At 34.9% G+C, this 72089-nt stretch overlaps 3 protein-coding genes across 3 annotated transcripts; 1 reads left to right on the top strand and 2 right to left on the bottom strand.

Annotated features, from left to right (window-relative positions):
* Positions 1 to 15683: 15683 nt before the first annotated feature.
* Positions 15684 to 26400, bottom strand: LOC137926280 (dnaJ homolog subfamily B member 14). The gene is made up of 6 exons (XM_068769876.1): positions 25915 to 26400; positions 21449 to 21558; positions 20173 to 20347; positions 17943 to 18151; positions 17667 to 17754; positions 15684 to 16058 (listed from the first exon to the last, which is right to left on the bottom strand). The coding sequence occupies exons 1-6, from the start codon at positions 26246 to 26248 to the stop codon at positions 15910 to 15912; spliced, it is 1065 nt and encodes a 354-aa protein (XP_068625977.1). The 5' UTR covers positions 26249 to 26400; the 3' UTR covers positions 15684 to 15909.
* A 1687-nt stretch (positions 26401 to 28087) lies between these two features.
* LOC137926212 (galectin-5-like) lies at positions 28088 to 47579 on the top strand. The gene is made up of 8 exons (XM_068769786.1): positions 28088 to 28250; positions 32055 to 32143; positions 32738 to 32945; positions 34073 to 34219; positions 35638 to 35713; positions 45652 to 45665; positions 46760 to 46915; positions 47136 to 47579. Exons 1-8 carry the CDS (start codon positions 28224 to 28226, stop codon positions 47193 to 47195), a joined length of 777 nt encoding a protein of 258 aa, XP_068625887.1. The 5' UTR covers positions 28088 to 28223; the 3' UTR covers positions 47196 to 47579.
* Positions 47580 to 62016: 14437 nt separating this feature from the next.
* Positions 62017 to 70335, bottom strand: LOC137926327 (serine hydrolase-like protein). Its single transcript, XM_068769928.1, has 6 exons — positions 70221 to 70335; positions 67880 to 67947; positions 65927 to 66196; positions 65101 to 65297; positions 63567 to 63664; positions 62017 to 62547 (listed from the first exon to the last, which is right to left on the bottom strand). The coding sequence occupies exons 2-6, from the start codon at positions 67941 to 67943 to the stop codon at positions 62253 to 62255; spliced, it is 924 nt and encodes a 307-aa protein (XP_068626029.1). The 5' UTR covers positions 67944 to 67947; positions 70221 to 70335; the 3' UTR covers positions 62017 to 62252.
* Between the last annotated feature and the right edge of the window lie 1754 nt (positions 70336 to 72089).

The raw sequence follows: 72089 nt of genomic DNA, 5'->3' as shown, positions 1-72089 counted from the left end.
TAGGTATATCTAATATTTGCCTGAATCTTATTAGATTATAAATTAGAAAGATGTGTTTACATTGACCAGTTCAAGTCTTGCGGACTAATTTTCTATGTATCAAGTTTGATCAATATTAACCTGGTTTAAATTAGATTATAATACATTATAAAACTGTGTTCACATTAACCATTCGAAACAAGCTATTCAGCGCCGAGGTATCTCTCTCATATATTATAATCTGATCCCTGTTGTAAATAAGACCATAGAAAATTACATATGAAAAAATTTGTTTGGCCATTGAGATCATTGTAATTTAGAAACCCTTGTTCACACTGACCAGTTCTAGTCTGTCGGAAAGTGTGAATTTTCTATTTCAACACGATTAAGTTTCAACAGTATTGACGATGATCATGTTAGATTATAATAGAAAAGAAAGCAGTGTTCACATCGACAAGATTAAGTCTTTTAGGAAATACTGGTTTTCTTATTCGCAATGATCAAACTTGATCATTATTTACGGGAATATTTGAGATTATTATAAATTAGACAGATGTGTCCACAATGACCTCGTGTATATCTCGTATTTTGATTTAAAACTATAAATAAGTCACTATTATTTTTAATAACAAATTTTGCAAAATTTTCACACACCTTTTGAGCATTTCCCGGCATTGCTTTTCATTCATGTCTTGATATTTTCAGCAACCTTTCATGTTGAAAAATAGAACCTCCGGCTTCATGATCGCGACATATTGTTAAATATACTTACTGAAAATTTTACCACCTATAATAAATCAACCTTTAAAATACTATTTTATAAGAATTAGGTATGTATCTTCTAAAGAAATCGCATAGAATTTCTTTTTACATGAACATAATGAAACAAACGTCTTCCAATATAACTTTAATAACTTTGGGATCACATAATTCTGTCTTAAGATACGGAAATAACAATAACTAGACTTTTGTTCAGTTGTTTCAGCATCTTCACAAAACCTCCAATAATATGGAACCATGAAAACATCACGTGACGTCAAAATCAATATGTACAGTCAGCAAAAAAAAATATAAATTACTTTTTATACAAGACTTGTACAAAATGTATCCCTGACAATAAAAGAGTGATTTATATGTTTTCGATCTTGGTATATATATCAATCTTATATATCTTTAACTCATTTAGCTCAGTATGGCTCAGAGAGAGAATAAGGCAGCTAACACTAAAAATATATCCTTTATATCTTCGTCTCTTTTAACTCAGACTTAGAACTCGGTGAGGCGGAATGAAACGTGTGAAATATTCCTATTAAGCATGTCATGTCTTTGTCATAAAGCACAACAAAGCTAAACGCGCGCGCGTGATGTCGTTCCGAAAATCCATAGTATTCATTTTTAATACAAACATGCAATAGCTATCCGTCTCTGTTTTACTTGTAAATTGCTATATAAGCCCATCTCTTTCTAACTCTGATCGAGCCATTCGTCACGCAAATTGAGTCTTAAGTATAAAAACATAGAGATACAATTGCAACACACGCGCTAGAATCATTATATCTTTTACAAAGAAACATATCTTTCTCATCTCATCTTTAGTCACCACAATATGGTAAGAATTTTAAATTGTAAACTAAATTATATCAAAGAATGTGAAACAGAGCGAGGTATATCAATGAAAGTAAGAGAACAAAAGAGAATGTAGCAATAGAAATTGTGAAGAGAGAGAAGGAAAATAAATTAGTAACAATGAAAAAATGATTGCTAAGTGAAGTACCTCTCGTAAATACAATAGGAGAATAAGAGACACCCAATAACAGGTGCCATAAAAAAATTTCTACCACATTTACATCATCATCCGAAAGTCTGATCTGATCATCTGAAACAGCCTGAGACCTGGACTATATTGTTGGTCCACTAATGTGTACCAAAGCCGGGTATAGCAGTTCATTTGCCTTTACAAAACCCATCAAAACAACCTGCAACATGTTGCACGAGAGATGTGTTTTTTTTGCTGACCGTACATATTTTTGAACATCCAGGAGATTTTAATAGAACATATATAACATACAACCACAAGACGAGTTCTTAATGATTCAACTTCAAACTAAAATACTGTACTTAGGTAAGGAAAATAAATTTCTTCGCATATATGAAAATTCTAGAAATAATTTTTAACATTTTATTTACTTTTAACTATATATTTATATCGACCTTTTGAAAGAATAAATCGGCTAATTTCAGCTTCGTAGAGCATTATCTCTGTCCCACACTACTTAGTAAGAAAAGGACTAATATATAGCTACTTCCGCTATGTAGCAGTAGTCGTGCAACAAAGTGCACCGCCCGCCAGCCCGCTGATAATTTGTTGCATGACTTTTCACATTTTCACAGTTTCAACCAACTGCCTTCAACTCTTACACTGCATATAAACTTTCTCGTACTGCCTTACATTTTTTAATTTATATATGATTTTGAATATATCACCCGTAATGAATCTATGAAACGTTTGGTGGTACAAATGGTGAAAGGCAAGAGATCTGGTAGACATCAGCAAAACAGACTAAAACTGTCAGCAGTTACTCCGTGAAAGATGATGCTAGATGGAGACATGCGACAGACCACAACCATTCTTACAATAGTACATAAATAAAATTAAATTGAGATATTTAAAATATATCTAATTTGATTATGACAAATAAAAAACAATTAAATTTGAAAATGGAACATTCTAACCGTCATTGAGTAAAATTTTAAATTTAAAAATGGAACATCATCGTAACCAGCCAGACATCTGACATTAGTGCAACCAAAGAGATTTTTATATACACTATGCAATAAAATTTTCCCCTACCTAATTAAAACAGATAATTGAATATACACACTCAATAAATACAAAAGAAATATTTTATACACGCATTAAAACATTGTTAAAACAACTAGCATTGATAAGATTTAAAATTAACTCAATTATAATTTACATAAATTGACAATAATTATATTTTACGTAATATATAACAACGATTATTAATTCCAACTATTTATGGAATTTTAATTATTTTTACTGAAAAACAACGTCAATAAATTGCGGTTTTAAATTAAATAAAAAAAAATCAAAGGATTTTTAAAACAATTTCGCTCTAACTACCATTGCCCAAGGCCTACAATCCGCTTATACGTTTAGCAAATAAGATCATAGTAAATTAGAAAGCCGTGTTCACATTGACCATTACCAACTAATTACACAGAAATGCAGACAAGTCTTTCTAATTTACTATGATTCAAGAAATGTTTAAGAGAACACCTTTTGACCAAACAGATTATATAATATTAATTTAGAAATCCGTGTTACAATGACCATTTCAAAAGAATCTCTCAATATGGACTTTATTATTTACTATAATCAAGTAGGTATATCTAATATTTGCCTGAATCTTATTAGATTATAAATTAGAAAGATGTGTTTACATTGACCAGTTCAAGTCTTGCGGACTAATTTTCTATGTATCAAGTTTGATCAATATTAACCTGGTTTAAATTAGATTATAATACATTATAAAACTGTGTTCACATTAACCATTCGAAACAAGCTATTCAGCGCCGAGGTATCTCTCTCATATATTATAATCTGATCCCTGTTGTAAATAAGACCATAGAAAATTACATATGAAAAAATTTGTTTGGCCATTGAGATCATTGTAATTTAGAAACCCTTGTTCACACTGACCAGTTCTAGTCTGTCGGAAAGTGTGAATTTTCTATTTCAACACGATTAAGTTTCAACAGTATTGACGATGATCATGTTAGATTATAATAGAAAAGAAAGCAGTGTTCACATCGACAAGATTAAGTCTTTTAGGAAATACTGGTTTTCTTATTCGCAATGATCAAACTTGATCATTATTTACGGGAATATTTGAGATTATTATAAATTAGACAGATGTGTCCACAATGACCTCGTGTATATCTCGTATTTTGATTTAAAACTATAAATAAGTCACTATTATTTTTAATAACAAATTTTGCAAAATTTTCACACACCTTTTGAGCATTTCCCGGCATTGCTTTTCATTCATGTCTTGATATTTTCAGCAACCTTTCATGTTGAAAAATAGAACCTCCGGCTTCATGATCGCGACATATTGTTAAATATACTTACTGAAAATTTTACCACCTATAATAAATCAACCTTTAAAATACTATTTTATAAGAATTAGGTATGTATCTTCTAAAGAAATCGCATAGAATTTCTTTTTACATGAACATAATGAAACAAACGTCTTCCAATATAACTTTAATAACTTTGGGATCACATAATTCTGTCTTAAGATACGGAAATAACAATAACTAGACTTTTGTTCAGTTGTTTCAGCATCTTCACAAAACCTCCAATAATATGGAACCATGAAAACATCACGTGACGTCAAAATCAATATGTACAGTCAGCAAAAAAAAATATAAATTACTTTTTATACAAGACTTGTACAAAATGTATCCCTGACAATAAAAGAGTGATTTATATGTTTTCGATCTTGGTATATATATCAATCTTATATATCTTTAACTCATTTAGCTCAGTATGGCTCAGAGAGAGAATAAGGCAGCTAACACTAAAAATATATCCTTTATATCTTCGTCTCTTTTAACTCAGACTTAGAACTCGGTGAGGCGGAATGAAACGTGTGAAATATTCCTATTAAGCATGTCATGTCTTTGTCATAAAGCACAACAAAGCTAAACGCGCGCGCGTGATGTCGTTCCGAAAATCCATAGTATTCATTTTTAATACAAACATGCAATAGCTATCCGTCTCTGTTTTACTTGTAAATTGCTATATAAGCCCATCTCTTTCTAACTCTGATCGAGCCATTCGTCACGCAAATTGAGTCTTAAGTATAAAAACATAGAGATACAATTGCAACACACGCGCTAGAATCATTATATCTTTTACAAAGAAACATATCTTTCTCATCTCATCTTTAGTCACCACAATATGGTAAGAATTTTAAATTGTAAACTAAATTATATCAAAGAATGTGAAACAGAGCGAGGTATATCAATGAAAGTAAGAGAACAAAAGAGAATGTAGCAATAGAAATTGTGAAGAGAGAGAAGGAAAATAAATTAGTAACAATGAAAAAATGATTGCTAAGTGAAGTACCTCTCGTAAATACAATAGGAGAATAAGAGACACCCAATAACAGGTGCCATAAAAAAATTTCTACCACATTTACATCATCATCCGAAAGTCTGATCTGATCATCTGAAACAGCCTGAGACCTGGACTATATTGTTGGTCCACTAATGTGTACCAAAGCCGGGTATAGCAGTTCATTTGCCTTTACAAAACCCATCAAAACAACCTGCAACATGTTGCACGAGAGATGTGTTTTTTTTGCTGACCGTACATATTTTTGAACATCCAGGAGATTTTAATAGAACATATATAACATACAACCACAAGACGAGTTCTTAATGATTCAACTTCAAACTAAAATACTGTACTTAGGTAAGGAAAATAAATTTCTTCGCATATATGAAAATTCTAGAAATAATTTTTAACATTTTATTTACTTTTAACTATATATTTATATCGACCTTTTGAAAGAATAAATCGGCTAATTTCAGCTTCGTAGAGCATTATCTCTGTCCCACACTACTTAGTAAGAAAAGGACTAATATATAGCTACTTCCGCTATGTAGCAGTAGTCGTGCAACAAAGTGCACCGCCCGCCAGCCCGCTGATAATTTGTTGCATGACTTTTCACATTTTCACAGTTTCAACCAACTGCCTTCAACTCTTACACTGCATATAAACTTTCTCGTACTGCCTTACATTTTTTAATTTATATATGATTTTGAATATATCACCCGTAATGAATCTATGAAACGTTTGGTGGTACAAATGGTGAAAGGCAAGAGATCTGGTAGACATCAGCAAAACAGACTAAAACTGTCAGCAGTTACTCCGTGAAAGATGATGCTAGATGGAGACATGCGACAGACCACAACCATTCTTACAATAGTACATAAATAAAATTAAATTGAGATATTTAAAATATATCTAATTTGATTATGACAAATAAAAAACAATTAAATTTGAAAATGGAACATTCTAACCGTCATTGAGTAAAATTTTAAATTTAAAAATGGAACATCATCGTAACCAGCCAGACATCTGACATTAGTGCAACCAAAGAGATTTTTATATACACTATGCAATAAAATTTTCCCCTACCTAATTAAAACAGATAATTGAATATACACACTCAATAAATACAAAAGAAATATTTTATACACGCATTAAAACATTGTTAAAACAACTAGCATTGATAAGATTTAAAATTAACTCAATTATAATTTACATAAATTGACAATAATTATATTTTACGTAATATATAACAACGATTATTAATTCCAACTATTTATGGAATTTTAATTATTTTTACTGAAAAACAACGTCAATAAATTGCGGTTTTAAATTAAATAAAAAAAAATCAAAGGATTTTTAAAACAATTTCGCTCTAACTACCATTGCCCAAGGCCTACAATCCGCTTATACGTTTAGCAAATAAGATCATAGTAAATTAGAAAGCCGTGTTCACATTGACCATTACCAACTAATTACACAGAAATGCAGACAAGTCTTTCTAATTTACTATGATTCAAGAAATGTTTAAGAGAACACCTTTTGACCAAACAGATTATATAATATTAATTTAGAAATCCGTGTTACAATGACCATTTCAAAAGAATCTCTCAATATGGACTTTATTATTTACTATAATCAAGTAGGTATATCTAATATTTGCCTGAATCTTATTAGATTATAAATTAGAAAGATGTGTTTACATTGACCAGTTCAAGTCTTGCGGACTAATTTTCTATGTATCAAGTTTGATCAATATTAACCTGGTTTAAATTAGATTATAATACATTATAAAACTGTGTTCACATTAACCATTCGAAACAAGCTATTCAGCGCCGAGGTATCTCTCTCATATATTATAATCTGATCCCTGTTGTAAATAAGACCATAGAAAATTACATATGAAAAAATTTGTTTGGCCATTGAGATCATTGTAATTTAGAAACCCTTGTTCACACTGACCAGTTCTAGTCTGTCGGAAAGTGTGAATTTTCTATTTCAACACGATTAAGTTTCAACAGTATTGACGATGATCATGTTAGATTATAATAGAAAAGAAAGCAGTGTTCACATCGACAAGATTAAGTCTTTTAGGAAATACTGGTTTTCTTATTCGCAATGATCAAACTTGATCATTATTTACGGGAATATTTGAGATTATTATAAATTAGACAGATGTGTCCACAATGACCTCGTGTATATCTCGTATTTTGATTTAAAACTATAAATAAGTCACTATTATTTTTAATAACAAATTTTGCAAAATTTTCACACACCTTTTGAGCATTTCCCGGCATTGCTTTTCATTCATGTCTTGATATTTTCAGCAACCTTTCATGTTGAAAAATAGAACCTCCGGCTTCATGATCGCGACATATTGTTAAATATACTTACTGAAAATTTTACCACCTATAATAAATCAACCTTTAAAATACTATTTTATAAGAATTAGGTATGTATCTTCTAAAGAAATCGCATAGAATTTCTTTTTACATGAACATAATGAAACAAACGTCTTCCAATATAACTTTAATAACTTTGGGATCACATAATTCTGTCTTAAGATACGGAAATAACAATAACTAGACTTTTGTTCAGTTGTTTCAGCATCTTCACAAAACCTCCAATAATATGGAACCATGAAAACATCACGTGACGTCAAAATCAATATGTACAGTCAGCAAAAAAAAATATAAATTACTTTTTATACAAGACTTGTACAAAATGTATCCCTGACAATAAAAGAGTGATTTATATGTTTTCGATCTTGGTATATATATCAATCTTATATATCTTTAACTCATTTAGTTCAGTGTGGCTCAGAGAGAGAATAAGGCAGCTAACACTAAAAATATATCCTTTATATCTTCGTCTCTTTTAACTCAGACTTAGAACTCGGTGAGGCGGAATGAAACGTGTGAAATATTCCTATTAAGCATGTCATGTCTTTGTCATAAAGCACAACAAAGCTAAACGCGCGCGCGTGATGTCGTTCCGAAAATCCATAGTATTCATTTTTAATACAAACATGCAATAGCTATCCGTCTCTGTTTTACTTGTAAATTGCTATATAAGCCCATCTCTTTCTAACTCTGATCGAGCCATTCGTCACGCAAATTGAGTCTTAAGTATAAAAACATAGAGATACAATTGCAACACACGCGCTAGAATCATTATATCTTTTACAAAGAAACATATCTTTCTCATCTCATCTTTAGTCACCACAATATGGTAAGAATTTTAAATTGTAAACTAAATTATATCAAAGAATGTGAAACAGAGCGAGGTATATCAATGAAAGTAAGAGAACAAAAGAGAATGTAGCAATAGAAATTGTGAAGAGAGAGAAGGAAAATAAATTAGTAACAATGAAAAAATGATTGCTAAGTGAAGTACCTCTCGTAAATACAATAGGAGAATAAGAGACACCCAATAACAGGTGCCATAAAAAAATTTCTACCACATTTACATCATCATCCGAAAGTCTGATCTGATCATCTGAAACAGCCTGAGACCTGGACTATATTGTTGGTCCACTAATGTGTACCAAAGCCGGGTATAGCAGTTCATTTGCCTTTACAAAACCCATCAAAACAACCTGCAACATGTTGCACGAGAGATGTGTTTTTTTTGCTGACCGTACATATTTTTGAACATCCAGGAGATTTTAATAGAACATATATAACATACAACCACAAGACGAGTTCTTAATGATTCAACTTCAAACTAAAATACTGTACTTAGGTAAGGAAAATAAATTTCTTCGCATATATGAAAATTCTAGAAATAATTTTTAACATTTTATTTACTTTTAACTATATATTTATATCGACCTTTTGAAAGAATAAATCGGCTAATTTCAGCTTCGTAGAGCATTATCTCTGTCCCACACTACTTAGTAAGAAAAGGACTAATATATAGCTACTTCCGCTATGTAGCAGTAGTCGTGCAACAAAGTGCACCGCCCGCCAGCCCGCTGATAATTTGTTGCATGACTTTTCACATTTTCACAGTTTCAACCAACTGCCTTCAACTCTTACACTGCATATAAACTTTCTCGTACTGCCTTACATTTTTTAATTTATATATGATTTTGAATATATCACCCGTAATGAATCTATGAAACGTTTGGTGGTACAAATGGTGAAAGGCAAGAGATCTGGTAGACATCAGCAAAACAGACTAAAACTGTCAGCAGTTACTCCGTGAAAGATGATGCTAGATGGAGACATGCGACAGACCACAACCATTCTTACAATAGTACATAAATAAAATTAAATTGAGATATTTAAAATATATCTAATTTGATTATGACAAATAAAAAACAATTAAATTTGAAAATGGAACATTCTAACCGTCATTGAGTAAAATTTTAAATTTAAAAATGGAACATCATCGTAACCAGCCAGACATCTGACATTAGTGCAACCAAAGAGATTTTTATATACACTATGCAATAAAATTTTCCCCTACCTAATTAAAACAGATAATTGAATATACACACTCAATAAATACAAAAGAAATATTTTATACACGCATTAAAACATTGTTAAAACAACTAGCATTGATAAGATTTAAAATTAACTCAATTATAATTTACATAAATTGACAATAATTATATTTTACGTAATATATAACAACGATTATTAATTCCAACTATTTATGGAATTTTAATTATTTTTACTGAAAAACAACGTCAATAAATTGCGGTTTTAAATTAAATAAAAAAAAATCAAAGGATTTTTAAAACAATTTCGCTCTAACTACCATTGCCCAAGGCCTACAATCCGCTTATACGTTTAGCAAATAAGATCATAGTAAATTAGAAAGCCGTGTTCACATTGACCATTACCAACTAATTACACAGAAATGCAGACAAGTCTTTCTAATTTACTATGATTCAAGAAATGTTTAAGAGAACACCTTTTGACCAAACAGATTATATAATATTAATTTAGAAATCCGTGTTACAATGACCATTTCAAAAGAATCTCTCAATATGGACTTTATTATTTACTATAATCAAGTAGGTATATCTAATATTTGCCTGAATCTTATTAGATTATAAATTAGAAAGATGTGTTTACATTGACCAGTTCAAGTCTTGCGGACTAATTTTCTATGTATCAAGTTTGATCAATATTAACCTGGTTTAAATTAGATTATAATACATTATAAAACTGTGTTCACATTAACCATTCGAAACAAGCTATTCAGCGCCGAGGTATCTCTCTCATATATTATAATCTGATCCCTGTTGTAAATAAGACCATAGAAAATTACATATGAAAAAATTTGTTTGGCCATTGAGATCATTGTAATTTAGAAACCCTTGTTCACACTGACCAGTTCTAGTCTGTCGGAAAGTGTGAATTTTCTATTTCAACACGATTAAGTTTCAACAGTATTGACGATGATCATGTTAGATTATAATAGAAAAGAAAGCAGTGTTCACATCGACAAGATTAAGTCTTTTAGGAAATACTGGTTTTCTTATTCGCAATGATCAAACTTGATCATTATTTACGGGAATATTTGAGATTATTATAAATTAGACAGATGTGTCCACAATGACCTCGTGTATATCTCGTATTTTGATTTAAAACTATAAATAAGTCACTATTATTTTTAATAACAAATTTTGCAAAATTTTCACACACCTTTTGAGCATTTCCCGGCATTGCTTTTCATTCATGTCTTGATATTTTCAGCAACCTTTCATGTTGAAAAATAGAACCTCCGGCTTCATGATCGCGACATATTGTTAAATATACTTACTGAAAATTTTACCACCTATAATAAATCAACCTTTAAAATACTATTTTATAAGAATTAGGTATGTATCTTCTAAAGAAATCGCATAGAATTTCTTTTTACATGAACATAATGAAACAAACGTCTTCCAATATAACTTTAATAACTTTGGGATCACATAATTCTGTCTTAAGATACGGAAATAACAATAACTAGACTTTTGTTCAGTTGTTTCAGCATCTTCACAAAACCTCCAATAATATGGAACCATGAAAACATCACGTGACGTCAAAATCAATATGTACAGTCAGCAAAAAAAAATATAAATTACTTTTTATACAAGACTTGTACAAAATGTATCCCTGACAATAAAAGAGTGATTTATATGTTTTCGATCTTGGTATATATATCAATCTTATATATCTTTAACTCATTTAGCTCAGTATGGCTCAGAGAGAGAATAAGGCAGCTAACACTAAACATATATCCTTTATATCTTCGTCTCTTTCAGCTCAGACTTAGAACTCGGTGAGGCGGAATGAAACGTGCGAAATATTCCTATTAAGCATGTCATGTCTTTGTCATAAAGCACAACAAAGCTAAACGCGCGCGCGTGATGTCGTTCTGAAAATCCGAAGTTTACATTTTTAATACAAACATGCAATAGCTATCCATCTCTGTTTAACTTGTAAATTGATATATAAGCCCATCTCTTTCTAACTCTGAACGAGCCGTTCGTCACGCAAATTGAGTCTTAAGTATAAAGACATAGAGATACAATTGCAACACGCGCGCGGTGGAGAGTGATTATATCTTTTACAAAGATACATATCTTTCTTGTCTTTAGCTCGCGAGCCCATCTTTAGTTTCCACCATATGCTACGTATTTTAAATTGTAAACTAAATTATATCAAAGAATGTGAAATGGAGCGAGGTATATCAATGAAAGTAAGAGAACAAAAGAGAATGTAGCGATGGAAATTGTAAAGAGAGAGAAGGAAAATAAGTTAGTCACAATGAAAAAATGATTGCTAATTGAAGGCCTTGCCGTAAATACAATAGGGGAATAAGAGACACCCAATAACTGGTGCCATAAAAAAATGTCTACCACATTTACACCATCATCCGAAAGTCTGATCTGATCATCTGAAACAGCCTGCGACCTGGACTATATTGTTGATCCACTAGTGTGCCAAAGCCGGGTAAAGCGGTTCATTCGTCTCTACAAAACCTATCACCACAACCTGCAATATGTTGCACAAGAGATGTGTTTTTTTTTGCTGACGGTACACATTTTTGAACATCCAGGAGACTTTAATAGAACAGATATAACATACAACCACAAGAGCAACGAGCTCTTAATAATTCAACTTCAAATTAAAATACTGTACTTAGGTAGGGCAATAAAATTTCTTCGCATATATGAAAATTCTAGAAAATAATTTTTAACATTTTATTTACTTTTAACTATATATATATCGACCTTTTGAAAGAGTAAATCGGCTAATTTCAGCTTCTTGGAGCATTATATTTATCTCACACTACTTAGTAAAAAAAAGGACTAATATATAGCTACTTCCGCTATGCAGCAGTAGTCGTGCAACAAAGTGCACCGCCCGCCAGCCCGCTGATAAATGCGCGTGCGGCAAACAATGCGAATTACACAACTACTACCGCTAAATCACTCGACACGTGTTTTACCCCTCCACAGGGCATCCTCAGGAGTAATGTTACACCAATTAGTGCTAAACACCGAGTGAATGGCACAATGGAATGCGCATTTATCAGCGGGCTGGCGGGCGGTGCACTTTATTGCACGACTACTGCTACATAGCGGAAGTAGCTATATATTAGTCCTTTTTTTTACTTAGAATGGACTTTCGCAATGTAACGCCTGAATCTATTAGATACCACACTACTTATATGACGTTTTGTAAGTTGTATTTCGTGCGACAGAGATAACACACGAAGCCGAAATTATCCGATTGTCTCTTTCCGATGTGCAATATTTATATTTATATGCCGGGTACTGTAGCTGCCATTTTGTTGCATGAATTTTCACGTGCCGTTATAGAATCGTCGACCTGGACTTCCAATTATCATCACCAGATATAAACCTTTTAAAATATGATTGAGTATCATGTCATGTACATTATATTTCTTTCAGTGGAACCGAACTTTGTGGGCAATTTTCAATAATTCATTTATATCCTGTTCGACAAGAGTTCCTACCAACTGCCTTCAACTCTTACAATGCATTATGTTTATAAAGTACAAACTTTCTCGTACTACCCTACATTTTTTCATATATATATATATATATATATATATATATATATATATATATAATTTTGGATATATCACCCGTAATGGATCTATGAAACGTTTGATGGTACAAATGGTGAAAGGCAAGAGATCTGGTAGACATCATCATCATCAAAGCAGACATATTATCAGCAGTTACTCCGTGAAAGATGATGCTACATGGAGTATATGATTCAATTATTCTTTATATTATGCTACATTTCATTTCATGTACATGAATAAAATTAAATTGAGATATTTAAAACATATCTAATTTGATTTTGACAGATAAAAAACAGTTAAATTTTAAATTTGAAAATGGAACATTCTCTCTTCGTAACCAGCCAGACATCTGACATTAGTGCAACCAAAGAGATTTTATATACACTATGCAATATAATTTTCCCCTACCTAATTAAAACATATAATTGAATATACATACTCAATAAATACAATATATTTTATACACACATTAAAACATTATTTTTAAAACAACTAGCATCGATAAGATTTAAAATAAATTCAATAATAATTTATATTAATTGACAATAATTATATTTTACGTAATATATAACAACGATTTTCAATTCCAACTATTTATGGAATTTTTATTATTTTTACTGAAAAGAAACTTCAATAAATTGCGGTTTTAAATAAAAAAAAATCAAAGGATTTTTAAAACAATTTCGTTTTAACTACCATTGCCCAAGGCCTACAATCCGCTTATCCGTTTAGCATATAAGATCATAGTAAATTAGAAAGCCGCGTTCATATTGACCATTACCAACTAATTACACAGAAATGCAGACACGTCTTTCTAATTTACTACGATTCAAGAATCGTTTAAGAGAACACCTTTTGACCAAACAAATTATACATAATATTAATTTAGAAATCCGTGTTACAGTGACCATTTCAAAATAATCTCTCAGTATGGACTTTATTATTTACTATGATCAGGTAGGTATGTCTTATATTTGCCTGGATCTTGTTAGATTATAAATTAGAAAGATGTGTTTACATTGACCAGTTCAAGTCCGCAAGTATGGACTTATTTTCTATGTATCAAGTTTGATCGATATTAAACTGGTTTAAATTAGATTATAATACATTATAAAGTTGTGTTCACATTAACCATTCGAAACAAGCTATTCAGCGCTTATGAATCTCTCTCATATATGATAATCTGATTCCTGTTGTAAATAATACCATAGAAAGTTACACAAAGAAAAGACCTGTCTTCATAATTTAATATGAAAAATTTGTTTGGCCAATTAGATCATTGTAATTTAGAAAACCTAGTTCACACTGACCAGTTCTAGTCTGTCCAAGTGTCAATTTTCTAATTCGCTACGATTAAGCTTCAACAGTATTGACGAGGATCATGTTAGATTATAATAGAAAAGAAAGCAGTGTCCACATCGCCCATATTAGGTCTTTTAGGAAATACTGGTTTTCTTATTTACAATGATCAAACTTGATCATTATTTATCGGAACATTTCAGATTATTATAAATTAGAAAGCTGTATCCACACTGACTTCGCGTATCTCTCGTATTTTTATTTAAAACTATAACAAGAATGTTAAAATTTCGTTAATTTACCTATGTATGTCTAAGGTAAAGTTCGATAAGTGTTCTCTTACTAAAACAGGGAACCCCCTAATGATATTTAGATAAAATGTTGCCGTTGTAAAATTAAAATTTAACCGTTGGTGCCTTATTTAAAATTATTAATTGCGTAATGTGTAAATATATTTAATTATTAAAAAAAAACAATTCAGAATATGTAAAGCGGTGTTATATATATTCTAATCTGTGAACAATATATGCCATCTATAGACTTTACATGGTGAAGACATAAACCACTACCTCAGTGGTACTAAACATTTTTTTTATAGGCTCACATAAACACATTGCAGACCACAATATACAGGGTGATTGGTTATTTGTTGTTAAAAGTGAGAATATACATTCATCAGTATAAAACATAAGTTTAGGCGATATAAAACACCAATTAAATATATACAGGATGATCGATTATAGATATAGAAGCTGTGAATAGCTGATTTGTCAGCAATTTCGAAAACTTTTACATCGATTTTCAATCATACTGTATAATGTGATCGCTCTGATATATTATATTATATTTTTTACGAATTTTGAAAACTCTTTTATTTTATTTTTTATCATTATGATATATATTATTTCTTAAACCATACATTGACAGGAAATGAGCTTTCACCCCTTACAAAATATATACACATATTTTCAATCATCCTGTACTTGTCAAGTACAAGACGAAATTCAGAAATATGCAACATAACGATGCTATATATTAAAATTAATATTATCATATACGGAGCGATCATTTTATACAGGATGATACGAACTCTACGTCAAAATTTTTAAACTTTTTGATTCTATATCTATAATAGATCATGATGTATACTCAACAGTGTTTTCAAAAATGCCTTTTTTCTTTTTAAACGTAGAATATATTCGCCCTTTTAAATACTTTTATACATAACCAATCACCCTGTATATTATGTCCAGCGAATATAGTAGTATGTTAGGTGTGTAGACATATATATAGACTAGTTTATATTAGCTTTATGTTCTTAATGCTGGTTGCTTTCGACCAAAGGATATGCCCCCCACTCTACCATTTGGGGGGGCGTAGATGGCGTCAGCTATAACAATATATGTAACACTCGTACATACAGGCTAATGCTGCAAGTTGTGCAGTTTCTCACAGCTGGGAGTCCGAAGGCGCTGGGCCTCCGCGTACTGCTTCGTGTCTCCGAAGTTCCTCGCCTTCCACGCCATGCTGTCCCGATAGTTCCTCTCCCTCTGACACGCGTGGCGAAGTCCAACTGAAACCGAATTCCCATGATGAGCGACACTTGAAATATCACTACGCGGAACTCGAAGCTGTGCCTACCAATGTACCATCATATCACCTTCATACAAATACATATAAATCACATTACCATCATCCTTTCTGCCAGATGTCGACTGGTTTTTTGGACCTTCAAGATGTTCACAGCTGGACATAGACCTCCCCAGAGACTAAACCATCATATTACTATAACCAAGTTACTTTGATCATACCACCACCAAGGTACTTCCATCATCACTACCACCATTATTCGTCGCAGCCACCACCACTTTGATCAGTCTTGCACTATTCCCATTAGCTTCCAGTGTCCTTGATCATGTCATAGGTTCATCGTATTGTCTCTAAAGTACCACTATCATACTACCAAGATAACATCATTAAATTCCCACCCATGGTACCACCCATGATACTGCCTCCAAAAATATCACCATTGTGCTGCCACTATGCTAACATCATCATGCTTCCGTTACAATCCCACCATCATGATATTTATTATATCCCATTATACCACAAATATTGTATAATCATCGTCATACTACCACCTGGGTACCATTGGCATACTTCCATCATTCTACCATCACCATTCATCGCCGCGCCACCACGGTTACCGGTCTTGCGGTATCCCAATCGACTTCTCATGACTATGTCGTGGCTATGTCATCACTGCTATCATAGTACCACCAAGGTACCACCTTATCTACATATACTCAATGTAACATACCATAAGTTACCACCTCCAAGGTACCAGTATAGTGCTGTCACCATGACATCACTATCATACTTCCGTCATAATACTACTATCACACTATTTATTATACCTCATTACACCGCAAACAAACTACTACTAAGACATTGTCATACTACCACCTAGGTACCATTGGCATACTTCCATCGTTGTACCATCATTCATCACCAACGTTCGATTTGCGCTACCCCCATTGACTTCCCATGACCTTGAATATGCCGTCGTTCCATCTGGTGGGGGTCTAAGCCGCGTCAACCAGCTCATGGTCGCTGCACCACCATCATACTGCCTCCAAAGTACCACTATCACACTAACAAGATAACACTTCTATCCTGTCACCAAAGTACCACCAATGTGCTGCAAATGCTATCACCATTATATAAACAAGATAACACTTTCATACCTCCATCATTATATCACTATCATGGTATTTATAATACCAACAAACTAATTTTAAAGTGTCATACTACTAAAGGAAACACCATAATGCTACCACCAACGTACCATTAGTATTACATCATGAATCACCAACATGATGACCAGTCATGCGCTGTCCCCATCGACTTCTCATGACTATGTCGTTGCTACATCATCACTCCTATCTTATTACCACCAAGGCACCACCTCATCTACATATACTCAATGTAACCTACCATATTACCAAGTTACTACCATCATACCACCTCCAAAGCACCAGTATCATGCTGTCACCATGACATCACAATCATACTTCCGTCACAATACCACTATCACACTATTTATGATACCTGTTTATACCATAAAACTACCGCTTAGGCACCACCAAGAATTTTAAAAAGAACAAAGCAAATAACATACCTATATATTCTTCTTCAATTGCCATCTCAAGTCTTCGCAAAGAACCCTGGTAGTCCGTGTGGAAGTTCTCCTTCACATAGTATGGAACCTGAAATTAATTATTGTATGAAGCATTTTGATGTCTTCGCACCATCACAATATGTCTGCTTACATATCTTAGAAACCCCCCCTCTTTTTTTAAATTATAACATTTAATATATCAACTGTTAAATTTCTAGCCGGCTTATCAGAGCCAGTAGCTTACTTATGTTAAAATAAAATTAACTTTCTCCGCACCTTAAGGTTGACAGTCTCTCGTGGCACTGGGTACTTGGAGCTGGGCGTGAGGCTGAACACGGGTTCGCTGATGAAGAATCCGGACATCATGGAGAGGAGTACCAATACGAGCACAGGCAGTAGTTGGACTAGTCCTGTATGGGAGTCCCGGGGCTCTGGATCACGGGCACGTCTTCTGCTGTACACGGTTGGACCTCCACCTGGAAACGCTGGACAGAATATAAATAAACGAATAAAATTAACAATTTTGCCTTTTATCTTAAAAGCTGTCAAACATTTGATAACAATCAATAACAAAAAAGGTATGTTAAAAATAAATTTACATTATAACATCTATAGTGACTATTTATATATAGAGTGTATGTCTCTGTCTAACACATCTTCCGTCACTTTCACACATACAACACGTTTGATTGGTTGCATAAATAAAGTTCTAGGATTTTTTTAACCAAGTTTTAAGGTTTTTACAAATATGGGGGTTCGATAAATAAAATTTATTTTCTTCTCAGCGCTTAAGTTTTATTTTTAACTTCAAAAGACTGTCTCCTACACTCCTTTTTGAATATGTTCACTATGAGGGTTGGAGATAGGGAAACGCAGACTCAATAAAAACACCTTTTTATGTTCTGGCAACGATTCTGCCCACACTTTCCCTTCGGTTTTCACTATTACGAGTCTTTTTGCTTTTCATTTCTCTTCAGAATGTAGACTGATATAGAATGCCCCCAGTATCGGCTTTTATAGTAGTCAAAGATCATTCTAGTATATAATAACTTTGATATTTGAAAGTTTGAAAATGACATTGTCAATTTTCCTGCAAGCCAGCTGCAGTATAAAACCTTTACAGTTACAAAAACTATAATTTGGATACTCGTTCTAATGGATTCTAGTCACACCAACTTCTTGAACCTTTTCTAAACATTTTGTGAGTGACAGCTATATTGACATTTCCTGCCTTTGTGACAATATAGATATATTTCTAGTGATCACTTTATATAGAGTGATCGGAAATAGTAGTAAAACCAAAATTTTTTTATGACAAGCTATATATACATCTTTAAAACTATTACACATATAAACCATCCTGTATAAAAACATATCTTTTATTTGTTAATAAACAAAAGGAGGTTATATTGACAGTAATATAAAAGTTGCAAGGTAATTTTTTTATTTTTCTCAATCATTCTACATAGGTAATAAAAATTACTGGCTAGCAGTCAAATATTGGTGTTTTTTTTTAAAAACAAAAATAGAATTTTATTTCTTCATTTAATATTCTTTATTTGACATGCTACGATAAATTTAAAAAGTCTTCTAATAATAAACAAGAAAGTACAATGGGCGGTCTTATCGCACAAGGCAATCTCTTACAGACAACCATAGTATGGAAACAGTGGAAGTATAAATAATGGGAAGGTAATGTGTACAAAACATATATACATATATAGTTTTACGTAAAAAAGAATTTAAAAAAAAATTGCAAAATTTTTCATACAATCCACAGAATTAAAACACCAGTCTCTATTTGTAAAAGTTTGACAAAAATCAAACATAAAATAATGTACACCAATACCTCGCTTTGCGTCGTTTCGTTTTGCGTTTTTTTCGAAGTTGCGTCGCTGCTTAATTAGTACTAATTTTCACTGCGCGTCGTTAGATTTTCTAGGTTGCGTTGTTTTGGGTTCGAGCCTTTAATTTTTTTTAAATTTTCTTTTTTTCCAAAAGATGACAACACTTTTATTTCTAATTGCGCCATGCCATCAAAACTCGGGGATTCCCTTTCTAACTAAAAATCAACGCAATTTAAATACGGTTTTATTTTCACACTGTTTTGCTAACTTTAGAGTTCAGTTTCAATTACGTAGTGTGTTGTGCTTTTTTTAAAAGAGAATTATAAATTTATATTAATTTTTACTTGTTGTTTCTGATTACAAAAAAGGTATATATTATTCCAATTTATTTATTGGCAGAGTTATATTATTTTTGTTTTTTAAATATTCTGTTTGTTCAATTTTCTTTTAAAAAAGTAGTATTTTCGTGACCCTGGAACCTATCTTCGATCTTTACATGGTTTGCTATAGAAAATCTTAATTCACTTTGCGGCGTTTCAATTTGCGTCGTGTTTTTTTTGGAACGTAACCACGACGCAAAGTGAGGTATTGGTGTATATATATTAAACCAAGTTTGGTCATTTTTTGAGTAAGTATTTTTTCATAAGGAATATCCTTACCTGTAGCCCCGAAGAACATATTGAACAACTCTTCAGCCGTGAGATCTGACTCGAAGCCACGCGCGTAGTAAGTCTGGTGGTGAGTGTGGGGTGAGTGAGCCGGTTCCTCACCACGGAGGTCATACTGCTTTCTCTTCTCTGGATCCGTGAGTATTGCTGCAGCGTTGCCTATAGCCTAACAAACAACTGAGTATTTAGAATAATCTATTTATTTATTTCATTTAATATTCTTTATTGTACACGATAAGATACATAATATACAGATACAATAATATACAGAAAAGTACAATGGGCGGTCTTATCACACAAGGCAATCTCTTACAGACAAACATAGTAAGGAAAAGATAATAGTACTTATAAAGGATAGTTCATGTGTACAAAAAAATACATATTCACAAACAAATGAACATAAATATACATAAAAATACATACATACGTATATAACATATATACTTATAATAAAAAAAAGGTTTAATACATATTATAAATATAATACAATAATAAATAAAAACATCTAACTGACTTCGATCAGTGATCATATATGATATATTCATTTCTTTGTGGAAGGGATGGGGGGGGGGGGGGGTAAGAGAAATATGTAAAGCCCTCTTTGAAGAATAAACAAATTATTTCATCATCATGCCAGCTGGACCTCTACTGCAAGGTATAGACCTCCTCCAAAGATTACCAACAGGACTTACACTGCTCGCATCCAGGGACTTCCCCTGACTATATAGTCGGTCTACCAAATAGAAAGCCTACCCACATTGACACTTCAGAATCTTTCTCCCCAACATTGGTTGCATGAAGAATGGGTCCTGCCTGGATTATCGGTCTGATTAAGTCCAAACAAAGCCCTCTTCATGTGCAGCCTCGCTCTCTGACTTTCAAGTAAGAAAAGGACCAATATTTAGCCACTTCCGCACATGCAGTGGTAGTCGTGCGACAAAGTGCACCGCCCGCCAGCCCGCTTATAAATGCGTATGCGGCAAACAATGCGAATCACACAACTGCCACCGTTAAATCACTCAACACGTGTTTCACCCCTCCACGGGGCATCAAGAGTTATGTTACACCGATTAGTGCCAAACACAGTTTATTGGTCCTTTTCTTACTTAGGATGGACTTCCGCGCGGTAACGCCTGATTCCAATAAAAACTCTGACTTTCAGGCTTCTTCACCTCATGGTGGGTTCACCTGAACAATCAAAGGGTTTGGACACCTCCCTCCTGTGAACTGTGAGCTTTGTTACCAATCTGTAAAACAAAAAATCTACCTTAAATGCTTCTGCAGCACCAGGTGCATGATTCTTATCAGGATGCAGCTGCAGTGCGAGCTTCTTGTACGCTTTCTTAATATCAGAATCAGGTGCTTCCTTAGATACACCTGGAATATAAAGATTTCAATCATGTAACTTGCTGTAATTCTTTATATAAACTAAATTCAATGTATTTATAAAACTAAACATAACTAAATATAAAAGGTTCAACCCTGGGTGACCCTGAACAATTGTCATGATGTTTGGTCTATCGCTGTCCACATCAAATGACTTCTCGCAACCTTTACTATGTTGTTGGCCTTAACACACCTTGCTTACAGGTTTGTGATCTCTGGCTCCAATGGCTATCATTTCACCATCTGCTTCAGTTATGTAATTTTCTGGGCTATGTCGGTGTATGTACTTTTGTAGATCTTCACATTTCTGATTCGATCGCGCGAATATTTCTAGGAAACATTTTTTTAGTTCAATGATAGTAATTTTCTTGCAAAAAAAAACTTAAGTTTTTAATTAACAAATACAAAATAAGGGTTGATCGTAGAGGAATGAAAATTTAGGGTTGTATGTATTTTTGTATGCTGTATTATAAAAAAATAAGAAAAAATTTAAAAAAAATTTTGGGGTGGACCACCCTTAATTTTAAGGGTGATGAAAAATAGATGTTGTCCAATTCTCCACCCTGGCCGATATGCGCGCAAAGATTCACGAAAATCGGTCGAGCCGTTTCGGAGGAGTTCAAACATGCACACCGTGACCCAGGAATTTATATAAATATAATATATATATATAATAAAAATATATATTTTTATTATATATATAATAAAAATATATATTTTTATTTTTACATTCACTTCTGCGAAATGGTATCCTAAGAACGATGATATATCCACCATGCACTAGAACTGTTAAGGAGGAGTTAAAAGTATCAGGGAGCATCTAGAAAATCACACAAACTACTCGGATACCGCATTAGGAAACATAAGCTACACTTAACTGCAATGATATACAAAAACTTGGTCACTTAGTGAAGGATGGTATCTCCTGAGGAGTGCCTTATACAAGATAAAGGAAAAGATATGAATCTCCCTATGACTGCAGATAAACACTAAAACTTAAACTCTGATTGACTCGTTCACTAGAGTTCCAGGTCTTCTAGCATTTTTTTTGAAGAGGTTTAAAAATACGTTTACATATCATAGGGCCTGTTAGTGGTGCACCATATGTTGGACTCCATCTAAGTGTCAACACCGATCAAAAAACAATCCCCTTTCCTGGTATCCCTGGTCGCCATGACATGGCTACTAGGCATTACTTCACGGGGGGATTTAGCTGCTGCTTTCTTTGATAAAGTGGCTGTTGACTCCTCCCTTGACACCCCTGTCATGGGTATGTGATCAATATTAAGAATAAATTAATAAATGAACACATTCTAATCACCCTAGCAGTTGCAGAAGATTGAGACTTGCGATCACAGGTCGCAGTCTCTATTTCTTAGTTATGATCTTATATAATTCACACTTAGTGCATTAATTACATTAGATTGCCACTGTTCACCCGTTCTCAGAGGATGGGAAGGAGCATCATCTGCATACCATAATACCGCTTTGTGATCGCCAACCCACCTGCCAGGAGTGGTGATATTTAATGGAGTTAGACGTTAAATATTTAATGGAGTCAGGCGTTACCTCGCGGAAGTCCATCCTAAGTAAAAAAAGGACCAATATTTAGCCACTTCCACCGTGCAGTGGTAGTCCTGCAATAAAGTGATTATGGTATAACCCACCATATATATATTTGGGGGAGGTTTTGCTTTGCAGAGAGTGTCTATTGATTTATGTTTCTGCAGTCATTATGTTATTTAAAGTCTTATTATCATTGTGAAACATAGCTTACCCTAATTACATATTTAATTAGAAAATATATTAAAAATACATTAGGTGTTAGTATTTAATAATGGTCCAATTATGGTCTCCGAGACATACCTAAACAACATCATGTTGCTGGTTTACTAATAATAACTGATTATTATCAGAAATGGCATTGGACAGTGTCTGATATAGTCCAGGGCAGTGATTCCCAAAGTGGTCTATATCGACCCCTAGGGGTCTATGACAGCCTGCAAGGAGTTTACGTCAGCTAAAAAAAATTTGGGAATGGGGGTCCACGATAGTGGATCTCAACACATACACTGATAGTACCTATTTACTTACATCATACTATCTTATAATATCAAAACATTTACATTATTTATAAAAGTACTTATGAAATAAAAAAAATATATATGTTTATAAAATTGTGTAAGTTGTAGGATGTTGGTATTCGCTTTGTGGTCGCAATACATTTTGAACTTGTAAAAACCTGAGAGTCGCAGTCTCATGTTTATTTAATGTTACATATATTTTACATAACAGATACAAAATTTTATTTTAAGTAGTTTTAATTTAAATTCAATTAATAAATGTATAAATTAACATGTGTTTTTACTTTAAGTTTTTAACACTAAACTTCACTGCAGTTAGAAATTTACAGGAAATCAATATCTGATAAGTAGGGGGTCTACCCAACACGGAAAAACATGGCAAGGGGTCGACGACACAAAAAAGTTTGGGGAACTCTGGTCCAGGGGATTCGCAAATGGCCACTGCAGCTTCATCTGAAGTGGAGACCACAGACTGACATGTATAGCAATACGAGTACAGTGTTAAGAGACAAGATTGAAATTGATGATGAAGCTTGCATCACCTGATTTTAGGAGACTTAATGGAGCCACATCTAATTCACATCAGAATCACACCTCCACTTTCATTTAAGTGAGGGATGGTCAGGAGAGGCCTATGTCTTGCCGACTACACAAGTAGTACTTGCTTTGCAAACATAAATTTAATTTAAGCTCGCCAAACTGCAATTCAATTTTTGAACGCTGACCTGTTTGTCCAGAATATTAGCCAATAAATATGATCTGATACTTTTAATAATGATGATCATAGGACGAGGTTCAATTGCATTAATTATATAGGATCGCTACTGTCCACGAATCAGTTTCCAGAAGATAAGCAGCAGCTTCCTCTGTGTACCATAATACCACACTACAATTGCCAAACCACCTGCCAAGGTAGGCAATTATGGTATATCAACCATAGGTCTTTGGGAGAGGCTTACGCCTTGCAGTGCGCATATATGGCCTGAAATTACAAATGACCAGTCATTAATGCAATCTTTGGACTTTAAAATTTGTAACCATCTGTTAGGATGTTGGGTACCAACTTTGATATCATGTTTGATATTTTTTTTATTTATTATAAAACTATACTATAAAATTACCTGTATTATTACAAACTGTCAACCAAAAAAAAAAAAAAGATGTGAACAATAATACAGACAAATCAGGCATTCAACCTTGGCTTTTATGTGATAAAAAAACATTTTAGCAAAGGCATAAAGGCATAATGCATTTCAAGTGACAGCTTGTGTTACTAAAACCTTCTTTAAGATGATTTAGAAGATTTAAAAAAAAGTTACCTAGTTGCTTGGTTACAGAAATGTTTTTAAGAAGTGAAAATAAAAATTAAAGTTTCTTTCATCAAATATTTTTTTATATTATCATTGCTAAATAAGACTACTCCACCGCCTTTCGCTGCTTTAGCAAAACCATGGTCCACTCCCAAGGGCTGTTATGAACTTGAGTGAGGTCCCAACAAAGTCAAAATATTCTTTATTCAAATAGGCTGTTACAAGCACTTTTGAATCTTCTATAAACATCAAATTTTGGTATTGTATTTCCTACGGGAAGCTACCCCTGGCTCGGAAGGCAGTTCTACTAAAAGCCAGCGAAAAACAACAGTAAGAAAAGGACCAATATTTAGCCACTTCCGCACATGCAGTGGTAGTCGTGCAACAAGTTGCACCGCCGATAAATGCTGATAAATGTGTATGCGGCAAACAATACGAATTACACAACTGCCACCGTTAAACCACTCAACATATGTTTCACCCTCCACGGGGCATCTTACTTAAATCACATCAGGTGTAACATAACTCCTGAAGATACTTAAGATGGACTTCCGCAAGGTAACGCCTGATTCCATTAAAAACCTAACAGTTGCACTATACATATATAGTTTTATAAAGAGTGTGACAAAAATTAGCTTCCTAAGTGAGCACCAACATTTAAATCAACACAATAACATCAGTATAGTATTCTTGTCTAGTTCAATTCAGACAAATGCTGACAAATTAGCAATACATTCACTTCTAAGCATTTATAAATTTTAGTAGTATTTTCAATAAACCTGTATAAATTCATTAGACCAGAGAGAGAGGGAGCTTATTTATTAAAAGTACAAATTTAAGGTTTACTAAAAGTACAAAGCCTTGGGCTGTCTTCAATCCGCGGAAACTGACAACCCCACCAAAGCGAAACGCGGAAGTTTCATGATAATTAGGTAACTTTTTAGTTTACAAACCTAAAATTTCATAATAATCCTTGCACTTTGTGTTGATTCGTCGTACCGCGTCGAGCTGGTCTTGAGTGTACTCCCGCTGCGGCGCCTGGTGTGACGGTGGCTTCCTGCGCCTTATCTCTTCAGCGCTGGGCGTACTTGGGGGACTTCGTTTCGGAGCGCCCGATGGTGCGGTGGCCCTGACACGAGTCAGCAGCTCCTTGGCGCGAGTGGTGGGGTACAGCCGTTCCGCTTTTAGCAGAAATCGCTCAGCTTTCTCAACGTTACCAGCGGAGAACGCATTCTGAGCAATTTCTATACATCGATCAGCTTCGTCCTTGTTGCCTTCGATTGTCATTTTTCCTTTTGTACACTCGCCGTGTGTTTTCGATATAAAAATACAGTATAACGCAACTGCTTGCAATATAGTTGCGTAAATTTAATTAGTGTAAATTGGCTTTGCCCGCATTTAATCGCACCTTTGTACCTTTTTATTGAAATTGAGCGAAATGATATTGCGTCAAGCAAAATATCAAAGTTACCAGTCAGAATGATTAGAAAAATAATACTGCAGAATAAGATTTTTACTATGGCAATTCTTTGGTTCGATTCATAACAATTAAATAAATCGATTACTTAATAAAAGCTATAAAAACATCGTCGTTTCTGTTGCATACTAAGGTTTATTAATTTCCTTGTTATCTCTTTCGTAGTCTTCTCCAATGTTAAAAAGAATGAATTCACTATATTTTTCTTAGATATTTGTGATTCTTGTGTTTAAATTTAGGTACTCAACCTAGCACAGAGATAGATTAAATTTTCATTTAAAATACCCAAATATAAATAATTCAAAAACGAAATTGATTCAAAAAATTATTTCTTCAGACCGTAATATGGAATTTTGAAAAGTAATAAGAATTTTTACTTCCTCTTCATGTTTGTTTTTGCGTAATAAATATAATTTAAAAATAGAGATAGGAGTAGGACAGAATCTCTCTCTTGAATGAAACTACTGGTAAGTAAGCCGCATTACTATTCCTAACAGAACTCCCTTACGGAATGCTTCAAATGCATCAAAGGTAATAATATTATGATGGTTATCACAATGCTATTGCCGTAGACTTGAATTCCACCGTCACACCGTCGCGTGGGTAACAGTCGTCTAGCAGTTTCTCGAAGTTCGACGTTTTTCAACAAGAGATGGTTCTCTCTTCGTTTAAAGTGTGACGTCTGTCGGGATTCGCGGGCTAGTGTGTAAGTGATAAATTTTAAAGGTTAAAGTATGGCGGTTACATATGATTTTAAAAAGGTGGTAACACCACCTTTACCACGGTAGTAGAATTTTGGATATGTAAATAGTTACACAATTAGTAAAAATCTCGCCTAGAGCGAATATAATTTTATTTTCTAGGAATGTCGGTGTACGTTTAAAGCAGCTTAAATTTTTCTTTTAAAGTTTCAAGACTATTTTATGGCTTATTCTAAACACTTTCTTAGAGAGCTACAAAAAGTAATTACTGATACAAGTAGCTCGCGAGCCACGATTGGCTTACTTAGCAGAAATCTATATACATATAGAAACTAAAAACAATAGAAATGATTTTGACGTATATTATTCAAAGAAATCATAATTTATTTACATAATATTATAGTATATACATACGATAGAGCTATTTTTTTAAATAAACAATTTACAGGCTTTTATTGGCCGTATTACTATAAATAAAACAACACTATTAAGCAATTACGATTGGAGGGAATTACATAAATAATAATTTGATGTAGACATATAAAGAAACTAAACAGATCCAGTAGATTGAGGTGTAACCATATAAATACTTATGTTTGCGTTTCATGCATAAAGTTGCATTGAAGAGTGTTCTCCACCTCACCAAGAGAGTTCGTCACGGTGCAACTAATCGAGAAAACGTACGAACAATACTTAATTACAAATTATATCTTTATAGTTTTATTTTATATTTGTATCCCGAAAACCGAAATGTTTTTTTTGTACTATATCCACTTTCCGTTTCATTCGTATTAAAAAATAAGATATAGATATGTAGATTTTGATATTTTAATAGTGTTCACGTATATAATATAAAAATCGATTTTTTTTCTTTTAAAAATAAAGTTGTAAATCGATATCGCTAAGCTCTAACAACATTTGACGTATTCTTTCGTCATATGACGTATGACGCATTCACAAGTAATCTTTCGCTCCGTAACGGTTGTTAAAACTGATAATTTATTAATGCAAGCCCCGTATCCATAGCGTACAGGTGTAAACTTTGTGAATTTTATCAGAATTTAAACATCTTTAAGCCCCGAAAATGGCCGCTTCACCAATATACGATCCGGTGAGTATTTATCTACGTACATATCTTGTTTGTGGTTTAAGAAAATAGGATACGGTTTTAGTTGTTTCAAGGGCGGCGCGGACGCTGTACACGGGTATTATTTGCCGTGTAAACACAATGCGCGACGCTGTTTTATCGGAAACCATTTACGGATAGATATAAACGGTTTTTGTGAACGTTTAATGGTGCTTCAAGGCTTTACCGGCTCTACTGCGTCGACTGTCACGTTTATTCGTCGAAGTATATTTTCCTCTTGTGCAATATACCATTAAATTGTAGTAGTAACACTAATTAAACGATAATTAAGTACATAACTCTCTCTTGTAAATGTAACATTATCTATGTCACAGTTTTACGTATATTATACCGGTAATTCCTAAATAATTCGACGTAATGAGATTACGAAATATATTAAATATGCTAATTATTCTTTAAAGAATTACCTAACTGGGTTGTGTCATTGTTATTTGCAAGTTTTAATGTTGGATGCTTATTTGTCATTTACTTATAATTTGCAAAAATATACTTTATTTTTCACTGATGGTATTCATTTATGTCTCCTAATATAATTTAACTTAAAAAAAAGCTCATCTGGAGGTATTTAGAGCAATTCCTTCCTAAACTTGTGTATGTTATCATTTCCTTAAAAAATCGTTTGTGCTATGGTAAGACATTTGGAGGCATTGAATAAAAAAGTTAATAAGAATAGTAAAGTTAAAAAGTTATAAAGAAATTACTGATTTTGTTTGTTTAAAGTGGCAGAGTGACAAAGGGTGCTTAGCCTATGACCTCTTTTAAGATAACAAAACTTGAGGGCTTCCAGAAGAGCTTTGGCTTCGGCCGCATTTAACTGTTTTTTTTTATTGGCCCCAACTCTTAAAGTTGAACAAGAGTCCTTTAGGACGAACAGGGTTTTTATTTGTTATAATTTTTCAAAGAATTTTCATTGAATTTTATACACATCTTTAGTCCTTCTCAATATGTTTCCTCAAATTTCTTTCACATATCATTTATTTCTTTCCTCCACTTTCTTCGCCTTCAGATCAGAGATCTACAATGAGTTGTACAATTTATTTATTTTTAATTTCTGTTTATTTTCTTACTATGTATATCACAATTTACATTTCTAATATCACAGCTATTTTATCACCCATTATTTTACTGGAATGGGAGGCCGCATTCTTATATTGCTTCGGAGGACTCCATAAAGGGATAAAGCTCCTACAAGGGCACCTCGGGTTTGGCTGTGACTTGTCCTTAATACTAGTTTAGCATTTCTACATAAGGGCACCTAACCTAGACTAAGTCCACTGCTATTGCCTGGTGAATTATACTTCTACCACTTTAGAAAGCGTTGATGCTGGGAGAAGAGCTTAAAGAACTAGCAGTAATTTTGGTGGTATGTAGGTTTAGGACAATTAATGTCCCAAATTTTAATATTATGCAACCAATGATTAGGAACTGATAACAGCTGCAGTTTTAGGATTCTGGAGTGTATCAAACATAGAAGTGCAGTATAGGATGTCCAGCTACTATGTGGACCGACTTTCTGTATTTGAAAGATGCTTGATGTTGGTCAGTTTTAACTTGTCCTATGGGAAATCCATGGGGAAAGCTTATGTCTAGGATGTCTAATGTATGAAATCATGATAGTAATAAGTCAATGAGGTTTATTGTTTTTGGGGATGGCCATCCGCTCCCTAACCCTGAATAGCATGGGCGAGCTGAGGTTGGATCGGGATCCCTCCTTCGCTCGCCTGTGGTCCACTCTGTCATCCCAAGCTGTGTATACATCAACACTACACAGCTCTACTCGAGTAGAGCGGTTTACTATGTGTGATTGACTTCGTACAACTGAAGTTTGTTCAGCTTTTGTTTTTTTTAAGTTCATGGACCTTTCAGCACCCTGAATTCAGTTGATGAAGCTGTAAAAGCCCCCGGGCTGACAGAATCAACTTCAACCAAAACCAAGCAGCTGTGAACCATGATTTAAAATTAAAATATTATTGATGTCACAGTCTGCCTCTTGGTTATATAATGAAATCGGTATTAATATATCCTTGGTTCCAGTTTAAATATTTTAAGACTTGTCTTTAATAGGTGCTGCAAATATTAAAATGATTTTTTTTTAATCGATGTAGGACTGGATAATTGCCTTAAAATTATCTTTGTGTTAAAATAACTCCTTATAATAATTTTAGAGCAGGTTTTATTGCAATTTTTTTTTTCACAATTGTGATGATAAATAAATGATTATAGACCAGTTATTCCTTCAGTTCCTGGACTCATTAGTCGAAGCTTTAAAAGCCTCCAGGACTAACAACATTAGCTTCATTTAACACATTGTTGACCTGCAATTTCACTGAAAATTTGTTTAGTGTCTCTGGCCAGGTACCGTCTTTGCATAATTGAGAATGGTACAAATTGGTCTGTGTAATGATCAAATCAAAACCACATAAAAAAATAAAGCTGTCACCCTATTGATAGTTGGAGCATCACCAAGTTCAATAGTTGCACCATATTTAAATAATTCTGTAAGTTATGTAATATGTTTATTTCAATTTGTTGTCACCATCTGATGCTATATTTCATTTTTGATATTTTGATTCATAATCATGATAAAGCATCTGCATATAGGCTCTTACAAGCGGAAGGAACAGCTTGTATTACACTAAATAACAATCGTCCTGCATGGTCGCCAACAGAGATAACAATAGTCATGCAAAAAACTCACCCTGAGTTTACTCATTGATGGTCAGCAGCGTTCAGTTAACTGACCCTTCCCTTCATTCTGTGTACTCAATTCTATCGATGCAGTTAAAGCCTTCGGGGCTAGCAGCATTAACTACCTACAAAACAGTAGTACATAAATAATAATTAAAACGCAGCAGAAGGGATTTTCATTAAAAAAAAAAATTTATATCTAACGAAACCAATAAAAACAATATCTTTTCCATACCAAAACACAGTTTTAACATCTGTCAAATATTTGACATCATTTGAAACCTAAAAAAGTAATGTCAGGATTACTTGGTGTTTGGCACTGGTCGGTGTAACATCTTCTGAGGATGCCCCGTGGAGGGATGAAACACGTGTAGAGTACTTTCACAAAACAAGAATTAAGTCATGTTCGATGTAAGATATAAGAACGGAAGTCAAATCATGTGTTATGTGGAACTACCAATTAGTTGTTAAAAATTTGTTATGCTATGTTAAATAAATTAAGTGAAATAGCTATAGACAACCTGCCAAATCCAACAAGGATGGGCAGCTTTCGGGGAGCTCCAAAACATCTTATTCGAAAACCTCAGTTTTTTACCAGCATGTGTTGTTGGTGATGTCTTTTGGATATGATATTTAATGGTAACTAGCAATTTACCTCAGCTCAGGTACTTGCTTGCACAGCTAGAGGTTATATGTTAGATAATACCCACCGCAGGTGAATATTGTTCAGGCTAGATCCCGTGATTGTGCCAAAAATTTTGGTACCATATCTGGATAACATCATAGCCAACTTACGTACATCACACCTATTTCGAGAGTCAGGGAGTGCGAGCGCATGAGGCACTCACCCTAAAGTATACTGCTGTTGAGATGTGGAGACAAAACCTACCATAAACAGGTTCCTGCCGTTATGCAGATGTTCTGTATCTACCCTATATTCTAAGGGTTTGGAACTTTGGAGATAGTATAATTAAGACATTATGAATAGGTTGAAGTTAAATTTTCTGATATTGTCAAATGCGGAATAAATAAGGCGATGATATTTGATGCTAGTTAATATTGTGTTTGTTTGAATTGCAGAAAGTACCATGCGTCTATCACATCCCTGGAGGAATGTACCCTGGACGTATGATCAGGTTCCAGGGTAATGTGCCTCACGGTGCACAGAGGTAAGTTTTATATTCATATTATCGGTGTATATTAAAATTGTTTCTATGTCTATTGGTTTAACACAGAGTTCCCCAAACTTTTTTGTGTCGTAGACCCCTTGCCATGTTTTTTCGTGTTGGGTAGACCCCCTACTTACCTGATATTGATTTCCTGTAAATTTCTAACTGTAGTGAAGTTTAGTGTTAAAAACTTAAAAACACATTAATTGAATTTAAATTAAATCTACTCAAATAAAATTTTGTATCTGTTATGTAAAATATACGTAACATTAAATAAACATAAAATAAACTATAAATAGAATAACATTAAATATATACTTCATATTACTTTTATAAATAATGTAAATGTTTTGATATTATAAGATAGTATGATGTAAGTAAATAGGTACTATCAGTGTATGTGTTGACATCCACTATCGTGGACCCCCATTTTTATTTCATGGACCCCTAATTTTTTTTTCGCTGACGTAGACCCCTTGCTGGTTGTCATAGACCCCCAGGGGTCAATATAGACTACTTTGGGAATCACTGGTTTAACAGAATGACTTAATATTTATCATGTGTGAATATTGACTAGATGTTTTATGATTCCAGGTTTGCTATCAACCTGCAGTGTGGTCCCAACACGGATCCCCGTGATGACATCGCTTTGCACCTCAACTTCCGTTTCATGGAGATGTGCGTGGTGAGGAACCACTTGACTGCCATGAGCTGGGGAGTAGAGGACACCGCTGGCGGCATGCCGCTTGTTAGGGGCGAAGCCTTCGAGGCTTTGCTGCTGTGTGAGCCGATGTCCATCAAGGTGAAAATAAAACTTTGTGTTATTTTAATTTAAACATAAGTTTTTTCTAGTTGTGGATAGGCCCCCACTAGGGGGATCGATGACATAGTCAAGGTTGTGGATAGTCTGTCTTGTCTTTGTGCGGGCTGGATTCTGCAACCAAGCAGCAGCGTTCTCATTTTGTGTTGGAGTTAATCTTACTCGTACCACTCTACTCCTCAAGAAATACCAGTAGACCTTTGATGTTGTTGATCCCTGGGAGGCACCTCCGTGATCTGAGATGGATACTGAAGTAGTATGTGGGTAGCAGTCTCTGGCTCTTCTAGGCACGTCCTGCACAGAGCACTGTCTGTAACACCTACTCCAAACAGATGTTGTTTTTTTTACTGCTGGCAGTTTATGGTAGGCATTGCATATTGCTTGTTGGCACCCCTCATGACTTGTCCATTACTCACTGTGTTGAGTCCGAATATGCTGCGATAAGAGATCTGGTCTTACCCATTGGTATATACAAGGGGATCTCCGGGCTGTAAACGATCATGTTGAAGACTCTCACTGGTAAGCCATTGGATACTGACAAAGCAAAATCGGTCACCGTGGTGATGTTTGGAGAGAGCCTCATGCATGTGGGCCCAGGTGGTGTATTTAAATAAATTATTTTGAATCCTGACCCTTATCGGGAAACACCTCCTGTGTCATCCATCACTACTGTTGATCGGTTGATTTTTGGGAACTTTGTGGCATAGTTAAGCCATCAGTTCGTCTCTTCGGTCTTGACAAGGTCTCTCAGCAGGCCTTGGATGCTTGTGATATCTATAAGAGATCAATTAAGTAAAGAGGAGATATGTAGAACAATGGGAGCAATTGATATAGCACTGTGGATTTATAAGTTGAAAGCCACACCCTTCTGTAGTGGAGATCATGGAAGACATGTCCGCCCATGTTAACAGACCTCAAGGTCCTTGGAAGACATTGGGTACAGCTTCTGTCCTATTAGAAATCTATGTGAATAGCTAAAATGTATATGGTGGATTTAATAAATAACATTATAAAAAACTTTATTACTTTTTTAATAGATCATTAATGCAGATATGCTAATGAAGGAGGAATTGGATGTATAGAGATTAACCAGGTCATCCATGTTCCAGGTGGCACTAAACGGTGTCCACTTCTGCGAGTTCCCCCATCGCTTGCCGTATCAGCGTATATCTCATCTGGCGGTCGACGGTGACGTGATGTTGCAGTATATCGTTTTCGAAGGTGCTCAGGCTCCTCCCCCATCACAGGTGTTCATGGTATGTGATGATTGTAGAGACATATTTTAATTTTCAAATCTCTAATCTGTTTTAACCTTCCGCAACCTCAATATATAAAAAAAATTGGTGCATTGTTCTCGATCCAAACAAATACATTTGATGAACTTTTTTTATATATATGGATTGAGGAAATAAAAACCGAATCCAAGGTCTTGAAGGCTGTACAGCAAGAAGGATATTTATCCACTGTTTCGAGGACTCTTCTTGATTCAATTCATATTATTCCATTCCACCATATTCATTTGATTTGGCTATTACTTCTGGCTATTCAGAAAAATTAAAAGTGGATGTTGGAAACAATTGAAGAGAATAAAACTACTTTGACTGTTTCGAAGACTTGATAAAATGTTGGTAAAACTGTGTGCTATCTGATAAATTGATTTGTTAGAATAAATAAACAATTTACATTTTATAAACAAACTCGCTTTACTTTTAACACACATTATTGTCGTAAAATACGAAAAAAGTTTTTAATACTCGATACTAGATGACGTTCATGACGCTTGTTATATTATAGTGTCAATAGATGGCGCTAGCAGTCGAACCACAGTATTGTTGGTTTTGACGAGTGATCTCTCTCCTAAAGTTGGACTTTCCAAGCTGGATGATCAGTTCAGGGTATATATACACCAATACCTCACTTTTCGTCGTGGTTACGTTCCAAAAAAACAAGACGCAAATTGTAACGCAGCAAAGTGAATTAAGATTTTCTATAGCAAACCATGTAAAGATCGAAGATAGGTTCCAGGGTTACGAATAAAAAAGAAAATTAAACAAAGTAAACATTTAAAAGACAAAAATAATATAACTCTGCCAATAAATAAATTGGAATAATATTTACCTTTTTTGTAACCAGAAACAACACTTAAAAATTTATATAAATTTATAATTCTCTTTTAAAAAAAAGCACAACACACTACGTAATTGAAACTGAACTCTAAAATTAGCAAAACAAATTGAAAATAAAACTGTATTCAAATTGCGTTGATTTTTAGTTAGAAAGGGAATCCCCGAGTTTTGATGGCATGGCGCAATTAGAAGCAAAAGTGTTGCCATATTTTGGAAAAAAAATTAAAGACTCGAACCCAAAACAACGCAACCTCGAAAATCTAACGACGCGCAGTGAAAATTAGTGCTAATTAAGCAGCGACGCAACTTCGAAAAAAACGCATAACGAAACGTTACGAAGCGGGGTATTGGTATATAAATATAATATTCTACAACTTGTGCAGCTCTTCCAACAACTACTTACTGGTCATTAGACATTGTCATGTCTTGAGGCTTTATTCACACCATCTGATCATTGGCAAATATATTTCAGTCAAAATTTAAATTTACTTTTGAGTTTAACATCCCTGCTATAAATTAAGAGTTCACAATTTTACTGTTATTTACAGTCGGAGCCACCAGCATATGGAGCATATGGTGCTCCGCCACCAGTGTACGGGGCTCCTGGATACGGTGCACCTCAGGGTAAGTGGATTTCTGACTATACGGTAGTATTTATTGGTGCTTTGAAATAACATGGCATATAAAATGGCACAGGCTTTCATTTATTGGGGTTAGTGTTGACAGGTTTAATATAGAGTTTAACTCCGGTATTGCCGCAGTAACATTTTCCTACTAATGATTATATATACAATGTATATATAGATATAATTGTAAGTTCTTTGTTTAATTTCTAGTATTTAATAATTTTTGTATATATATACACTAATTTATAATCACTTTAAATTTAATTATTAACTTTACAATGTTCTCCAAAGAGTGTGATGAGGCTAAAGTTTCAGAAGAGCAATGCTAGAGGGTTACCCTCCATCATGTCGGGTATAATGGACATCCTCTGCACCAACTTCTGCCTGTGACCTTGACTATGCCATCAGTCCTCTAAGGAAGGGTCATTCGGCTCGTGGTGACTGGGTAACCTATGGGGCCCGACGCTAGACACGAGTGATGTTCCTCAGTCCGCTGCCACTTAAAACAAACAATTCTTCGAGCTACTTCGGTGATTGGTTCTTATGTGAATTGACCACATAAGGCCGGTTGTAAATAACAATGTCTCATGTCATCATCGGCAAAACACATTGGTGAATGTCAACTAGTTCTAACTTTTCATGAAATTTGAAGTATACACATCTAGCAGTGATTTGAAATTACCACCTGTGTATATATTTACACTAAAAAATTACTCCAAATACAACGACGACGGTAATAACAATGGCGGTATCCGAATTCAAAACGGTCGAATTCGACCATGCAAGAATAAATTTAAACAAATTATTGTGACTATATTTACAGCATGACAATGCTATCTTATGTGAACGCTATATTGTGATATATTTTCCTGAAGTATCAACAAGTTCAGTTCTATAGTTTATTTAAATTATTTTTGTCTCCAACAGTTGAATTTAGTAAATGACAAAAATAAATTTATCATTATAAACTTAATACGCAAGGTAATTTCTAGAAATTTATTCGGAATTAACTATAATATTATTCTGAAAATAGTTTTTACATTTATACTTGTATTACAGTAATTACATCTTTTAACCCTATCACTATTCTACATCAAAACAAGAAAAAGATATTTAAATCTTATTACGTTAACTGTCAATTCCTTTAAAATCCCGCCATTTTTCGACGACAATTTTTCACCTGTCAACTGCCATTGAAAACAGCGCCATCTATGGAGTACGTCCAAAACTACGACGAATGTATGATCGGCGTTTACTATGGAATCTGTTTATAAATTATTAAAAGAAATATATAAACTAGTGTTTTTTTTACATTTATATATTGTCAGATCCCATCTCGTGTTGTTTCGGCTATGAATTATGTATTTCAATTTTAATGAATAAAAAATAACTAATTTTAAAGATAATACTGGTGGGTATGGTGAGAGGGCTTTTGGAAACATTGATTTAAATGATCGAGGCCACAAAAACTAAACGATTGCTTTCACAATTTTTATTGATGTCGTAAGTACAAATCGAATTTTAAATTTTAATTTTTAACAAAGTATCAGGAAACCTTTTAAAAAAACATGAATTATGTAAAGTCGTCAATTTAGAACGTAACCAACAGAAATATAAATTCATTTTGGTATTTCTATATTTACAGATTATATCTTTTTATACACAGATATCTTAAAATACGTAAATAAAATATTTAAATACGGTAAATAGTTCAATATTGTCTTTTGTACTAATATGACATGAATACTTTTATAATTTTTTATTTTTTATTTTTATCGTTTTGGCGGTAAAATAAGAGCGAATTGTTCAATTTTGGTACATTGCTATGATTGTCAAAAATTTAAAATATATATCGACATTGACCTTTGTAATCTATATTAAATAAAATTTTTTTCGTTTTGGCGGTAAAATTGAAAACAATATCTTCATGTTAATTTTAATAGGCGTAAACTATACGTTTTTTGCAGATCGATTTTGACATTTGAAATATAATTTTTTTTTTATTTTTGGCGGTAAAAAATTGACATTTTCTTTACTTATCTGTATTATGTTTAATCAATTTTACATATAGCTACTAATCAATAATTGCATGCGATAATTAATATTTTTAATTATTAACCCGTGCTAATAATAATAATGCAAAAAAAAAATAATTACGTATAGATGAACGTTAAAAGAAAATTTATGTTTTCTCTCTCGTAGTGTTTTTGTTTAAAACATTTTTGTGCATTATTATCGCGAGTGAAGTGTGAACTTGCTCGGAGAGGTAAGTTTTAGTATATCTATATTTTACATTGTGTGTTTTGCTCGGTTTGTTTTGTGTTTTATAAATGGGCAGTTAAAATTATGTAATGAAAAATAACTTACAATGTTTTTGTGTCAGTTGTTTGCTGTGAAGTCTTACATATGCAGTTAAATTTGTAATCTACAGTAATACCCCGCTTTACGCGAGGGATACGTTCGAAAAAAAATCGCGTTAACTGAAATTCGCGTATAACGAGGTTTATGATTAAACATAGTCAAAAATTATTACAAAAAAATACAAATCATTTTAATGAATCACTTTAATTCTAGGAACACTTTATGCGATACATACTCTTATTTTTTACGGAAAAATACATCTATTGTCTTTTGGTTAACGTTTTGTTTACGTTCTTGTAAAATACGTTCATAACACCCAACACTGTTTTTAATTGTTTGACAGATGGTCAAGACACCATAGAGAAGTTGATGACTACATTATATTTATACGCACTCTTTCGCGTAATTCGAGGTATTTGAGCGCGAAATTTGCAATTCGCGTTATAGTGAAACCGCGTATAACGGGGTCGCGTAAAGCGGGGTATTACTGTATATATGTAGTCATTTGTGAGCGAAAAGCTTTTACACTTATCTCCAATTATCCCTTTATTAAGTTAATATTCTGAGATAACACATGTTACATATTTTTTTTTCTATTGGAATGCGCAAGGCCAATGACATCTGGCAGTATAATACCCGGCGATAAATATTGCACATCGACCGTTGGAAAGAGACAATCGGCTGATTTCAGTTTCGTAGAACGTTATCTTGGTCGCACGAAATACATACAGTCCGGTATATATTAGGAGCTGTACAACAAGTATCATTTGTTTTTTTTTTCGATAATTATTTTTATTATTTGTATAAAATAAATAAAAACTGACTTCTTTGAGAGCACAGATAGTGAAATGGAAGTAACTGAGAATAAGAATTATTATTATTTTTATTACAATGTCTCATTTTAACAATGTGTATAATGGTGTTTATTAAGTACAGTTGTAATTCTTCTAAATAATTAAGTAGGTGAACATAATGTGAATATGTTTTTTTGTATTTTATTTTACTCCAACCTAAAGCCGCCACTTATAGAAAGGTTGGTGTATTTTATACAAAGAATAAAAATAATTATCAAACGAAGCAAATGATTCTTGTTGTACAGCTCCTAATAGATACCGGACTGTTTGTATTTCGTGCGACAGAGATAACGCTCTACGAAGCCGAAATTAGCCGATTGTCTCTTTCTAAAGGACGATGTAAAATATTTATCGCCGGGTACTGTACAAACATTGCGGGCACAGATAGTAAATAAAAATTAATTTTAATATATGGCAATTCTAAATTCAAAAAACGCGTTTTATTACTATATTAATAGATTTAAATAATGTATGTGACATTAATTAAGATGAGGTGAGATATATGTTCACACGTTTAAATGATTTTTACACCTATAGCGCAAAAACCTTGTATAACTTCGTGAACTTTATTATAATACATTAATTGCAATATTATTTCACGTATTCCTTTATTTCTATCGCTTTAATTTTCTATCATATATATTTCTTTATCACTGTTACATATACATATATACTGCAATCATTTATAATTTTTGGTAGCGGTCGGTGATGGATTTCTACCAATTTGGTAGTTTTATTTTTTTAAACTGGCAACCGTTTTTCTTTTTTTGCTGCAGGCTTCTACTGATGGGTTTGCAGTTGCAGTGGGTACCGCAGAATAGGTAGAGTTTTATGTTTTTCTTTTTTGTGAATTATAATAAATTTATTTTACATATTTTATTTTGCGAATCCTTTCAGCGATAACACTTTGAATTATATGGTAAACAAGTCATCAAATGCAAGTTAGGCAGTTTGAAATTGGAATGGTGATCACATATATATAACCTGATATACCTATTGCATATAAAAACCATCATCGTGAAAATGGAACTGTTGCTGAATAAATATATCAATAACATTTCAGCAGTACTTTCACTGCTGGGCATGAGCCTTCTGTATGGATTTTGAGCAGGACTGGTGGGAAGCGGTCTACATCCAATGTCTTCTAACGACCTGAACACGGTAGTTTGCCCATACTCAACTTCAGACCTACTAAGTGGTCTGAACACTACCATATCAACTTGCCAATCTTGGCAATTTCGGTTGGTGCGTTCATCGTCTATGGAACTCCTGATTCCTCTCCTTCCAGAGTATTCCCGAGCATTGCTCCATCTACGGTCAACTGTCATCACTCGACCCATATTGACCATAGACTTTGGTCTAAATCAGAGTTCCCCAAACTTTTTTGTGTCGTAGACCCCTTGCCATGTTTTTCCCTGTTGGGTAGACCCCTTACTTACCTGATATTGATTTCCTGTAAATTTCTAACTGTAGTGAAGTTTAGTGTTAAAAAGTTTTAAATAAAATCACATGTTAATTGATACATTTATTAATTGAATTTAAATTAAAACTACTCAAAATGAAATTTTGTATCTGTTATGTAAAATATATGTAACATTAAATAAACATAAATAAAATAACATAAGCAATAAGTCAATATTTTTAGTGAGAAGGATGAACCTTTAAGCTTTAATAATAAATTATCAACATTTGGCGTCAATTCAATCTGTTTTGATATTATAAGATAGTATGATGTAAGTAAATAGGTACTATCAGTGTATGTGTTGAGATCCACTATCGAGGACCCCCATTTTCATTTCTTGGACCTCCAAATTTTTTTCGCTGAAGGGGTCTACCCTTTGCAGGTTGTCATAGACCCCTGGGGGTCGTTATAGACCACTTTGAGAATCACTGGTCTAAATCAACTTTTGGTGATGATATATTTAGCTTGTCATATATGGATGATGAAGTATAGCAAAAGAGTGCTCAGTAGAAAGATGTTTAAATTCTTGAATGGAAGAATATTCTCTTAAATCCTTTGTAGATCTTCAAAGTGTATTTATAGATAGCAAATTTCCACGAGATATCTCAGAAATCCCGTTCCTTAGTTTTCAATCTAAAATTCACGTCTAACTTGATTTGTTGTCTCATTTACATGGTTGATATATGTACACATCAAAAATTGTTTAAAATGAATTTGGAAAGAGCTACTGTTGATTTTCTGGCCTGTTCTGCAGATAAGCTTCCCAAAGAGGTGGTAGCTTATTATGTTAATATAATGGACTATTCAACAGTGCGTGTATGTATATACGTGCATTTGTTTTCAGATTTACTTTACAAAAGTGTTCTCCATACTTAGCCAACGTTTAATTTATTTATATAAGCATTCTTATTAAACGGTTTTATTTAGCTCGACCCGTATGGAATTTATTTATTTGGATCAAAATTAGAAATTGAAATTTAAGCACCTTCCCGTTGTCAGATTGATCTGAAATTTGGTACACACATTTAATTTAGATGACAATACAATATAATAAAATCAATAACATTATAAATCTAAGATGGCCGCCGATACAAAATGGCGGATTACATATTTTTCCTTAACCCCCTCAATATGGGTATCAAATGAAAGGGCTACACTAGTAAAACACGATGATTATGTAAAAATTTTAAATTCAAGATGGACGCCGTTCCAATATGGCGGACTAGGTACACATTTTCCCACAACCACCACAATATGGGTGTCAAAAAACCGTTTAACTTAAAAGTTTTTTAAATGTATTTATATTCTATATGTGAGTGTTTAAATGTATTCTATTGTATCAATGTTTTTCAGGTGAACTATGAAAACTACAAGGCAGTGTTGAGAAGAATTTATTATTTTTTTGAAATTGTTTCTAATATTCATATATAAGTGTTTTTTTTATTCGTGTGATTGTTGTCTATAAGATTACTATTTCTAGAATATTCTAATAGATTATTTACCAAAAAAAAAATTGGTAGCTTTTATGACGGTAGGAATTTTGATTTTGTCGTTGGCAACATTCGACTACTTCGTATCTCACTTATTTTCGATAGATAATTAATAAAAATATAGGAAGTATATTTTGTTGCTTTCTTATAAATTGTGTTTATTTGGTAATTTCTCTACAACACGGTAGTTTCATGTCACATTTACTGGTAAATATATTGATTTATACATTTAATAGATTTATATTTAAAGTTTCTTGTATATTTACAAATAAATACAGTAATTCTCGTATAACGCGGTGCACATACGACTTTTCATATTACGCGATTTTATCCCCACCCCCTAGAGCGTGGGTATTACCCGAGTTATCAGTCTGTACTACGATATTTAGTGTTTTGTACTGATTTTACATATATTGAGATTTTTCATTTAAAAGCACATCATTAACATTAGATTTAAACTCACTTTAAGCGAGGTAAGCTGACCTTGAATCATTTCTACAGGACGCGTTATACGAGGTCATAGTAAGAAATAACTTACCGTGTTATGGGGAGGTTACTGTATTGTAATAAATTGACATGGATTTATATAGAACCATATAAAAGAGTTACTTCGGCCATTTTTATGAGTTGAAGCGTTTTCATATAACAAGAAAATAATCTACCGTGTTGTAGGAGGAATTGTTGAATATTGTCCAGATTTTTAAACAAATATAAGAGTATTAAAAAGCATTGACCATTTCGTTCCATTAAGGAGACATTTAAAAAAAAATTGTGTCAAAATTTGGCGGGAATATATTTAAAATGGTGCTTTTATTATTCTGTGCCCTTATAAAAATGTTTAAGACTAAATTTGATTATTTAGTAGAAAAATCTAATTCAATTTTAACTTTATTAATAAACAATATAAGCTTAAAGTTACATTGAGGCAACTACAGTGTCTTATTAATTTTGAAATTTGCTATATTTTTTTTAGGGCAAAGGTATTCATTACATAGAGCCAGTTGATTTTGCGATTGTTTTTTTTTTGCAATTAAAATAAGATTTTGACTAATATAGTATGATTATCATTTTAATTTATATGATATATTTCGATACTTGCCTTTGATAATAGAAATAAAGAAAAACTTGTGTCCTATAGTAAATTTTTTCTCAAAAAAAAATTATTCTAAATTTTAGATTAATGATTGTTATTTAATTAATAAAATGAAAATCGTGTAATAGAACTCATTTATGTTTTTTTTTTCTGTGTTTTTTTTTTGTAAGTATAAGTCTTGGTTGGCGGTTTGAACACGTTCAGTGTTGCTATATTAGAAAAGATTATATATACGCACCTTTTTTGTTTATTATATTTAATACAGAATTGCATTTATGATTTGAATTTTATTTAATATTCCTTTTTATAATCCCGTAGTATACATGGTGATTTGAAATTGAATAAGTTTTTGTTGACAAATAAATATTACATTTAAAGTGATTACTTTGAAATAATTTTGTGATCAAAAAAATTTCATCACCTTCAAGTAATCACCGTCGAATAGAACGCACTTTTAACGCCTTTTCCAGTCATCGAAATATTCGGAATGGTCTTTTTCTGGCACAGCTTTTAAGACCTTCGGTTATAATATCCTCGATCTGCATGAGCCTCTTAAGTTAGCAGCCAGAAGTCACGGAGTTAAATAAGGAATACTGTGGTTGTGGAACGATATCAGACGAGTTTTTGGCCAAAAAAAGTCGTGAAGTACCTGCAGTATGACATCGACTAGAAACTTGATGCGATTGAGACACAAAACATACTTTAAAATATTTAATGGAATCAGGCGTTTCTATGCGGACTTCCGCACTGGACTTCCATCCTAAGTAAGAAAAGGACCAATATTTAGCCACTTCCGCATATGCAGTGGTAGTCGTGCAACAAAGTGCACCGCCCGCCAGCCCGCTGATAAATGCGTATGCGGCAAACAAAGCGAATCACAACTGCTACCGTCAAACCACTCAACACTTGTTTTACCCCTCCACGGGGCATACTTTAAAATGCTTTGGGTTTAGCCAAATATTTTAGCTTTTGACAAATAGACGGTTGGCAAATGTTATAGATAGTTACAGACCTAGGGAAAATAATGTACCTGCCTTCCTAATGCCCGGGAGTTTGAATTGATAATTTCACTTTTTGATCACATTACGATGTTACATTAATTTATTTTTTCTACTGGAATAGAATAGTCCATATCATTCGGAAATAATTAATTTTAATAAGTAAGAAAAGGACCAATATTTAGCCACTTCCGCACATGCAGTGGTAGTCGTGCAACAAAGTGCACCGCCCGCCAACCCGCTGATAAATGCGGCAAACAATGCGAATTACACACGTCCTACCGAAATCTGATTTCATCGGCGCTAATTAACATAGTTTTGTTTAATTTATTATCGGAATATAATTAAAGCCTTGTCAGTGTGAAACGTGAGGTTTTATTTCGGAGCTAAAGTTTAACCATGCCCAGATTAACTGTACAAGATGGATGAATCTGACGGTGGATTCAGGACGGATCCCAACCGCCGACAGGTTTATAAATTTTATTGTATTGTATTTGTAAAGTTTTTGCCGTTAGCTCTAAGGCTTTTAAGGCTTCGGAAATGAGTGATGGAGTGATGAAGGGTCTGTGAACTATACTAAACTAAAGCATTCGGGTTTCATAACTTGCATTAGACACTCAGATGGAGGAAGAGTCAGTAGAGACGAGGCTTTTTCAGTCGAGTCAGTGTTGCTGTTCGTGTTCCGAGTGTGCAGTGATGGTTTGGACGGCAGCATAGACCACTCGGCAGTAAGAAAGGATACTGATCCTACCTCGGATCGCCCACGCTGTTCGCCGTTTAGGTGACGGACGGTGGATAGTGTTGTTTGGTTTTTGATCATCGCACGCGTTTTTTCGTGCGGTGGGCGGTGATCAGTGGAGTGGTCGATGTAGAGGTTGAGTTAGCGCTTGCAGAGTTCAAGTGTCTGAAGCGTGTGGTGTGTAGCTAGTGGGTTGTGGTAACCCTGTGATAGGATCCGTAAGGACGTCTTTAGGACGCCTTACTAGGTTCCGGAAGGAGGTACAGGGGGAGTAGCGAGTGGAGTTCGCTATTAGGAGGTTGGGGTGGAGAAATATTATTTGGAAAGGCCGGGTATCCCGGTACTATGTATACTAAGTGAACGCTCTACCATCTGAACAACGCTCCATGTTTAAATTTAATTGTAAAACTAGGATTTGTATACGTCCTGTCGTTGTGGAGTCTTCTGTATTAATGTCGATTCTATCGCGTGGCGCTCCTTTTATACGTCTTCAAGCAACTGGCGCCATCTATGGTCGCCGGTCGAAACATCAAAGTTCTGTCATATAAGAAATTTAGTCGTAAAAATCTGTAAATTTATGGTAAGGGAATGTAAATGAGGGAAGAAAAGAGATTTATGGAAGGTTTGCAAAGGAAAGATAGAACATGTGAAAGATAAAAGGCAGGCATATTGTGGATAAAATATCACAAGGCCATTATAAATGTACTAGTCAAAAGAAAAATAAGTTTCAATGGAATTTCGTTTGTTTTATTGAAAAACCTAAAGTAAAGAGTTATATAATATATTTGCCACAAATTGGCTTTTGAGTTTATACAGTCAAAATCAAGTTGCCAAAAAACTTTGTAATTTTACAAGACGATCAACGTCGACATATAAAGATATATGTATATAGTTTATATAAAAGAATTTATAATTAAATATACTATTTCTTTGTTACAGGTTTCACATCCGGTGTAAGTATTTTAATCTTAAAACTTCTCTGATGGCAGTGCCAGCTAGTCGGAGTAAATCTGGCATGTCAGAATTACTTCTCTCTTATATTTAATGGAATCAGGCGTTACCTTACGGAAGTCCATCCTAAGTAAGAAAAGGACCAAAGTGCCAAACACAGAGTCCTAATCGAAGTAACATAACTCCTGAAGATGCCCCGTGGAGGGGTGAAACACGTGTTGAGTAATTTGGCGGTGGCGGTTGTGTGATTCGCATTGTTTGCCGCATACGCATTTATCAGCGGGCTGGCGGGCGGTGCATTTGTTGCACGACTACCACTGCATGTGCGGAAGTGGCTAAATATTGGTCCTTTTCTTACTTATCTCTTATAGATTTAAAGTAAATATATTGATATTAGAAAACACAATTCGTTGAAACTATTGAGGTACTGATTTTTTCTTTCTTTTCTACAAACATTAGCGTCGGTGCTTTTGATTTAGATTTTTTTTTAATTTCGTGATGACTATCTCTTAAAGTAACGTGAACGTATTTACTAAATAATATCTTAGATTGTTAAATCATTGAATCGCTTTGAGCTTTTAACCCTTAATAGCCTAGAGTTTTAATTTTGATACCAATCTTTTAAATCGAATGTTCACATTACTATTAGTTTTTTTTATAAGTTGGCTGTACGAATTTTACTGTTGTATAATATTCTTTCCAACGAAATTTAAAAAAAAAACTATTTTTCCCTTCATCTAGACCCTCAAGCAAACACAGTAATATAAAAAAAAATCACTCGTAAATCAGGCTATTAAGGGTTAACACCGTGCACCCACCCCCTCAAGGACCCTCAAGTCCCACGAGTGGGGATGAGTTGGAGTTTGGTTTTCACATTTTGGGATACCCAGGGTCTTGGACCTGCTTCACGTTCACATATACGACCATTAGGCATCGTCGGCAAATATTTGAGTACCATGGTTTCCTATCCATCTTCAGATGTTCGTCCTTGGACGCCTGTAGTTTTCACCAGCAAATGGATTTGAAATCCTTGAGCGTTTATGTCTCCGAATCGTAAATATGGTTGGTGGCAGTTCTATTTTCTTTTTTTATTCAGGGTTATGAGACGACATATGTAAATCAGCAACCGCAACGGCGTGGATTGGGCACGGGCGCAGCTGTGGGATTAGGTGTGGGTGCGCTTGCGGCCGGTGGTCTTGCAGGCTACGCGCTGGGAGGCGGTTTCAGTAGCGACAGCCCCACGAGGGAAGAGGTGAGATTTCAATCAGCGTAGCAACTAGGTTAAATAGTCCAGGTGAACCTTTAAGGATCTAAGGGAGATTCGACGGGGAAGAAGACGGTGATGTAATAAAATGAAGACTTCATTTCACTACAGTAAATGAGGTATTCATCCCTTTAAAGATTTTATACCTATAACAAATCACCCTGTAGATTATAATCTGTCTTCAGTTACATTAGATTCTGTTCCACAGGTCAACGTATCCTCGTTTTCTGAAAACGTGGACTTTGGTGGAGACGATTGGATCGAATAAATCGACTGGCCTCTCCCGTCTAGCGTAAGGAGAAATGTATCGACCTCAATACACTTCATTTTCATACCTAAAATAGCAGATACGTCACTACGCCACCGAAACTACGTACAAAGTAAAAATATTAAGTCCAAAATTATACTTTTTAAAGTTTTCAAGTATATTAAGCATATAAGCACAGCACTAACATCGATACAAAAAAATACACACATCACTATTGATTCCAAATTTAAGATGGCGGCCTCGCAACAGCTGTTATGTCAAAATAATATATATTAAAAGTTATAATTTAATTTTGTTTTAAAATATAAAATATAATTTCTGTTTATTTAATCGTGTTGATTTAATTTAATAAAATCTTTTTATATTTCCTTTTTTATAACGAAGTAAAAATTTAGACCGTAAATATTTGATTTATTGTTTTGATTATAATATTTAAAATGATACATATAGATATTTTTCTTTTGTTATTCCATGAACTACATACGTAGTATTTATATTATTATTTAGTGCACAATTATATTTTTAAAAGTTTTGAAATAAATATTTTAGCATGTGTGTAAAGCACTAAAATAAAACATGACCCATTCAAAATTCAAGATGGCGACCACTCGACAGCTGTATGTCGAAATAAAATATATTACAATTTATAATTTATTTTTGTTTAAATATGTTTTAAAATATGAATTATAATTTCTGTTTATTAAATATGATAACGAAAATCTTTTTATATTTCCTTATAATCATTATTGTTGAGTTTAGTTTAGAATATTAAAATTGCGTTTATGCATATTTATAAATCTTTAAGATTTTATATATTATATAACGTTTTATTGATTTGTAATAATTTAGATTGTTTAATATATATTATATTTCCATATAAATACAGTAATACCTCTTATAACACGGTAACTTTAAAACGCATTTTCGTATTACGCGATTTCATGTCCCTTATATACCACTTTATGACTTTGAAATTTATTTAATTTTTTTTTATTACGAGACATATATTGTTCTTAAGTGTCTATCATATTACTAGAATAGAATAATTCTCGTACAACGCGTATTCCTATAACGCGAATCCAATCTACCGTGTTATAAGAGTAATTACCGTATTGTACTAATTTAAATAGTGTTATATAAAATGTTAAGTTCCGCCATTTTGTATATATTCAAGTGGTAGGGTAAATATAATGTGTTTCCAACCGTACTTTAATCAAGTGAAAGGGAAGTGATTTAAATTCTAAAATTTTAAAATGTGAAATTTTAATATATTTATGACGCCATACGTAAATGTATATTGACAAATATAAATATATATAAAAATAAAACTAAACAGTCTATAAATGTCATAGACTGACAGTTATTATTAAAATTGTGGGTAGTTTTAATTTCGACGGGCGCAAGTCATTAGTCTTGAACCGAACGCGAGCGAAGGCGGTTGTGTTCGATGCGTTAATAAGCTTTTTTTTAGAATTTCTATTTCATTAATATATTTTTCTTTTAAAAGTGATTGCATATTTGTCAGTTGTAATTAAAAATTTATATTCAGAATTTTTTTACTAAAGATAAATCACAATTGAAGCGTGGTCTCCAACTGTGGGCGTAATTAACGAGTTTCTCGCATACAAGTAGGATTATTTATGGGGATGTATATATCCAGCAGTGGGCGTTTTATAGTTGAAATTATTAAAACTTACTTTGGTTGAATGAAATGGCCCAAAATATATGATTGTAGATAGAGACAGAGATATTAGGGGTGATTATATATTACTTGGTAAGTTTTTGCTTGCGCCCGTCTAACGTAAAAGTACCAAATTTCATGTATGTATGTATGTATATATATATATGTATATATATATTGTTCGCAGTAATGTAACTTCGGACTGTCAATAGATGGCGCTAGCAGTCGATTGACGCACGCTACGTTCGATGCAAGTAGTTGCATATAATTAAAAAATAAGAATCAACGGTGTCCCAACATTTATGATGTTATAAGAATTTATATATAATATATATGAGTGTTTAAGACAGTATAATAATGTATCGCCTTAAACAAGCCTTTTGTAATTGTATATCTACCCGCTGTAATTGTCGATGTGGGGTAGGTGATAATTGAAAATTGAACACTTCGATGCGTATTTCATCATCACTACAGTCGATTAACGCTAATGAAGGCATTGGCCTTCACCAAAGATCTTCACCAGTTTTGCGCTGCATCCACTATGTTGTCGCTTCACCTAGTGAGGTTCTAATTCATGCGTCCATATTCTCCTCCATATTTTCTTATCTAGTTGCTATAGATAAGAAAATATGGAGGTGGCTCTTTTTAATGTATATAGTGGCAGATTGCTAAGAGCGCTGTCTAATCCTGATATTTAGTAACAAAATCCCATCTTAGGACGTAACAAAGATATTTCTCCAGATGAGCAACTGCTCCATGGAATGACCATGCAAGAGCGCTTAACATTAGACCTCAGACACATTTGCTTTATTCCTTGTGCAGGTATTACGTTGTTCAGTACAGCGCCATCTATCGGGGTGATTTGTAACTAAATTATGCTAAGGTAACATTATATGGAAAAGTATGTCACTTGGTAAGGCACACTTGCTCAATAGGCTATTGACGCGGTTGTGGTCTAGATATCTATCCTAGATAAAATCAATTGAAGAGATTGGTCGATTTACAAAAGTAACCCACTGTTCAGTGGATTGGCAAGATAGTGGGTGGCAGCTGGGGGCGTAAAGCTGTGGAAATCATAGACCAGAAGCGCAAAGCGTTGGTCAACCTAGGAAATATGACCCTTGAGGTTGGAGGATACTTGATATAGGCTTTTATCAGTTATCGTGGAAGTCTATGAGGTGGGCCTATGTCCAGCCGTGGATGTAACGCTGAAGTGATGAACTTTGCCTTGGAACCTATTTATAGTACATTACGGCTGGCATATTGATGGTCGTAGATATAGATATATAGAATTTATTGTGTATCTGTGCACACGCCACGTATGTTAGTTTATTTCACAATATTTTTATCATTCATGCTTCTCGATTTTTGTAGTAGATTTTACTTTTTTAAACGGTTTTATTTAGTTGTAGACCCAAATAAATAAACAAATTCCGTAAGGGTCGCTTACGGAATTTGTTTATTTATTTGGGTCAAAATTAGAAATTGGAATTTAAGCTCCTTCACGTTGTCAGATTGATCTGAAATTTGGTACACACATTTAATTTAGATGACAATACAATATAATAAAATCAATAACATTGTAAATCTAATGGTCGCCGATACAAAATGGCGGATTACATATTTTTCCTTAACCCCCTCAATATGGGTATCAAATGAAAGGGCTACACTAGTAAAACACGATGATTATGTCAAAATTTAAAATTCAAGATGGACGCCGTTCCAATATGGCGGACTAGGTATATATTTTTCCACAACCACCAAAATATGGGTATCAAAAAACCGTTTAACTTAAAAGTTTTTTAAATGTATTTTATTTTATTATAAAATAAAAGACATTTAAAATTAAAATTATATTTTAATTTTAAAATTAAAATTTAAAATTAAAATTATATTTTAATTTAAAAATTAAAATTATTTTAAATTTATATGTCATCGATAACTTGCTTCTGCTTCAGTCAGGTCAGGATGTCGGATGAGCTGGTTCATGTCGAATGGACAGGGAGACTTTTGGTCAGTAATAAAATATACATAATTTGTTTTATATGTAGAGTAGAGATTGGACATTTTTGGTTATAGGATCACGGAACTATTTTATTTATTTTCAGTGGATAAGTAAAAAGTCACTTAAATTAAACGTCAAAAATGTCTTTATCATATATTGAGTGTAAATTTTTTTTTCTGTAATTGCCAAAATCTATAAATATTACATATTAAAAATAAATCTCTTGTGTCTGGTCATTGAATAAAATGTCAACTGTAAAGAAGAAAAGACATAAAAATGGGTTTTCGGATGTGTTGTGTGGAGAAAAAGGTCCTTGGTCTTTTCATAACAAATGAATATATAATGGACTTCTAAGGACTTCTTCTACTTCAAAAGAGAGAGGCTTTTGGCCATTATAATAAAATAAACCGAACCATAAAATTTACGCAGTTATTTTAAAGTGTCGCATAAAAATCTTGTCATCAATTTAAGATTTTATAAATGTACTCTGTGATCAAAATGTAATTTGAAATTGTCATTTAAAACTAGAAAATTAAGTTATATAAATATCAGCGATTAGGATCCGTTTCGGATCCACCGTCAGATTCATCCATCAAGATGGACCACGCCCATATTGACTGTACAAGTACAGTCAATATGGGCGTGGTTAAACTTTAATTACGAAATAAAACCTTAAATATCACAATAACAAGGCTATAATTATATTCCGATAATAAATTACACAAAACAATGTTAATTAACGCGGATTAAATCGGATTTCGGTAGGACGCGAGCGACCCGTCATCGCCGACCGTTACGCGCCATGTTGAATTTTGAACTGTCAAAATCTGTACAAGTACAGTCAATATGGGCGTGGTTAAACTTTAATTACGAAATAAAACCTTAAATATCACAATAACAAGGCTATAATTATATTCCGATAATAAATTACACAAAACAATGTTAATTAACGCGGATTAAATCGGATTTCGGTAGGACGCGAGCGACCCGTCATCGCCGACCGTTACGCGCCATGTTGAATTTTGAACTGTCAAAATCAACATGGCTGCACTGTGATTTTGACATTTCACTAGAGTAAGAACTTCCGGTCAGTTTCATTCTCGTACACTTCCGAATGGAACGTTTCATCTTTTTTGTACTAGATGGAGTCATTGACCCGCTGTCATATAAGATGTTTTTGTCTTGATTGGTCGATGTCATACTGTAGGTTCTTCACGACTCTTACCTGATTTGGCTCTGTGACTTCTGGCTACTCAAACTTAAAAGCCAAGCGGAGATTAAAACCATTCCGGAAAAAGACTATCGACTTTTTCAAAGACTGAAAAGAGCGTTAGCAAAAGTGAGTTCAATCTGACGGGAATTACTTTATAATGAAATTGATTTGGAAGAATAAATAGATAATTTATATTTTATGAACAAATTCACCTTTTTGATCACAGTGTTGTAAATAATAATTTAGGAAAAATAATTTGGACTGTATCAGTGGTATATATACAACAAAAATCGAGAAGATATTTTCTTTACACACTCAAACAAAGCCTGCGTGAGGCTTCAGCAATCAGCTTACCGCATTCGCAAGCAAAAAGTTCTTGTATGTTTTCTATTGTATCTGTTGTTGTGAAATTAAGAAGGGTTATAAATTTTATCTGTAATAAATTTATAAATCGTTATTATTGTTTTATTTCTTATATATGTATAATACTTGACTTTTACAGGAAATGTGCATGAGAAAAATATCAGAGAAAATATTTGATATTTAGAGCTCTTTCGATGTATAATGTCAATGTATTGTGGGTTCTGACCCGAAACACCATTTCACAAGGAGTCCTTTATTCACAAATCAGATGGTCACCCTACTTTAACCACAAAGTACAGTTTCGCCTAGTCCAAACTACGCTTCCGAATCGCTCAAGAAATCACTGTCCAAATAACTTGCCGAATAGTCACTTTGTATCACTGATCGTAGATCTTAATCTTATAACTCGAAAAACAACACTGAACTGTCGACATGAGGAGTACACCTATTTATACTACGGATAAGATTCTAGTAAGTTCGAGATAGTACTCGTTAAGAATTTCCGAGAACCGTACACAAAAATCTCGAAATAACTTCAAGGTCACGCGTGTTAACGGCACTTCTTGATCCTAGGGTTCCGTATTTGTTGTTTAGAGGGTTCTGTAACTCGTGCTTTGTAACAATATGTAATGGCATGTAAAGTTATAATGCTTGGCTGAAATAAGTCTCAACGGATCTTCTTATACCTGACTTTGGCACAGCTCTCTTTACAACTTGTTGAACGAACGAACGAACGAACGAATGAAAATTTCCGTGTAACGTCAATTTAAAAAATAAGTCAAATTTTAAATATTACAATGACTATAAAACAAAACTATTATTAAAAATATTTAAATAAAAAAATAAAATTACAAATTATGATGAATATGTAAGAAAAAGCACCAATATTTAGCCACTTCCGCGCATGCAGTGGTAGTCGTGCAATAAAGTGCACCGCCCGCCAGCCCGCTGATAAATGCGTATGCGCCAAACAACGCGAATCATACAACCGCCACCGCCAAATTACTCAGAACGTGTTTCACCCCTCCACGGGGCATCTTCTAGAGTAATGTTACACCGATTAGTGCCAAACACTATCCAAGTATCCCGCTGGTGGGCGTGGAGCTCACGTTGGGAAATACTCACATAAACATTAAATTCACACGAAAATTCTTCTATAAAAATTAAATAAATACATTGTTAAAGTAACTAAGTATTATAATTAAATATAACTTTTAGGTACGACAAGTAAAATTTGAACGATTTCTATAAAATGATATAAAATTTCTCATTTCGCATGTATAGGTCCAAAATAAATAATTAACAATGTTTTTAGATACCTCAGAATAACTACAATATGTAGATATTAGACTCCAGTCTCACCCGTGAACAAAGAAGGATATATATATAAAAGAAATCATTACAAATAAGTTTGATATGTAAATACAAAAACCTCATTTAAACGTAGGAGTTAATAATAAAGAAGAATTTAAAATTCGAAACCGCTAACATCTTGCTTTTGTTCCGCATTGGCAGTCCAGACTTCACAATGGCCGAATATTAACCAAACCAAACAGAACGCAGCTAACAAAATTTCCAAGTACAATTTTAACAAAGAAATAACTTCAAAAAAATGGCACTGGTTTTTAAAAAGTCGGTTACACCAAAGCATCTAACCCTTTTGCAATGCATTAGAAAGAGGAATTATGTATCGAATAAAAGCAAGCACATAGCATCAGTTGGTGAGTGTGATATTATTACTAATCAAGTTTGAACAAGCTGCGTGGGTGAAGCCTCCACTTTGTCGATACGTGGCGATCTTTAAACATAGGTCTTTGTCTTAAATTAGACATCTATCGGCTATGTCGATGAAAGACCAAAAAAATATATTTTATTATTACTTCACAACACTAGCAAATTATTCCCGATTTTTTTATAATTGCTATAAAAATTCACATCAATGGTACACGCGATGACAGATGTAAAAACTTTAAGGTGATTTAAAATTCGTTTGCTGTCAACATATAGTAGATTTTATTCAAAAAACAATGGTTTTTGAATAAATATCGTATTTATAACATTGTCCCTAAAGACTGTATTGTTAAAAGAATGTTGTATTACAATAGAGAAACAAATGTAACATATGAATGATCGCTATATACAGAATGTAGGCGTTTTACGCTTTTTATAATGAAATGAGCTGCACATTCATCTATGAGCTTTTACTAATACAACAGTTTGATACATGGTAGACGCAAAGGGTTGCGTTTGACGTTTAGCCGTCGTTTAGTGTTGTGCGGTGTAAGTGTAAAATCGATTAATTCCGTGAAATCGATTTTATATTTATTGATGTAGTAAATCGTTAGCTTCCGCGATGTTTCCGGGCGGCTGGTGTTGTTATTTCGGAGAACGGTGGCCGCCACTGAGGGACCTTCTGTCTATAATACTCTCGGAGCCAACGCTGAGTTTGGACTCGTTCTTCTGGGTAGCAATCACCAGCCGGCGACGTTACTGATCGAGTATTATACGCACGGATGTCCCTTCCAGTGGTGGCCCCCTCCGGCGACACGGTCCTGACGGTCCCGCGCTGCAAGTTGTCCTCGGGTCTCGGCCAGTTCGGTCCCCCGTGCACGCCAGTGCGAAAAGTCTCCGACAAGAAGGAAACCGAGAAGGAAGAGCTTCACGCCGGCCAACACCAGAGATGTCCCTACTGCGGGGGCAATCCGAGCCTGCTCTGCGCTACTACGGGTGCATGCCCTCCCCGCTGCCCCTGTGGACCGTGCGGACCCTGCGGACCCTGCGTGCCCTGCGCGCCGTGTGGACCCTGCGGACCGTGTGGCCCCTGCGGTCCCTGCGGACCGTGCGGACCCTGCGGACCGTGTGGGCCATGCCGTTTCCCGTGCCCCTGTGGACCCTGCGGACCTTGTGGGCCGTGTGGACCGTGTGGCCCCTGTGGTCCGTGCGGACCTTGCCCGCCGTGTGGCCCCTGTGGCCCGTGTGGGCCATGTGGACCGTGCGGACCCTGTGGGCCATGCCCGTCCCCGTGCCCGTGCCCATGCCCGTGCCCATGTCCGGCCCCCTGCCCGAAAGGCCCGGTGAAGAAATGCGAACGCGATGACTGCCCCGCGTGTGGAGCGCATCGAGCCGTCGCCGCCGCCGCCGCCGCCGGCGTGCAGGCGCCCAACGTACGCGCGATGGGCAACACGCTAGAACCTAAACCAACGCCTTCCATGAAACTCGGCAGGAGAGACGACAAGCGAATTAACACTGGCGCCACTAAAATATCCCCATGAACTCACTCGCCCACGGCTCTCGAGCCAACCTTTACCAGCACCACCTTACATGTCTGTTCGATTAATAAAAAATACATCGTAACCTCTAGTTTCATTGCTTTACAAGATTGCGGAAAAATTCAGTGCGTATAGTGTCGCATGCTTTGCAGCTGCCGGTCCGGAGAGTCACAATTTGCTGAATTTGCTGGACAAGTGGACTCGATTGTGGACGGAGGAGTGGAAACGGGTGGCAGCCGCGGTCGACGAGAGTCCGGTGGAGACGAGCTCGCTTGCAGCTCCGCCGGTCAGACATGGTACGCTTGCTGGACTCACCCGGCACATGTCCACTACGGCGCTGGACTGCGAGCGCCTGCGTCCTCCGTTCCTTGGTCGGCACCTCTCCAGCCCCGACCTGCTGCGACGGACGACTCCGCAGCTAGTGTACGTACGTGCAATGTCCGCTAGCTCTGCGCCCTGCCCTCCCTGCCCTACTTGCTGTGGCACCCTACCACCGCCCTGCAACCAACCACCGCGCTGCGTGCAATGCATGACCGGCTACTACTACTACCCATACGGCTACTGGTTCTGCGGTCCATACCATGTACAGGGTCAATGCTGCCCCGTCGGACCATCAGGCGTTTGTCCCAAATGCCCTGCGCCTGCTTGCATATGCCCGGTAACTGCATCCGTCGTCCCGCCGACCGAGAAAGTCATCACTAGAACCGCACCCCACAAAAATGTAGTCACTTCGCTACTAAAGGAGAAGCCAAAATCCTATAACTATCAGAGATTTGGAGCTCGCAAGGCGCCCGGCACCGGCGCCCGGAAGGAACCAACCTCGGGAGTGTCAAAGTTGTTTCCATTCAACATAGATGCCAGGAAATTCACGGAGCAAAAGTCTGCCGCGACAAAGAAGAGCAATCCGACGCTTCACTCTTCCTTCTTCTGCTTTCCGTACAAGACGAACAGCCCCCTCGACATCGCTGCTAGCGTCGCAGCCGGATACAGCGTGGAGACGTCCGGCTATGCCGTGAAACGCAGCCCTAACTCGAGGATCGGCTACACCAAGTACAACCACACCTGCACCAAAATGAACGTCGCTCGCCAGAAGCGATGCAAATATACGGGCTACATGAGCCCGCTGACGTTACAAAGAGACAAGGACAGTCTGCAGAAGGTGGAGGACCTCAGTCGCATGTTTGGCTTTAAACAGTAACATCTGGCGTCAAGTGCAAATGGAAATAATTAACTTGTATCCAAATGCTCCAATTTAGTAAATAAAATCGTTAAATAACTATTTCTATAGTTTTATTTCCTCAATGTAACTCCAGAACGTAAAAAGCAGCGTTGGTCTCTTCCACCTATAAGTCCACGCAGCATTCAGGGTTCTAGTTGGATATATTAGAAGTCTATGTGGAAGGCTTTTGTCCAATAAGTGGCCTTACGTTTAAAATGGTGATGATGATAAAAAGGGGATTGGCAAGAACAGCGTAGGATGTCCACCTATGAGGTGGATGGACGGCCTTATGGTCTTAGCTAAAAGTCCCGCATGGTAAATCCTGCGGCTTAAATAACATGTTTCTTGTTTTTCTTTGTACGCGCTGGCAATTACAGTAACCTCGTCCTTTCAGCAAAATCTCCAGAGTCCCACTTGTGCAGACAGACAGGCCGAATAGATTTGCAGCAACCTTTGGGAAGACTGACTGCAGCACCCAAGAGGAGAGAGCAGGATGTTGAGAGACCCTTGTACCAACCAAGAAGATGCTTTTCCTGCACTTCTGACGCCGATCGGACTCGGCGTGCCAACCAAGTTTCCGGCACAAAAGTACTCATAGCTCCATTCAGATCGCTACACAATTTTAAAGCATATTCAACGTTGTTTAAAATATTCCCTGTCCCCCATACCCTGCATTTACAAATACGAAAAGAATCCTCGATAAGAAACCACCAGACCAAGAAAACGGAGGACGCTGAGAAATTTGTAACGGGCGCTTTCACTGCAAGCAGCTGCCCGTGTCCTTGCAACTGTAACCTACCACCTCCCTGCAACCAACCGCCGAAGTGTTTGCAATCTATGACCGGATACTACCATTATCCGTACGGCTTCTGGTTTTGCGGACCGTACCACGTCAACACTGGTCCGGTGCCGGTTGACGGACCAATAAAACCCGGTGGTCCATGTGGACCTGTGGCTGGATGCCCCAATTTTGGGTCTTGCGGGCCTCCGTGCAAGCCATGCGGGCCGTGTCCGTGCCCATGCGGTCCCTGTCCTCGCCCATGCGGACCGTGTCCCAGCCCATGTATCCCGTGTACATGCGGACTATGTGCATTATGCAACCCTCAGAATGCATACTCGAATGCATACGGACCATACACCAGCACTCATGGTCCACTGTGCGCTTATTGCGGATATCCGTCGATACATTCGTCGTATTGCCACCAGACTAGTCAATGTTACTGTCAAGGTCATACATGTACATCGCATGACACGGAACCGCAGGAGAACATGGATATACAGGATGCATTGAAGAAAGAATTGAATATGGCGTCACCAGCGACGCCGACCAATGTGCAGAGCCAATGGGATAGTATCATGAAGTCTGGAACGATCACAATCGATCCGAAGTACGCGAAAACTTTTCCTTTCAACAAACCGACTTTTAGGAGAACCGAATCGAATTGAGAATCGATTTTGATAGCGCTATCGAATATCCAAAATGAACATGCATATAGTACCCTCCACGACTAGGTTATAAAATTTTAACAATAAACATTTTGTAACAAAATATAGATGGCAAACGTCACAAAATGATTAACGAAATGAAACTTAACGTGCGTTGTGACAATTTGAAATAAGTGTTATGAAATGTACACATTCTGTGTTTTAAAACCGTTGTGGAGGGTCCATTTGAAACGAGAACATACCAGGTGTAAACCTCAATTGATTTTCACAAAAATAAAAGTATTACATTAAATTTGTTTTATTAAAATATACGAGTATTAATATTAATGCGTAACTTTTGGAGATGGCAACTTGGAGTGGAGATCTATCCTTACTGAAATAAAACATTGCAGTGTGAATAGAAACGAAGGTTAAATAAGAAAAAGACCAATATTTAGCTACTTCCGCAAATGCAAAATACAAACAAACACAAAGACTGTTTGGCACTAATCGGTGTAAAATAACTCCTGGGAATGCCCCGTGGAGGGGATGAAACACGTGTTGAGTGATTTGACGGTGGCAGTTGTGTAATGCGCATTGTTTACCGCATACGCATTTATCAGCGGGCTGGCGGGCGGTGCACTTTGTTGCACGACTACCATTGCATGTGCGGAAGTGGCTAAATATTGGTCTTTTTCTTACTTAGGATGGACTTCCGCAAGGTAACGCCTGATTCCATTAAATAACGAAGGGTAAAGACATGAAAGACATATATCTTTGCAAAAGATATAATCACTCTCCAGCGCGCGCGTGTTGCAATTGTATCTCTTTATTCTTAAGACTCAATTTGCGTGACGAACGGCTCGTTCAGAGTTAGAAAGAGATGGGCTTATATAGCAATTTACACGTAAAACAGAGAGACGAATAGTTATTGCATGTTTGTATTAAAAATGTAAACTACGGATTTTCAGAAAATCGCGCGCGCGCGTTTAGCTTTGTTGTGCTTTATGACAAAGACATGGAATGCTTAATAGGAATATTTCACACGTTTCATTCCGCCTCACCGAGTTCTAAGTCTGAGCTGAAAGAGCCGAAGATATAAATGATTTATGTTTAGTGTTAGCTGCCTTATTCTCTTTCTGAGTCGCACTGAACTGAGTTAAAGATATAAAAGAGTGATATATTTGCCCATCTTTACGACGTTTCGTTAACAAAATAGTTCTTGCCATTTCACTCAAGTTGAGGAGAATAACGTATTTTGGGCTATTGTCTGCAGTTTCAAGTGGCAGTTGCGTATTTAAATGTTTGGAGAATTAGTTTATTTACGAAGTTTATCACGGGTCTTAGTCGAAATCAAAATTTTTATCGGAATAAGCTGTTCAAGCACATTTAAATAGTCAATTAACAATGTCGGCATTGTTGTGCCTGCAGCAAGCTGCCGCCGCCTCGGGAGGCAAATCCGCTGCAGCCGGCGAGAAACTCAACAGTTGCTCTTTACAAATATAGTTTTATAAAGAGCGCGCGACAATAATTAGCTTCCTGAATGAGCATCAACATTTAATTCCACGCATTAACATCAGTATAGTCTGTTCTTGGTTAAAATAATATACTCTTTTTAAATTTTATAATACATACGTGTATACCTTGTTTTTTTTAGTTTTGGATGTATTTGCGGACAAACGATAAACTGCATACTAACTGTATTTTATCGTAAGCAATTGGTGACAGCGCCATCTAGTAAATGTTGCATAATATTAGATGTCATGCGGATTTCTAAAGCCATCCCAGGACGTTACTAGATGGCTTTAATGTAAACGGAGAAATAATAAACGAATGTTGTAACAAAAGTAAATATTCAACTCTCCTATAATGGCATTCAATTTAAAGCAAAGAGGTTTTTAAATATTCCCTGATAGATGAATAACACGTAACAAAATGTACGTTTTTTTGTCATTCACTTTTATAAATATCTTTAATAGAGTAAGCAACTTGTTCCAAGTTTTTGTCACTTTAAAAATTATTTACACCGTTAAGACCGAACGTCTAATGCAGGTCTTTTCAGAGATTTCCAATAGAACCTTTTTTAACGGCTCTCGTTTTTGGAGATATCTAATTCGACTATCATTTATTGGGACAGAGACTTTGATTTTTCTGTGTAGCTTTCATATATTGTATCTTCTTCCTTCCTTAATATTTTCTTTTATTCTTATTGCTTTTATTTATACACATTTTATACTGCGGCTTTCTTCCTATTGTCTTGGAGGTAAAGACAACACGAAGTCCGAAACATAAATGTTAGCATAACATTCATCAAGCTTCACCCATATTTATACCGATTTAAAACTATGAAAAATGAAAACCAATGAAAACCATCAGCCAATCACGCTCTCAGAATTATTGTACAATAACCGATAAATATTGCGTTTCGACCTTTGAAAAGAGACAATCGGCTTATTTCGATAGTATGGGACAGAGATAATGCTCTACGAAGCCGAAATTGGCCGATTGTCCGATGTGCAATATTTATCGCCGGCTATTGTAGAGCGCTCTCTTTCAAGAATTATATTTCTGTGGGATTCCCCTTTTTGATGTCCCGCTGGCGATGGCGTAATACAGCTCCTGCAATACAATTTATTTTAAATCCTATATATACCAATACCTCGCTTTGCGTTGTTTCGTTTTTCGAAGTTTTTCAAAGTTGCGTCGCTGCTTAATTAGCACTGATTTACTGAATTTTCTTTTTTTAAAAGATGGCTACACTTTTGTTTCTAATTGTGCCATGCCATCAAAACTCGAGGATTCGCTTTCTAACTAAAAAACAACGCAATTTAAATGTAATAAATCTTAATTCTTTTTCAATTTGCGTCGTGTTTTTTTTTAACGTAACAATGACGCAAAGTGAGGTATTGGTGTATATCTCAGCATATATATACACCAATACCGAAACGCCACAAAGTGAATTAAGATATTCTATAGCAAACTATGTAAAGATGGAAGATAGGTTCCATGGTCACGAAAATACTACTGTTTAAAAAGAAAAATGAACAAAGTAAACATTTAAAACACAAAAATAATATAACTCTGCCAATAAATAAATTGGAAAAAATATTTACCTTTTTTGTAACCAAAAACAAGACGTAAAAATTTATATTAATTTATTATTCGCTTTTTAAAAAAGCACAACACATTACATTACATTCAAAATGATATTTATATTTCTTAGATTTCAGTCTCGTGTTGTCAATTAATATATTATCCTTTTCACATTCGGACAAACATAACGTCGTACTTTTATCTCTCGTATAAACATTATGTCGGTCTTTTACCTGTCGGTCAGTCATATATATGTAAATTCTAGGCATCATTTACACACTGTATTGAATTTAGGAGACTGTATTTTGAATTAAAAAATAAAACTCCGTAGAAAACAGAATGAAATTTATTTTTCCGAAACCCTGTATGAATTCAAACCTTACAACAATATTAACCAATTCTAGAACTAACTAGATTTAAACAACCAATCGCAACAAATATTTTACGACCAATCACACGCGTCGTTTATGTGAGAGTGACGGAAGATGTGTGCGACAGAGAGAGGTGTATATAAATACGAACGCTCCTAGTTTTGTAGCGCGCAGTATGTTATGCACCCTTTGTCTTGTTGGAACTGTCTGAAGGTTCTGGAATGGAGACCACGGGCTGGCTAGTGTAAGTGATGTCCGAAGACATTGGATCTAGGCCGCTTCCAACTGGTCCTGGTGGATGTCTATGTCCAGCGGTGGACAATTTATGATGATGATATTTTTAAATTTTACAAACACAAGTATTAGCTATATAGCAGCTGGAGTGTTTCAAATAAAAATTAAATATTTAAACTCCATGTCACAGCTTGGCCTTACGTTCGTCTTGGAGAAGTTTAGAAATATCACTGGCCATGCATTCAGGGTTATTGAGGTACGCATCATGTCCCCCGGGGACTATTTTGTAGGCGAAGTTCTTGTGAGGCCATGCGTCAGGGTCCATGAGGAATTTGACGTCCCGATACATGCCGAAGTTCACGACATCCTCGGACAGGACTGCCAGCGTCGGGATATCCGTGGAGGTGTAGTATTTTTGGAGAAACGTCACCGGGAACGGAAGCAATGTGACATTCTTCATCCGCTGATCGTAGGTAAACCTAATGGAAAAATTAGATATAAAAAGATTAAGGTATATACAGGATGATTCATTGCAGAACACAAATCATTTGTTTCAAAAAAAACAGGGTGATTATAAAGTTAAAAATAATTATTGTTTACTATCTATTCCTGCATACTCATCTAAAATAAATTAATGTCACATATATCACAGTACTTTTCAGCCATTCAAAGCATTTAAATTCTTAACCAATCATCTGTATAGTGTTTAATATGTTTTATGTTATTTTTCCATCACATGCACACCTGTCTATTTCTTATCTTTACTGTTGATTGGTGGATAATGTCTATAAGGCTAAGGGTTGGTCGTTAATACAGGCCCCTCGTCCCGTAATAGGTAATTCGATGTAAAGAAAAACACTTGCCTAATAGTTAAACTTATATAATATCACAGAACAACAAATCTCAATCTGAGTTACAAGTATTTCCCTTGTTGAACAAGTTGAGCGGTTGAAGCGACACGTCCGCTCGGTACCGCGGCGCGTCAGAGAGTGGGCGAGTTGTATCGAGTGTAAGAAGGGGCATTCCAAAACGGATGCGTTCATAGATAATAAATTTGGGTGCGTTCTACTGGAACGCCACAAAGCATTAAATCCGCCATTACGAAATGTGTCAATTAATATATAAATAAACAAAATGTTGAGTTCTATTTAGAGGTAAAGATCTATTAATCTAGAACTGAAAATAGTAGATAAATAAAAATGTCGAAAAAGTTTAACTTTGGCGTCGATAGATGGCGTTAGTAGTAGATTGTCTCGCGCTTTCGTTTTATGCGACAGTATGCGGGGAATATCGCTCGTGCGTGTGACTGAAGTTTATGCCGAAAGATTCTTGAGTCGACCACGTGCCGGTGGATGGATTATTGTCTCTTTATTGGAGATATGTAATATTATGATGATGATTGATGATCGTTTTTCACACGGCTAGTCGAAACTCAAGGCCTCAGTTGTGTAGAAATTGATTAGTATGACATAAATAATTATAACAATTCCTTCCATACCTGAACAATCCATCACCAGCTGGTTCAATCATCCGCTCCAGTTGGTGCTTCATGGCCTCGTCATTCAAACCTTGCGCGTCCTTAACCAACTGTTCTATCTGAAAAAAAAAATTATGCCCGCGAATTTTAAAATCGCATTGCAAAGAAACTTGAATTCTCATTCAAACGTTCAACTTTCCAATACGATTCTGATCCAATGTGAATAGCAATCTAAATACCCTGCGATAAATATTGAACATCGACCTTTAAAAAGAGACAATCGGCTAATTTCGGCTTCGTAGAGCGTTATCTCTGTCGCACGAAATACAAACAGTCCGGTATCTATTAGGAGCTGTTACAACAATAACAAAAAACAATAAAAATATCATTTGTTACTTTTGATCATTATTTTTATTCTTTGTATAAAACACACCAAATTTTTAAATTTTTATTTTTTTTATTTTTGTAATAATGTCTCATTTTAACAATAGGTATAATGGTTTTGTTTATACACTTGTAATTCTCCTAAATAATTAAATACGTAAATATAATGTGAAGATGTATTTTTTACTTTACTCCAGCCAAAAGCCACCACTTATAGAAAAATTTGTGTGACAGAGATGACGTTCTATGAAGCCGAAATTAGCCGACTGTCTCTTTCCAAAGGTCGATGTGTAATATATATCGCCTTTACTTTCCGACGACTTTATTTTCCACGATGTTATTCCTGCATGTAACTTTGTTAAATAAAAACATTGCGTAATGGCGTTCTGTATACAGTCATGCGGACTACTTCACTCTTCAGATTGACAATCTCTCTGTACTCCTAAAGCTCTTCCCTCTTATAATGATATAAATAAAGCCTACAGACACTCAATGCAAATAAAATGCTTCCTCCATACATCAATATGATGTTGATACCAGTTGGGGGCTTACTTAAACCACGTCCTTCGAGAATATAAATGAAAAAAGTATAATATTGTATCAAAGAAAGATTTAGAAAGAACATATTGCTTGCTCTATTAAAGATATTTATAAAAGTGATTGACCAAAAAAACGAACGGTTTGTTACGTGTTATTCATCTATCAGGGAATGTTTGAAAACCTCTTTACTTTAAGTTGAATGCTATTATAGGAGAGTTGAATATTTACTTTTGTTACAAAATTCGTTTTTCTCTCCGCTTATATTAACGCCATCTAGTAACGTCTTGGAATGGCTTTGGAAATCAGCAAGATCTATAATATTACATAACATTCACTAGATGGCGCTGTCACCAATTGCTAACGATAAACTGCATATGTTTAAACTGCGTATGTATTATAAAATTTTAAAAGAGTATATTATTTTAACCAAGAATACTATACTGATGTTAATGCGAGGAATTAAAGGTGATTCTCACCCAGGAAGCTAATTATTGTCGCGCGCTTTTTATAAAACTTAATTTCTAAAGAGCAACTGTTGAGTTTTGCCGGCTGCAGCAGAACAGCCTACAGTGCCGTCGGCAGCTTGTTGCAGGTACAACAATGCCGACATTTTATGTTGAATGATACAAACCTCCTGAATAGTGTACACGGGGGCAGTATCAGCTCCTGCATTATGTTTTCTATATTTCTCTTCTTCGTAGTAATTTCCGTAATACGCTTTGTACCAGTCTGCCAGGTCGAGACCGCTGTCTGAGAAGTATGCGGGCACTGGATCCAGTTCCACCATCTTTGTCACGCGACCAGGATATGCCAGATTAAAATATTTACCTGGAAACCGCCAAATAGTATATATATATATATATATATATATATATATATATATATATATATATACATACACGCAGTAGTTGTTAAAGGTGCTACAATCAAAGTTGTAGACGACTTATAGACTAAAAAGCTTAGACAAATCTAACTTTGAGAAGGAGATCACTAGCCGAATACCGCAATGTTTGAAGATTAAAGTCAAGACCACCGATTTGCTCGAAGAATTGCTCATTTGCAGAGGGCATTTATTGGTCAGAAAATTGATACCGCCAGCCGATGTGTCATGCTGAATAGGTCCGCTTGCGCACACACAGAAGAACGCCATTCCTTTCGGAACAACTAAGGAATGTTTACACGTGTGCGTCTATTTATAATTGTGTAGTTTTCTCTACGTGTCAACTTTAATAAGTTTAATTACAGTAATTATTATGAGCAGCAAATGTAATTAATTAAGAAAAGGACCCATATTTAGCCACTTCCCCACATACAGTAGTAGTCGTGCAACAAAGTGCACCGCCCGCCACGTTTGTTGCACGACTACCACTGCATGTGCGGAAGTGGCTAAATATGGGTCCTTTTCTTACTTAGGATGGACTTCTGCAAGGAAAAATGTAATTAATATTAATCCATACCAATAGCCACACCCAAGGAGTGTCCAATGTAGATAAACTTGTTCCACTGGTAATGTTCGATTACCCTCAGAACTGACGGCACCAGATCTAAAACCGTGAACCGGACACCCAGGGGCAGTGGATCTGACCATCCATTCCCCGGAAGGTCCAGGGCGACGTAGAAGAAACTGTCCGGGAGAAGTTTCACTAGCGGCCTGAATGTAGTACACGAAGACATGCGTCCATGGCATAGCAGCACCGGCGGGCTCTTTGGATCACCCCAGGTCAATGCTGAAATACAGATAGTTTAACTATACACCAATACCTCGCTTTGCGTCGTTTCGTTTTGAGTTTTTTCCGAAGTTGCGTCGCTGCTTAATTAGTACTAATTTTCACTGTGCGTTGTTAGATTTTCGAGGTTGCGTTGTTTTGGGTTCGAGTCTTTAATTTTTTTTTGAAATTTTCTTTTTTTTTCTAAAATATGGCAACACTTTTGTTTCTAATTGCGCCATGCCATCAAAACTCGGGGATTACCTTTCTAACTAAAAATCAACTTGTTTTGCTAATTTTAGAGTTAAGTTTCAATTACGTAGTGTGTTGTGCTTTTTTTTTAAAAGAGAACAGATTGCTTGTGTGTAAAGATAGCTCAACATTGCTATGTCGGCAGGTAGACGATTACTACAAGGCCCACTATTAATTTCGCCACGATATAAGTAACAAGGCATAGTAATAATATACAGGATGATTTAAGTAAGAAAAGGACCAATATTTAGCCACTTCTGCACATGCGCCGTAAAATCACTCACTCATAAATTATTTAACGGTGGCAGTTGTGTAATCCGCATTGTTTGCCGCATGCGCATTTATCAGCGGGCTGGCGGGCGGTGCACTTTGTTGCACGACTACCACTACATGTGCGGAAGTGGCTAAGTATTGGTCCTTTTCTTACTTAGGATGAACTTCCGCGAAAACACGCCTGATTCCATTAAATACAGGATGATTTGCTATAGGTGTTTACATAAATAATAATAAATATTAAAATTAATACATCTTTCTTATATTCGAGTCGGACAGTAATGTCGATTCTGTCGACATATTTTAACGATTTATTCAATTTATATAGCATTATTGAAAATAGCTGTAAAAGCATTAAAACTTTTTTTTATTAAATGTACTATATATTTCTTATTTTTAAGATTTTGCATAAATATTTGAGCATCCTGTATACAATACAACGTTTGATCACATCTACAATAATTTGTAACTGTGTCTATGACCACAATTAAAGTTTTCAGGAAATAGTTTTACCTACCCCTCTTTACTCTACTCTGTCTTTGTCTATTACAATTTACTTTATTATACACCTATTCCCCGATTTACACGGTACTTGTTTTACACGTTTTCGCTTTTACACGGTTTTCCGCATGTTTTTTTTTTTAGTTTTTATTGCACTCTACTAAATGCTACTGTGATTGAACACGTGTACTGTGTACACATCTCACGGGGAATCCCGAGCTCATGTGCTGACTTGCTGCACACGCACACTGTGTCTGTATTTCTTCGCATAAAATTAAAGTTTTATATAAATTTTCACAGTTTCAGAAAGATTGAATTTCCCATATTCGTAAATTACAAGTGAGTGCATAATTTAGATGTTTATAAATTAACGGCTGTGTTTAAAGTAAAATTCACAAATTTTGGAGGGAAATGATGGCTGGTAAATTTAACTTGTCAATGCATTTTATTTTTATATCTGTGTACACCTAAAAATATTGAAAAAATAAACCACAACTGTTAAATAGCAAAATTATGCATTTTCTGCAAGCTTTTCGATTTACATAGTTTTGACTTGAAAATTTTAAATTTTCGATTTACATGTTTTTCTCAGGAACGTATCTGCCGTGTAAATCGGGGGATAGGTTTACTCTAGCGTTCTCCACTGCTCTCTACTCTAGTATATAAAAGAAGATTTACCAGCAAGCTTTCCCCATGGTGCTCTTATGGTGACAGCTTTTTCTGTCTGCTCCAGTGATTTCATTGCGCTTAAAATAAAAAAGAATACATTTAAAATTTCTACTAGCATAACTGATAAACATAAATCTGTTATTGAGGGAATTTCTGCGCGGTTTATGTATTAAAGAAACAAACATATGACGATACTATATGCCGTTCATTTAAATAAGTATTTATATATATATATATATATATTATATACTACACATAGAGTATTGGTATTGGTGCACTTTGTTGCACGACTACCACTGCATGTGCGGAAGTGGCTAAATATTGGTCCTTTTCTTACTTAATATTTATTATATTTTACACGCGATGTTTTAAAATGTTTTCATTTATTCATTACCTATCCGCCGCACAGAATCTATTTAAAATAATAAAGTAATTTATATTTTTATTCCTTGCAACTGGCCGGAATGAAGTTTTGGCGAAAAAAATTAAGATATTAAAAAAGATATATGTCATCGGTTTGTTGCGATATAGTATAATGATAAAAAAGTGCGTTCATTGTTCTGAATGAGACTACAAGGTTGGCAGTACGAATTATTAAAATTTATTACGATGTCATTTACACTATCTAAAATTACTAGATTTGATAATGATGATAATTAGATAAATATATTGTGGTCAAAAAGTAAAGTGAATTTTCTTAATAAAAATATAAATTATAAAAATATAAAATAGAAATATAAATTCTTTATTTATTCTTCCAAACCAATTTCATCACCTTCAAAGTAATCATCGTCAAATAGAACGCACATTTGCCAACGCTTTTTCCAGTTCTAGAAACATTCAGATTTGGTTTTTATCTCAATTGCAAGAAAAGGACCAACATTTAGCCACTTCCGCACATGCAGTGGTAGTCGTGCAACAAAGTGCACCGCCCGCCAGCCCGCTGATTAATGCGCATGCGGCAAACAATGCGAATCACACAACCGCCACCGTCAAATCACTCAACACGTGTTTTGCCCCTCCACGGGGCATCTTCAGGAGTTATGTTACACCGATTAGTGCCAAACACAGAGTCTGACTGAGACTCTAAAGTGAAAGTGCGAAAATGTGGAAGTGGCTAAATATTGGTCCTTTTCTTACTTAGGATGGACTTCCGCAAGGTAACGCCTGATCCCATTAAATATCTCAATTGTATTAAAACTGAGTCCCCGAAATGTCTTTTTGAGTTTGATGAGCAGCTAGAAGTCACGGTGATAAATCAGGCAAATGCGGTGGGGACGGAACGATATCAGTCGAGTTTTTGGTAAACAAAGTCGCCAAGAACCTGCTGTGTCATCAACTAGAGCAGTGATTCCCAAAGTGGTCTATATCGACCCCTAGGGGTCTATGACAACCTGCAAAGGGTCTACGTCAGCGAAAAAAATTTGTCCACAATTAAGTCCCTGATCCCAAAAAGTTAGGGGTACGAGAGCCCCCGCAATCCTATTCTCCACCTCATTTAAGTCGTCATCACTTAGACGTAGAACATCCAGAGTTTGACATAGCCATCATATATACATTCTCAATAAGACCTGTTAGAAGTGGTCTGTATATATTTTATATTATTTCTATACTTGAAATTGTTATTTAAACTTCCTGAACATGTAGGAAGGCAGATAATTTTTTGACAATCGTTTATCAAAACTTTTTTGGCTCAGTCCAAATCATTTTAAAGAATTTTGTGTCAAACCCGACATGTCTTTAGTTCAGAGTTCACCAAACTTTTTTGTGTCGTAGACCCCTTGCCATGTTTATTACACATGTTAATTTATACATTTATTAATTGTATTTAAATTAAAACTACTCAAAATAAATTTTTGTATCTGTTATGTAAAATATACGTAACATTAAATAAAAATGTATTGCGACCACAAAGTGAAAACCAACATCCTACAACTTACACAATTTTATAAACATATATAATAATGTAATGTAAATGTTTTGATATTATAAGATAGTATGATGTAAGTAAATATGTACTATCGGTGTATGTGTTGAGATCCACTATCGTGGACCCCCATTTTCATTTCATGGACCCTCAAATTTTTTTTCTCTGACGTAGACCCCTTGCAGGTTGACATAGACCCCTAGGGGTCGATATAGAACATTTTGGGAATCACTGGTTTATTTGATCGAAATGCATCTAGGTTTGTTGACTCATTTACATGGTTAATAATATAATGTACATATAAAACACTGTTAGATTTTATTTAAAATATCGCAACAGAGCGTTTCGAGCCGGCGGTAGCATACTGATTATAATGTTAAAATAATCGTCAATTCAAAAGTGTATTGTAACAAAAACAATTACCTGATGTGTTGGCAAAGGTTGGTTTCACAAAAGCTCAAAAGAAGGTCTTATATTTGAACACAACTTCACACTAACATATGTTTATATCACAAAACCGTAGTTACAACCTGCAATACCTTATCATACAGCTCAAGACCGAAGATAACCAATATTTTAATAATCTTATCTAATTTTTTGGCATTTACAGATTATAATTTCTTTTATAATAAACACAAATCCACACAGCTAACATACGCAACTATTTTAATTGATTTTATATTTACAGTATCCTGCGATAAATTTTGCACATCGACTTTTAGAAAGAGACAATCGACTAATTTCGGTGTCGTATCGCACTCTCTCTGTCCCACACTACCTATGTGACGTTTTATCGGTCGTTGTATTTCGTGCGACAGAGATAACGCTCTACGAAGCCGAAATTAGCCGATTGTCTCTTTCTAAACGTCGATGTCGATATTTATCGTCGGGTTCTGTATATATAAAAATTACGTTACTAGAATGTACTTTAAATATGTCGCTTTAAAATCCACTTATATCACTATACATGGTGTTTTTAAACGGTTTTATTTAGTTCGACCCGTACGGAATTTATTTGTTTATTTATTTGAGTCAACATTAGAAATTGAAATTTAAGCACTTTCCCGTTGTCAGATTGATCTGAAATTTGGTACACACATTTAATTTAGATGACAATCCAATATAATAAAATCAATAACATTATAAATCTAAGATGGCCGCCGATACAAAATGGCGGATTACATATTTTTCCTTAACCCCCTCAATATGGGTATCAAATGAAAGGGCTACACTAGTAAAACACGATGATTATGTCAAAATTTAAAATTCAAGATGGACGCCGTTCCAATATGGCGGACTAGGCACATATTTTTCCACAACCACCACAATATGGGCATCAAAAAACCGTTTAACTTAAGTTTTTTAAATGTATTTATATATGTGTAAAAGCTCAAAAGGAGTATTTATATATGTATACATATATATATATATATATATATATATAAATATATATATATATATATATATATATATATATATATATATATATATATATATATATATATATATATATATATATATGTCAATTCATGTATGGTGCATGATGGTATCAGTAATATATTAATTTATTATTATTATATTTAACAAAAATTATTTTAAATATAATTATGTAATGATAATATAATATGAAAAAAGCATTTTAAAATTTGTATTTCTAAATATTATAATTATTTATTATTTAATATCTGTCCATGCAGATGTTACTGACCTGACATATTACAATGTAAGCAATAAATTATTGTGAAATTTTTCACAATGATCAATTAATACAAGAAATAAAGCATTTTAGATGAATATGTTATACCGTTAGCTTTGAAAATGTGAAAATTAACACACACACACTCACTCCGCTGGCTCAGTGACCCAAAGTGGGTCTTGGCCTCCGAAGCGAGAGACTTCCACTTTCCTCTATCTTGCGCCATCGTCTGCCATTGGCTGACATTCAATTCGCGCAAGTCTGCCTCAACGCGATCGATCCAGCGATACCTGGGTCTACCCACTGGTCTTCGACCCCTCGGTTTTTCCAGGTACGCTACCTTCACGCTCCGATCCGATCCCATTCGCTCCAAGTGACCAAGCCAGCGGATTCGTTGAGCTTTATATTCGCCAATCATATTTGGCTGTGCTACTAAAGTCTCAATTTCGGCATTCTTTCGGAGCCTCCAAGATCCGTCTTGATTTCTCGCTGGTCCCAAGATGTTCCGCATGATTTTGCGTTCCGTCACTAACTAGTGAAAATTAAAATGTCACTTTTTTTTCAGTGAGTCCTCCGTATCTGATAGACCTTCCAAG

Source organism: Battus philenor, unplaced genomic scaffold (assembly GCF_028537555.1).
Source record: "Battus philenor isolate CCGP_79_NKW_IND1 unplaced genomic scaffold, ilBatPhil1.0.hap1 SCAF_29, whole genome shotgun sequence".
NCBI classification, from domain to species: domain Eukaryota; kingdom Metazoa; phylum Arthropoda; class Insecta; order Lepidoptera; family Papilionidae; genus Battus; species Battus philenor.
Note: the sequence above shows the minus strand (reverse complement) of the source record. Positions and strands in the feature narration are given on the sequence as shown.

What these genes read in the sequence shown, in the direction of transcription:
- LOC137926280 (XM_068769876.1), bottom strand. Translation starts at nt 26,248, where the DNA reads ATGACAATCGAAGGCAACAAGGACGAAGCTGATCGATGTATAGAAATT. An exon ending in GGATTATTATGAAATTTTAG is followed by an intron (nt 21,559 to 25,914) that starts GTTTGTAAACTA and finishes TTTATATTCCAG; the next exon opens with GTGTATCTAAGGAAGCACCT. An exon ending in AATTGAAGAAGAATATATAG is followed by an intron (nt 16,059 to 17,666) that starts GTATGTTATTTG and finishes ATTCGGTTTCAG; the next exon opens with TTGGACTTCGCCACGCGTGT.
- LOC137926212 (XM_068769786.1), top strand. Translation starts at nt 28,224, where the DNA reads ATGGCCGCTTCACCAATATACGATCCG. An exon ending in CTTCACCAATATACGATCCG is followed by an intron (nt 28,251 to 32,054) that starts GTGAGTATTTAT and finishes TTTGAATTGCAG; the next exon opens with AAAGTACCATGCGTCTATCA. An exon ending in CCCCATCACAGGTGTTCATG is followed by an intron (nt 34,220 to 35,637) that starts GTATGTGATGAT and finishes TGTTATTTACAG; the next exon opens with TCGGAGCCACCAGCATATGG.
- LOC137926327 (XM_068769928.1), bottom strand. Translation starts at nt 67,943, where the DNA reads ATGAAATCACTGGAGCAGACAGAAAAAGCTGTCACCATAAGAGCACCA. An exon ending in ACCATGGGGAAAGCTTGCTG is followed by an intron (nt 66,197 to 67,879) that starts GTAAATCTTCTT and finishes TCTGTATTTCAG; the next exon opens with CATTGACCTGGGGTGATCCA. An exon ending in CTCCTTGGGTGTGGCTATTG is followed by an intron (nt 65,298 to 65,926) that starts GTATGGATTAAT and finishes GGCGGTTTCCAG; the next exon opens with GTAAATATTTTAATCTGGCA.